Consider the following 72,089-nt stretch of genomic DNA (forward strand, 5'->3'; position numbering starts at 1 on the left):
TTGCTACTAAAATGGACTTTTATTGTTTTGTTCCTGCCAACTTCAGAATAGACTTTAAAACCATTTGTTTTTTTATTTATGAAATATGGTTTAATAACTAAAAATGCTTTATTGGTCCTTTATAGGAACTGCAAAATATGTAAAAAAGAGTGGGAGTGTGAAATGGGGAAAATTATTTAATTATCAATATCACCCTATACTGTAAGCAGCTTATGCTTCTCTTTGGCCTTGAAAATGAACCTATGACATTCTGTGAGAAGAGTTGGCAATCCAAATAGGAACAGAAACACTGTTAGAGAAATCTAGAACAGACACAGAGAGTCTGTCCTTATCTGTGGCAGAAGACAGAAATCATGGGTTAAAAGTACTGAGAGTGTGACGCTTTGAGCTAAACCCAACACCCCCATGACCGTTGGGAGGGATGGAGACTTTGATTTCTCACGTTGTTGCTGCTCAACTCTCGGCACATGAGCTTTGTGCAACCTTCTAAATATTTCTTCTCTGACATGGGAAGAAGGAAAGCTTACGAGAATTGAATTTTCTTTCCTTTTCACTTGGGGAGAGAACCTTAATAATGGGAGAAAAGTAGTAACTATGCAAGCCCAGCATGTTGGATACAGCATTCTCTCTAGAAAAATAACCAGCTGGTCTTATCAGATTCCTGCCTGGAAGAGTATAAATAGCCTTTTCAGTGGTGCTGCCACAACTACTTACACTTTATAAATCAAAATTTGTAGTTTTGCTTGAGGAAACAAGCTACTTAAACAGGCCCATTTTAGAAAAACCTTTTCTGAGGCTCTTACTTTTCACTCAATCATTTCAGGTATGAAGCCTAGTAATTTTGGCATCATAGGTATTTATTCAATTTCTTTTCATACTGTACTGTAAGAAACCAGAGTAATTGTGCTCATTTTTCTGTTTTTTTACTAGGTGATAAACTGTTCCCATTTCCGTGTCTTACAGAGATGCATTTAGATTGCCCTTAGGCATTGCTGGGTAGAGCTGTGCTAGCTGCCTACTCAAACCTTCTATAGTGGCTTTTTTTCCTGTCACATGAGATAAAAAAAATCTTATGAGCTGCTGCCAAGGGGTTGGTTATGCTTCCTAGGGCTTCCAATGAGAAAAAATGTGGGAGACCATAAGTTGTTAGAAAGTTAACTGAGTCAAATGCCTGGTTGCTTCATTATTCAGCTTAAATAGTAAACTCAAGCTGTGTGACCTTCTGTGTGACATGAACTATTGCTTGAGGTTGGGGACGTGAAGATGAACAACAGAAAGCCCTGTTCTTGAGGAGCTGCTAGTCTAGCGACATGACACCCAGATAAGATCAGTGGGTTACGTGCCAAGATGAAGGTGGAGGGAACCACGAGAACACAGAGGAAAGGCAGAGTCTCACCGAGCTAGGAGATGTACCCGACCTCTACTAAATAGCCAGGAAAATAGTTTTCACATTCTTTGATATCACTGCAAGTGAGTGAAAGCTGTAAAAATCAGGAGGAGAACGTGCTACCTGTTTCTGCAGTCCTTCAGTGTGGAAATTGTGTTTAAAGAAGGCATCCAGTGATGGGCTTGCAGTGGCACTGTTACTACAGAGTGAGAGGTAGACAAGCATCGGTCTCCTAGGAGAGGTCTCTGAAGGACATTGGAGCCAGATACTTGTAAATTAAGACCTTACAAATAATTACACCCATATTTTTTGAAGTTATCAAGGTGCTATTCTTAATTGGATTGTAACACAAATACTTTCCCTTGATTTTTGTTTCAAATATAACCAACGATCCTACTTCTGAATCACATCACAACTGATTAGATCAAATTATTTGTGAAAATGGACAACTTTTTCAGTAAAAAAATGCCCGTAAGGTTTTGCACAGTAATAAAATAAATTTGACCAGCCACATTTACAAGTGACTTTTCTTAAAACCTGAGATCTGTAGTAATGTGTCATTTTTCTAGAGGAGCAGTTTGAATTCCATCCTCAGTAAGAGTGCTGTGCAGGGCAGGTAACCTTGCTTGGGAGTGAGTCTAGCTGGCCACCCTAAACCTGAATACTACTTTGCTTGTCTTCACTTGTTCTTATAGTCAAAGTAGTTTTCTTTAAAGGGACTGAAAAAGCCATTTGAGTTTATTTTTGCAGCTAAAATTCACTCCACTATATAGAATAATTTATAATCTATAGTGCTGTTTATGAATTTGTAGATTAGAATTTGGTCCTCTCTGAATACCAAGAATTACTGTATTATTTAGGACAATTTGTTTTTTCAGCATTAGGTAACCAATCTCTTAATTTTTGTTTGTTTGTTTGTTTGTTTGAGGCAAGGTTTTCCTTCATTAACCAGGCTGGAGTGCAATGGTCGGATCATAACTCTCTACAGCCTCAAACTCCTGGGCTCAAGGGATCCTCTCGCTTCAGCCTCCCTAGTTGCTGGGGCTACAGGCATGCACCACCAAGCCTGGCTAATATTTAAAATTTTTTTTGAAGAAAAACAATTTCTTTCACTTTGTTACCCAGGCTGGTCTTGAAATCCTGGGCTCAAGAAATCCATCTATCTTGGCCTCCCAAAGTGCTGCGATTACAGGCATGAGCCACCATGCCTGGTCCAATTGCTTACATTTTTAATTCTCTCCGTTTAAAGTTCTTCTCCCAAATCGGAAATTCACTGAGAAGTGTCTGCATCAACAATGTATATATGGCTGGGCGTGGGGGCTCACGCCTGTAATCTCAGCACTTTGGGAGGCTGAGGCGGGTGGATCACGAGGTCAGGAGTTCAAGACCAGTCTTGCCAAGATGGTGAAACCTCGTCTCTACTAAAAATATAAAAATTAGCCAGGTGTGGTGGCGGGCACCTGTAATCCCAGCTACTCGGGAGGCTGAGGAAGAGAATTACTTGAACCTGCGAGGCAGAGGTTGCAGTGAGCCAAGATTGCACCACTGCACTCCAGCCGGAGTGACAGAGAAAGACTCCATATCAAAAAAACAAAAACAAAAAAACAACAATGTACATGTGAGGAATGGTGCTTGGAGCATGAGCAGTGTGTTGAAATCACTGGTGCCAGGGGTGGGTCACATTGCAAGTGCCCATGAGTTGAGTGCCAGCTGGAAGTTGGTCAAGTGAGGCTTTAAAGTGGATGAAGAGTTCCCGGAGAAATATTGTATGGAAACCTGGTCTGGATGATCTTGTAGGCTAGTCTAGAAATTCATGAGGATGGTAAATGTTTTCTGCAGTTTTGCGTAGACCTGGAATTGTTAAAACATGGCTGATTCTGCAATGACAACTTCCACTAGTTCTCTACCAGGGCAGTTCTATTGCTAATACAAGTATTTCCTTGTTTTTTAATGCTATGTTCCTGGTCTCAGGAAGATGTCTATTAGGTCTCAGATTATGGGCTCAGGTTTATTAGTATTATTACTATTTGGGAAATAAAAATTACAGCAGTAAGAGGAAGAATTGCTGATAGGGAAGCAGAAGGTTGTTCTAGAGGGTACTTTGTTATATGCACATTACAATATCCAAGCCTCCAAAATGAAGCATAAATTTGGAACTTGGTTTCTTGATGTTAGATGTTCTTCCTCTTTAAAATGTTTACAAGGTTGATTGAAACAGCTCAGTCGTACATGTGAATTTTGACATTCCCTCAGATGCTCAGTTACCCAGTGGTGTGGCATTATGGAAATGTAATATGCCAGCCAGCAGTCACTTGCATCTCCCAAAAGTTAATGCCTTTAGTAGGAGATGTTTTGCTATTAGAGAGGGCTTAAAGTTATGGGATCAGACTCCACACACCAATGTCTAATCTATCTTGCAGTTAAGTGTATAGCAACAAGATGGTACTGCCTGGCTATATATGCTAAATTCCTTGCATAGGTGGTGTTACAGTTCTACTCTAAATAAAGCAATCAATCAATATTTCTTCTCTGCTTACACTCCAATCTTCAGAACTGCTTGTTAAGCTAGCTAGATGGATTTACTTAGGGCAGTGAAAGACATTCAGCAAGTCCATCCAATTTCTTGATTTATTTGCTATTGATGCATAAAATAAGCTTGTCTGTGAAATAACCAGGTTGAAATTGCTGTTCTCATGCATTTTCATTGTTATTATTTGGCTAGACTGACTCCTGAGGGTCAAATTAAAACTCATTCATCCAGAGCTACATGAGTGACAATGGATAGCTTCTTCAGTTAAAATCAGTACCAGTATTGTGTTTGAATAACACCATTGAATAATCTTAGATAATATCTAGATCTACCAAATTTTCTAAAAGTAAAGAGGAAGAATATCCATATGAATTGTTCATCTTCGAAATGTGTTTGAATTTAACATCTAGATTTTATTGTCACTTAAAATGAAGAGACATACATCAACCTAAGAACTCAGTGACAGCATATGTGAACTTTTCTAACACAAGAAATAATCATGGTGATATTTACACTTTGTATTGCCTTATAGTTGACAAAAGACTTTTCACGGTGTTATGTCTTCTGATACAACATCTGAAGATATTTCTGAAATAAATTATTGTCACCTTGTTTGAAGACTGGATAATTTTAAAAAATTCTTAAAGATAGTCATTATTCAGAGACACTTAAAGTCTTGCTATCTTCCTTAATTTTAATAATGCAAAATCCTTTAGAAAAAATTATAGATATCTCTCTCTTTTTTTTTTTTTTTTAGATGGAGTTTCACTCTTGTTGACCAGGCTAGAGTGCAATGGCGCAATCTCGGTTCACTGCAACCTCCGCCTCCCGGGTTCAAGCGATTCTCCTGCCTCAGCCTCCTGAGGCTCCTGGGATTACAGGAGTGTGTCACTACACCCAGCTAATTTTGTATTTTTAGTAGAGATGGGGTTTCTCCACATTGGTCAGGCTGGTCTCGAACTCCTGATCTCAGGTGATCTGCCTGCCTCAGTCTCCCAAAGTGCTGGGATTTATAGGCGTGAGCCACCGTGCCTGGCTGATGTCTCTCTTTTTTTTACAAAAATTATTTTTGCGAAGTATTTAATGTAAAAAAATATTTCCAAAGGCAACAATCTTTAGTCAATGTACTACTCTTTTCAAAAAATATATTTTAAAATGTTTGACTTCTACTTAAAATGCATATTTTCTATTGTATAGAGCTTAGAAATAATTCTAGTCCATGGCCTTCATTGTATAGATGAGGAAATGAAGACATACAAGGTGACTTGCCCAAGGTCACTCAGTGTTAGCTGACATTGGCACCTTCCTCTATTACTCTCAGACAACTACTTGTTTTTTACAAAACAAAATCTCCATACTATAGTACCATAGTTTCAAAACAAGACTGTATGGTGAACAGCCAGTCTTATTAGGTAAAGTATTTCCATGCCAAATGTAAGTCACACAGGGCATTTTGTTCTTGGAGTAATTAAACAATATGACCCACAATAGTTGAAGGATTATTCCCAGTTGTCTCCTGCATCTATTTTGGTACAGGAATGTAAACATGGAACAAGAAGATGGCTGTCACTCAAAATAAATTGCTGCATTGGCCAGAAGTTTTGGCTTTTCTGGTTGAGGGCCAAGTGGTATATTGTGCTCTTGGCTTCCAGAAAATGGAGTGGATCCCAAGGCTGCTGGTTCATGGAACTGCAAGACCTAGTATGTTTTTTCATACTATTAGCCACGTATAGGCTGGAAGTCCTTCGACCAGGATGATTTAACAACTGAGTCAGTTGATTATATAGAGAACCCCACACTAGCTCAGTGTACAGATTTACACACCTTAACTAGCTGCAGAAATCAGATGAATTTCACTTAATAATGGGGTAGATAGGATCCAGTATGGCACCCACTATTATAGTTTCTTCACTATTTTGCCCCTTCTAAAAGTGGCATTTTTTTTCCCACTATTTTTGGCCACTTGAAAAAGAGACCAGGAAACAAGGATAATGAATGGGCCCCATATCAAGCAGTTTTTTTTTTTGGTGTTTTTCTTATCATGTCTCCCATTTAAATATTCTTTCTGTTTCTCTAAATATCACTCCTTTGCTAGGTCTGAATCATCCTTAACAAGTATATTTTTTGATACCGTTGTATTTTTCAGGGGAAAAGGAAAAAAAACCTTTTTATTTAAGGATTTTTGAACACTAATATCTTTTACCTAGAAAGAATTTCTCTTTTTACTTAAGTTTGAACCAGGAACTTGAAACACTATACATTTTCTGTTACCTTTGGCAATAAAATTAAATCTGAAGTGAAAGAACTGAGTAATCTACAGCATATTCATTTGTCAATGTAACATCCTGAGTAGCACACTTTAAACTTTTAAGCATATACATTTTTAAAAGATCTCCCTATAAATAGCTAATGGGGAAAATCTTAATGTATGAAAGCTCCGAGTCATCTGTCTCACCCACTGCTACTGTCTTGAGAGAGGGAACAGAATTTGTCATTAATGGTTCAGCTCATGGGGAAATCCCTTTCTGAATTTGAAAATGGCTGTAGATGTTTGCAAATAATGGTCCAGGTGCTTTTAAGTATCTTGTATCTAAGGAACATTATTTTTAAAATCATAATTTAGAAATAAAATTAAGTAATTAAAATAATAAAACATGTCAATGGGCATTATCATAGAAAGTTTTTGAAACTCTGTAATTTGGGTCTAGTCGGTCAAACCTGTCTTATGGATGACAGTGGCATAGGCCAAGATGTAGGTCAGGATGCTGTAACCTAGTGGTCAGCTAAGGAATGCTGCTGTATGAGATTGAAGTGAAATTAGTTTGTACTACCATGCATTGGCCTTGTAGAAGTCCAATGCCCTCATCCAGAGTTCTGTGACTCTCTGGGATGGCGAGGCCGGAGCTTATATTTTCATGATCCTTTGGCTCTGTTTGTGCATCTGATGAAGTATTCTTCATTCTTCACCTTGAGGCTGTCCCTACATCTCAATCCTGGTGTTGACACAAAGGGTTTGGTCAGCAATTGGTTTTTTTGATACTCTTTTCACCCTAGAGCAACATTAATGCAGGTTGATTGCATGAAGTTTCCTTAGTGAGAGGGCCCATCACTGTTCAACAATTGTAAACAACATGAAATTGTACATTAGAAAATCCTTGCCATTTATAAACCAAAGTTGGTTTTCCTTCAGTTTGTTTTGCATAAAATTTTTTAAAAAAACCTAATTAGTACATGTGTTAAAAATTTTCAACAGCATGGAAGGGTACTCTTGTATGCAAAAAATATTCTTACATGAGATCACCAATTAGCCTGCTCTGAGGTGACTACGGTTAATAATTTGTATTCTCCTATAATATTTTTAAATGTATATGTCTCAATCCTTCTTTGTAAACAAAATGATATCACACTATACTTAATATTTTGTACCACTTTGCATTTTATATGAAAAAATATTTTTGAGTAATCTGATATCAGTATTTAAAGACCTGTTTTATACTTTGAGTAGCTGCATAATAATATTTCATTGTATGAGACTTTCAGTAATTTATTATTTCTTTTTTCTTTTTGTTTTCAAACACCAACTATTAATAGAATCAGATGTACTATAATTTATTAACCAGCCAGCTCTTTACAGATATTCAAGATGTTTCCAGTTTGTTGCTATTTTTTTTTTTTTTTTTTTTTTGAGAGGGAGTCTCACTCTGCTGCCCAGGCTGGAGTGCAGTGGCACCATCTCTGCTCACTGCAAGCTCCGCCTCTCTGGTTCACGCCATTCTCTCCTGGGCTCAAGTGATCCTTCCACCACGGCCTCTGAAAGTTCTGGGATTACAGGGATGAACCACTGCACCCAGCCCTGGATAAATTTTTATAAGTGAATGTTTTTTGGATTCACAGGTATTTGGATGTTTAATTTAACACATATGGCTAAATTGGTCTCTTTTAGAATCAGCTTGTCTGGTTCCATCATCCCCAAGATCTCATTTGTAGTTTCATTTGGATCACATTGAATTTATTAAATGTTAGGGAAAATAATATTTTATGATTGTGTCTTACTGTGCAAAACCAGAGTGGCTTGCAATGTGTTTGTCTTATTTTATGCCTTTTAGTAGATTTTAAATCTTCTGTGTTTTTGACTCTGTTCATTTCTTATTAGATTTTTTAAAATTAAACTTGAAATTTTGACATAATTTTTAGATTCATTCAGTTGTAAGAAATAATCCTGTGAGATCCCAAACTTTACTCAGTTTTCCTCCAGTGTCATCATCTTGTGAAATTGTAATACTGTCTTGCAACCAGGATAATCAAATTGACAAAGTCAAGATTTAGAACACTGTCATCACCACAGGATGCCAGGACAAACTCTTTTGTAGCCACATGACTTCCTACCCTATCTTCTATTCCTACTCTCCAAGAATCACTAATCTGTTGTTCCATTTCTATAATTTTGTCATTTCAAGAATGTTACGTAAATAGACTCAAACATGATATAACCATTGAGGAATAGCTTTTTTCACTCAGCCTAATTTCCTAGAGATTCATCCAAGCTGCTGTATGTATCAATAGTTTGTTCCTTGGTATTATTGAGTAGCATTCAATGGTATGGGTGTACCAAAGTTTATTGAACTATTCCCTACTGAAAAACATCTGAGCTGCTAACAGTTTTTAAAATTTTATTAATAAAGTTTTATAAAGATTTATGTACATATTTTTTGTCAATATGTCTTCATTTCTCTGGGGTAAATGCCAAAGAGTCCAGTTACTGGGTTATAGATAGTTGAATATTCTGTTTTTTTGAGTCAAAGAAATTTTGCCTAGCATTCAGTGGTATGGGTGTACCAAAGTTTATTGAACTATTCCCTGCTGAAAAACATCTGAGCTGCTAACAGTTTTTAAATTTTATTAATAAAGTTTTATAAAGATTTATGTACATATTTTTTTGTAAATATGTCTTCATTTCTCTGGGGTAAATGCCAAAGAGTACAATTACTGGGTTATAGATAGTTGAATATTCTGTTTTTTTGAGTCAAAGAAATTTTGCCTAGCCTTATAGCGTAGATATGTATTTTCTCCTGTGTTTTATTCTAAAAGATTTGTAAATCTATGGTTTACATTTAAGTCTGTGGTTAATTTTAAAATAAATTTTATATGAAGTGTGAGTTCTAGGTTGAAGTTCTTTCTTTCTTTCTTTTCTTATAGATGGTCAATTGCTCCATCACTATTTGTTAAAAACATTAGCTGTCCTCCATGAATTGATTTTGCACCTTTGTCGAAAAGCATCTGAGCATGTCTGTTGGGCCTATTTCTGAATTAGTTTGCCTTTTATTTTCCCTAAATTACTTAAAGTTTTTTTAAAATCATAAATGAGTTTTTGACTTTTTAAAAAAAATACTTTTTCTGCGTGATTGATATGATCATACAAATTTTCTTCTTTAATCTGTTACTATGGTAGATTATGTTGATTATCAAATGTTGAACTGCCTCACATAACTGAAATAAATTCTAATTAGATATAACCTATAATTCTTATCCACTTTAGTGTCTGATTTGTTATTTTGTTGAGAATTTTTGCATGTAGGTTTTAAGAGATACTAGTCTGTAAATTTCTTTTTTTGTGTGTGTATTATCTTTGTTTTCGGTATCATAGTAACAATATTCATTGGGAAATGTTCCCTACTCTTTTATTTTCTGGAAGAGATTGTATAAACTTTGTATTCATTCTTTTAATATTTGTAAGAATTCTCCTGTGAACCAATCTGGGCCGGAGGATTTCTTTACTGGATGCTTTTCAGTTGCAAATTCCATTTCTCTAATGGTTTATAGCACTATAATATGGCTATCTCTTTTATTTGATTGAGTTGGTAGTTTGTGGTTTTTGAGGAATAGTCCCATGTCTTCTAAGCTGTTGAATTTATGAGTACGTGAACAAAAGTTTTCTGAAAAGGAATTTGGAGGGAAGAGATTTTATTCCAGTGAACAGTTTGCAAATGAGGGAGAAGCAGCCTTTAGTATAAAACAAAGGAGCATTCCAGAGAACAAAGGAAAGGCTCATGTATTTATAAAGTCCCAACCCAGGTTCCCAATCAGGTCGATTTACGCAAATGAAGGATTGAAACTTGATTAGTGCTGATTGGTCAATGCAGCTAAGTTCTGATTGGTTGGTTCAGGTGAGCTCTGAAAGTTCCAGTGATAAAAAGGTTGAATTTTGGAGGGAACTCAGAGTATTTGTGTGACCTCCAATCAGCAAATGGCTGCTTAAGTCTATTTTGAGTTTATATCCAGTTAGCCACTCGGGATCCATCTTGAAGTATTGGCTCTTTCAGATTTATACTTTTTCAGAAGTATATTGTTCTGCAGTATTTTCCTAATATCTTTTTAATAAGTATAGTGTCTGTATTGTTATCTCCTATTTCATTCTTAATATTGGAGATTTTTGTCTTCTCTTTTCTTATTTTTGTCAATTTTGCTAGAGATTTATTAATTTTTTTTAAGAACAAGCTTTTTGTTTTATTGTTTTCCTCTTTCCAATTTCACTGACTTTTTGCCTTATCTTTATGATTTCTTTCTTTCTGCTGGATTTGAGTTTATTTCACTTTTTTTCCCCTAGTTTCTAGAGGTGCAACTTACTGACTTGAGATCTTCCTCTTTTCTCACGTAAGTATTTAGTGCTATAAATTTTCCTCTCTTTACTGTGTTAGGTGCATACCACATATTTTGAAATATTGTATTTTCATTTTCATTTAGTTTTATGTGTTTTTAAAATTTTTATTTGATACTTCCTCTTTGACCCATAAATTATTTATAGTGTTAAATTCCAAGTGTTTTAATATTTTTTATTTAAAACAATTTATTAAAAATTTTTTTCTATTTATTTACTTATTTATTGAGACTGGGGCTCACTTTGTTGCCCAGGTTGGAGTGCCAGTGGCATGACCTTGGTTCACTGTAAGCTCCACCTCCTGGGCTCAAATGATCCTCCTACCTCAGCCTCCCGAGTAGCTGGGACCACAGGTGTGCACCACTACACCTGGCTAATTTTTTGTATTTTTTGTAGAGAGGGGATTTTGCCATGTTGCCCAGGCTGATCTTGAACATCTGAATTCAAGCAATCCACCTGCCCTGGCCTCTTAAAGTGCTGGGATTACAGGCGTGAGTCATAGTGCCTAACCGAAACAATTTTTTTTTTTTAAGAGACAGGGTCTTACTATGTTGCTCGTACTGGCCCTGAACTCCTAGGCTCAAATGATCCTCCTGCCTCAGCCTCCTGAGTAGCTGGGACTACAGGCATGTGCCCAATGTTTAGAGATTTTTCCATAATTTATTTTTGGTGTTGATTTTTAGCTTGATTCTATGATGATTAGAGAATATACTCAGTATAATTTTTATATGTTTGTGGAACTTTTGTAGCTCAAGGTGTGGTCTATCTTAGTGAACATTCCATTGGCACATAAAAAGATGTGTGTTTTTGGGTGGGGTGCTCTAAACAGGCCAATTAGATTGTGTTGTTTAGGTATTCTACAGCCTTGTTGATTTGCTCTCTAGTAGTTCTATTAACTGCTGAGAGGGAGGTGTTGATGGCCCCAACTATAATTGTGGATTTGTCTATTTCTCTTTTCAGTTCTATCAATTTTGTTTCATGAATTTAGATGTTTTGTTGTTTACTGTATTAATGTTTGGGATCATTATGTCTTCTTGATGCATTTGTCCTTTTATCATAATGTAATGTCTTTGACTATATAATTTTCCTTGCTCTTAAATCTACCTTGTCTGACATTAATATATCCACTCCTGTTTTTGTTTTAAATAACATTTCATGATTTATTTTTTTCCATCCATTTACTTTCAACCTACTTATGTCTTTAAATTTTAGGTATATTTATTGTGAACAGTATATAGTTGGGTCATTTTTAATTTTATCCACTTTGCCAATTTCTGCCTTTTAATTGTTGTATTTAAACCATTCATCCTTAAACTAATTTTTGACATGTTAGTGCTTAAGTCTGACATTTTATTTTTTTGATTTCTGTTTGTTTCCTCTGTTCTTATTCTTTCTTTTTTCTTCCCTTCCTCTGGGTTATTGAACATTTAAAAAAAAATTCTACCTTGATGCATTTTTGAGATAGGAATAGCACTGAGTGGTTTCAGGGGGATGGAAAAACCCCAAACAACAACTAAAACAAGAATCAGGCAAAGAAACCACACAATAGCAGAAAATCCAAAACAAGGGAAAGAAAATGGCCAAAACTCTGGTCAAGGTGACTTGTCCATGACTGTTCCAGGTAAACCGAAATGAGGGAGAAGGTGGGTGGTAACTGGGGGAGGGGTCCCTGAAATCCCCTCCTTTTCCAGAATACCTAGTGATTACTGCACCCCCTAATTAAAGAAATATCCATAAAATAGGAACGCTGGGTGGCCACAGGAAAAACGGAAAAATATCAAGGAACAATTTCACAACAGCAAGAAAGGAACTGTTAAAAATTAGCTATAAGGATAAGGGCGAGCCTGGGCTAAGACCCTAACAAACAGGAAAGAGGCTAGGCTGGCTGACACCAGCTGGGTCCAACAAGGCATTGGATTTTATCCATGCCCTACCACAGTCCTAATTATATGCTCATTACCATACTAAATCACACACCCACCATTGCCATGACAGATTCAAGCATGGCCATATTTAGCGTAAAAATGGGTGGGCCCTTAGTTCTCAGAAATTTCTGCCTTTTTCCTAGAAAATCTCCAGATTATTCTATCCCCTAATTAGAAGAGCCTATAACATTAGTAACCCAAACTCCATCGTGCATGATTCTGTCGTGAGTACGCCTGCAGCCCCGCCCTTGAGTGCATACTTTCACTTTGCAGTCGGAGCTCCTTGTCTTTTCATTTCATTCTGACTCCTCTCTGAATTCTTTGTTATAATGGTGTCAAGAACCAGCTAGGGCTGGGGTCTCACTGGCATCTGTAGACCCACCTAAGCCCTCCGGCAGCATCTCTGGGACTTTTGAGTGCATCACTCTGTATAGTTTTCTTAGTGGTTGCTCTGGGTATGAAAATTTACATCTATGATTTATCACAGACTACTAGCATCAACGTGTTGCACTTACAAGTTAAGTGTGGAAGCTTTACGCCCATTTACCCTCTACCTTTCCCATTTTTAAATATCATTGCCTTAAGTATTAGATGGGGTTATAATTTTTGTTTCAATCATAGCATGGATGTTAGGAAGCTCATGAGGACAGCCTATGGTATTCCATTCCTCACTGTGTTTTCTTCTTTCTTAATGCTCAGAAATACCTTAATTTGGCTGGGCACAGTGGCTCATGCCTATAATCCCAGCATTTTGGGAAGCTGAGGCGGTGGCGCATCACTTGAGGTCAGGAGTTCGAGACCAGCCTGGCCAACATGGTGAAACCCCGTCTCTACTAAAAATACAAAAATTAGCTGGGTGTGGTGGTGCATGCCTGTAATCCCAGCTACTCAGGAGGTTGAGGCAGGAGAATCGCTCTGGGAGGCGGAGGTTGCAGTGAGCCAAGATTGCACCACTGAACTCCAGCCTGGGTGACAAAGTGGGACTCCGTCTAAAAACAAACAAACAAACACAACCTTCATTTTTATTGCATTTCTGTCTGAAGAGCATCCTTCAGCCATCTTGAAGGTAGGCTGCTGGAGTACAGCTCCCAGCTGGCACTGCTTAAGGTGGCTGAAGGAAGGCCACCAGGACTGTCACCTCACATTGCCTCACATTGTCTCTAGGTGAGGGAATGACACCTCTGGCCTAGGGAGACAAAGAGAGCTTCCTCGGCTGGGTGCTGTGGTGGAGGCCTCCTTGACAGTGCCTGATGCCCCCACCAGACAGTGTCTCTAGGTGGAAGAGAGAAGAACCACAGGAAGGGAGAACTTACCTTGGCACCTATTAGCCCTGGGGCTTCGGCTCCGTCCTTGTGGTTCTGCCTGGCTCCTGGGATATTGTGTGCAGAACTTCCATTAGATTCCAATGTTGTTAGGTACCTGGGCCACCTTCTGTCGTGTTTTGGGAGTGGGAAATGCTAGGCCTGGGTTGCCTTCTGTTATGCACGGGTTGCAAGATACCCTGAGGTTGTGTTGTTCACAATATAACTCTTCAGTCCTCTTGAGGTCCCAAATCAGTTTGCCTTCCTCTTACCACTTCTCCTTTGATTTTCTCCTGCCTTCTATCCAGGGTTTATCATTGTACTTAGCAGGGAGAAGCAAGGAGACCTAGTCTACACTAGTCATCTTGTTTGAATAGAAATCCCTTTTGTTAGAATTTTAAAAATGTAGATTGTTCAATTCTTAAATATCCTTTAGCCACCACAAAACAAAGGATTTCTCACTGGCTAAATTGTCCCATATAATGCCTGTATTCTTGTCTTTCCAATTTCATCTCTAATTCTCCCCTATTCTCACTAAGGTTTTCCAGAGAGCCAGAAATTCACACTTGATTATGCACGGAACTCTGCTCTCTCCAGCCCCTAACCTATAACTCTGCCCTAAGCCCTTTGGTCTGTCTCAAACCCATCAATGGGCTCAGTTGAACAAAAGAGTCTTCTGCTTCTCTGGCCAGCACAAAAGATAGGCAGAGACCCAGGGTAAGAACATTTTCCTTTCACAGTATCCTTTGTCCTTTGAAGACATTGACTGTTTTAAATAGTATCTTCTATCACCCCTACGTGTTAACACTAATGTAGACAGGGCATTTTTTGCTCCACCTTTTGACCAAAGACTATGATCTCCTTGAAGGTTGGGATTACATCCCTAACACCAAGCAAAGTGCCAAGCACAGAGAGGGCCTGTAATAAATGTGTGTTAAGTGGTAGGAATAAAAGGCAGGCTGTTAAACTCTTTCTTCCACTGGGTGAATAGGTTCAGCATGACAATAATAGGTCTGGAGGGAAACTGAAAGGTCAATTAGTTCATCTTTTTGCTTCTGTCCAAGAACACACACCAGATAACTAGGTAGCCAGTCTGATTTTAAGTACTTGGAAAGAAAAGAAAATTACAGTTTCCTTTAGTAATCCATTCCAGTGTTTAACAACTCTCATTGTCAGCAAGATTTTCTTTATATCTAGCCTAAATGTCTCACGTTGCATTTTTAAACCTTAGCAGGTAGAAATGTGCAGCCAGGATTTGAATGGTCTTTATTTCTTTAATTACTTTTGAGCAAGTGAACAAGTATTTATGAGCTAAATACTTTCTTTCCATGCATCAGGTCCCAAACTATCCTTTATCTGAATATATGTGCATTTACCTGTCTTCATCATTTGGCTCTGAACTACCAGTGCCCTGATATTAGCTCCTTCCTGTGGAATATTGATTGTGTTAATGGTTTCAGTTTGCACCAGCATTCTTTGGTAGTGCCTTCCCACACTGACTCTGGGCTTAACCACATGACTTGCTTTGGTCGATGGGACAATTGCAAATTAGATGCAAGCAAAGGCTTGAAGAAACTCTTGAATATTTCTGCCTCTTTTCTTTACCTCACTGTGATAACTTGCCCAGGCCAATTTGCTGGAAGGATAAGACAGCAACCTGGAGAAAAACTGAGTCTTCCACTGTGAGGCCATCCAAGACCAGAGAGCTCCTGACCAACACACCAGCTGATCACAGACAGACACATAAGGAGAGCTTAACCGAGATTAGCGGAGCCTGACCCAGGTCATGAGAGATAACTGCCCAGTGGATCCATAGACTCATGATAAATAATGAGTGGATGTTGTTTTACGCCATTAATTTCTAGTGTGTTGGGTTTGCAACAAAAACTGATCCTCTCCCTAGGAGGAGCTTCACTGGTGGAGCTTGACCTCAGCAAGAGGTTCTCCCTGCTGCTTCTCTAACTCTTGTTGTCTTACCTTCTTGCCTGTGTATCTCCTTCTTGCTTTGCTCTGAGTAGTCAACCAGCATAAATTACCTTGGACTACTCCGCCAGTTTTTGACCCTCAGCTTCATGAGAAGCAGCCAACATTCTAGTTGGTTACCATTGCACACATTTGGTGCATGCTTAAATGTCCCTCTGTTTTGTAATCCCTGCTCCTGTATCCTTGCTTTATGACATACTGCTAGAGCATTTCGCATTCCAACAATACTGATATATTATTATGAGATTGTATTCTGAGTTATAACCAAATGTATTTCAGAGTAATAATGCCCCCTGGGAGTTACTAAGACAGTTTGAATGTGGCAGTAATGAGTCCAAAGTTGTAGGCTTAATCCCATTATCAGCAACTAGCTTTATACAAAAGAAATAATGGTTTCATTTAGACTATACTTTTAAATAGGTCAAACATTGCATGAATCCACACCCTATCACAAAGGATTCTAAGCAAAAGAGTGTTGGTGGCCCAGTACCAACGATAGCTAAAATTCTCACACACACACACACACACACACACACACACACACACACACACACACACACATCTTAGCGACTACAGGGCAGGAGGAAATCTTTATATGAAGATAATATAAACACATAGGTAACTTACCTATGAAGAAAAACCAAGAATTAGCTAGTGAATACTTTTGATCTGAAAGTTTCTGTTCACTCTTCTTCGTAATTCATATGTTGAAATCTTAACCCCCAAAGGTGTTGGTATTAAGAGATGGGGTCTTTGAGAGGTGATAAGGTCATGGCAGTGGAGTCTCATGAAGGGGATTAGTGCCCTTACAGAAAAGCCCATTGCCCCTTCCACCAGGGGAGGACACAGCAAGAAGGCACCATTTGTAAGCCAGAAAGAGGATCCTCACGAGACACTGATTCTACTTTGTCCTTGAAGTTCTAGTTCTCTAGAACTGTGAGAAATAAATTTCTGTTATTTATAAGCCACCTAATTTATGGTATTTTGTTATAGCAGCCAAAATGGACTAAGACAATGTAGAATTGGCAATCAGAGAGTCCATTTGGAATAAGTATACTTCATAAAATAATCAATAGAACCATTTTTTGAGAGTTATTTTGTGTAGCACAACTATGGAATAGACTAAACATTTAAAAATGATGACACATCCCTTTGGTAAATCCTAGTAGATTTAACTATTAAGTGGACCAGTTGCCAAATAGATCAAATGTTGAGTGAACTCAGGTCTCTGTTGAGAGTTCCAGCTAAAAAGAGAGATATGCTTGAGTTACAGACAAGGACTGGGCCTCAAAACAAGAGAGCTGGGAATTTTTATCTATTGTTGGTTGGTTATGTAATGCTAAGAGGATTGTAGGATCTTTATGTGTTTTTTGTCCTCTGAAGGGTAGAGTAGGGAAGCTAGTGGGTTATGACTCGGAGTGATAATTATAGTGTTGCATATTCACTGAGTCAAGGAATGGGCTCATTGGCTGGAGCAGAACTTCAGGCCTCTTTCCTGCCATGTCTTCTTCTATGTTTACTGTTCTGATTCTGACTGAGCAGAGCTATGTACAGAAAGATGAATATAATAAATTTGTTTAGGAAGGGTTTTCTGTAAACATTGTTCTCTGAAGATATTCTTTGAGGGCTAAAACTAAAGTAATAAAGAAATTGACAGTATTTTAAAATAAAATATGTTTTTAAGATGATTTCAGTACTAAATTATACCACCTCCAAGGTTACCTATGTTTTTGCTCAGCAGTCTTTGTATTCCTCCCTTGATAATTTCCCAACTGTTTCAGCACTACAGCACTATCCCACTTTTTCCTCTCAGAAATGGCACTGCCACCATCTACTGTGAGGAGGAGACCAAAGCCACCTGGCACGGATCCCCTCCGTGTCATGTTGACATAAACCTATTCTCTCTATTCTGCTCTCAAAACCCCTAATTTTATTGTTTCTGCTTAATCTTCCTTCATACAAAGCCAAACTTCTCTATTTCCTCGCCAACAAATCATCCTTTAAGTTTAACCCTTTGGCATTCGTCTATTCTTGCATTGCTATAAAGAAATATCTGAGACTGGGTAATTCATAAAGAAAAGAGGTTTAATTGGCTCATGGCTCTGCAGGCTGTAGAGGAAGCATGGCACATCTGCTCAGCTTCTGGGGAGGCCTCAGAAACTTAAAATCATGGTGGAAGGTGAAGGGGAAGCAGGCCCTTCTCATGGGTGGAGTGGGAGGAGGGGTTGGAGGGGAGGTGCCACACACTTTTAAACCAAAAGATCTCATGAGAACTCTGCCACTAGAACAGCACCAAGGGGATGGTGCTAAACCATTCATGAAGGAACCACCCCCATGATCGAACCACCTCCCACCATGCCCTACCTCTAACACTGGGGATTACAATTAGACATGATTGGGTTGGGGCACAGATCCAAACCATAGTACCTTTCTAATCTCATTTTCATTGGGTCTAATTAAGCTCATACTCACGGTAATGACCAGCCACTGTGAAATCTGACAACCTTTATTAGTGCTCATACTTCTTCAGCTTTATTGAATATTTAACGCTGTTGGACACCTCTCTTCCTTTCTTGAGCGGTTCTCTTGTTTTGGCTTCTGTGCCCATATATTCTAGTGGTTCCTCTGTTTTTTCCAACCACTCCTTTTCTAGATCTTGCATGGTTCTTCTCTCTCCACCTGCCCCTAAGTGTAAAATTTCCTAAAGTTAAATCCTTGGCCCTCTGTCTTGGTTTCTTTATACTTTCTTCCATAACTGCATTCCTTTGTCCTTCATTTTCCCCACCCATTTCATTCCAATACTTACAGGGCTCCAGCCCAACCTATTACAAAGTGTCTACCCTGCCCATAGAAATATTCTGCAATATTCAGGCAAGCCACACTGATTTCAACACTTGTTGAATAAAGAATAAGTCATTTTTTTTCAATTTAGTATTCTATTTGGTATGCCATGACCAAAATAAATGTGTCTAGAACTGTATGTTGGGTCATAGTATTTATGTGTTGTTATTTAAACACACTATTCATATTTTGTTATTGCAGAGCTTCAACCCCTGAAGCCACCAAATTCAAAGGTCTATGAGTCTTCTCCTTACTGTAGGTGGGTGAATTTGCTGTTTCTGGATATACTCATGTTTATTCCAACTTCTACTTCTATTCAGTCTGCGATGAGGAAAATAACTCTGACTTTGCCTTGTTTTCTGCTGCAGCACAACAGGGCGTGCCAAGAGAACTCTGTAGGGAAGGCTCAAAATTAAATGAATTTTATTCAAGTACTGAATTTTCAGCAAGCCAAAGAACTTCTTTTCAGTGGTTTTATTTGGTATTTTCACCAGAGCTTTCTCACATAATCGTCTCCTTTCTTTTGTTCCCTGTTGTCAAATGCATGGCCTCTGATGCTGAACATGCCCGGGGGAGAGACATGGATGATCACAATGGCCCAGCATGGGTCTTGGCACTCGATGTGTGAGGCAAGTTAGCACCAAGCTGCAGGGCTGCAAGTGGGGCAGAGCTTCTCCAGGCCTTCCTATGGGGCTTCATCACACTCTGTAGCTTTTCCTCGAGTTCAAATCCTGTCCACAGACAAACTTCTAACAAAGCTTTTGTTGTTCCAATGAGTCACAGCTTCTCCCTATTTATGTCAATCATTCGGGGCACTCGGTTTTAACTATACAGTGTTTCTGCATACTCATCGGTTTCTTTTTCCTGTAAACGTGAAAATAGTGTAAGAAAAGACTCATCCCCTCAGTGTCCACAAAAGCAGTGAGAAAAAAAGAGAAAAGACTCATCCTGTAGCTCTTGAACTCAAGTAGTGAAGACTCAAGGCAGCAACCCCAGACTAAGTATCAATGATTCACACATGTGAGAGGAAGGGAGCTTGAATTATAGCGCACTAATCAAATAATTATTCATTCCTACAGTGCAATCATGGTCATGACAATGAACTAACAATGATTCATGCACTTTCTAAAATCACTTTTGGCCTTAACCTAAATTGTGTAGATGGCTTCTTTCTCAACTTGTGAAACTAGGCCTTTTGCGTCCTCATGTTCTAAAATGCTATTACTCAAAGCGTGGTCTGTGGCCCAGCAGCATCAGCATCTCCTGGAACCTGTTAGAAGTGTAGAATCTTGGCCAGGTGCAGTGACTCACGCCTGTAATCCTAGCACTTTGGGAGGCTGAAGTGGGCAGATCATGAAGTCAGGAGTTCAAGACCAGCCTGGCCAAGATAGTGAAACCCCGTCTCCACTAAAAAATACAAAAAAATAGCTGGGCATGTTGGTGGGCACCTGTAATCCCAGCTACTTGGGAGGCTGAGGCAGGAGAATTGCTTGAACCCGGGAGGCGGAGGTTGCAGTGAGCCGAGATCGTGCCATTGCACTCCAGCCCAGGTAACAGTGTGAGAAGTATAGAATCCCAGTCCCAATTCAGGCCTGGTGGATGAACACTTGTGTTTTTAACAAGATTCTCAGGCGATATATGTGCATTTTAAATTTCAAAGGCATTGAATTCCTTTTTGTCTACTTCATTCATTGATCCTTTACTCTAGTAGCCTTTCTACTCTCCTTATATATTTTGTAGAGAATAAATTTATTTTTAACAATTCTGGATCACTCACCCACATACATTTGTAGAGTTTAAGACTTCTTGGTTGCAATGATTAGAGCTAATATTAGTCAGATCATTTTTCAACTATCTGAAGGCAAACCAATGAGAATCCATAATTCCTGACTTAATGGGTAAGCCAGTTCAGAGCTCTTTCTCTCTCTCTCTCTCTCATACACACACACAGCCTGCCAGTGGGTGTGTAAAAGTCTAGCTTTCTAGTCACAAGTAGAGAGTTGGTTAAACATTATAGGTTTGAAGCACACTTTAACTGATTCAGTAATTTTAGGGGCGCTGGCTGTCAGGAACATAATTGGTTCCTATAAAATTCTATTGCTAGATTACTTGGTTTAGGAAAATTGTTTCCCGATAGGCCATTACTCTTGCAAGGATATCTTATCCAAAGAGAGAAATGACTGATCAAACTTATAACAACTCAATAGAGTTAAGTGTAACCTTCAAAGTCTTGGGGTAAACTTATTTATAAAAAAGGAGCAAAACATTATAGATAATTGACTATTTAACTTACCCTTGTTTGCCTCCATCTGTGAAAGGAGCATCTTTGATGGGTTGAGAGTACTAATTGTATCCTAGACTTGCTCATCCCCAACACTGAGGCCCTGAGTCTGTACCCTGACTTGGGGGCTGAACTGGAGCAACTCTTTGCTCTGGGAGAGGAGTTAAAAGGAGTTCACAATGTTCAGGCCCAGCTGTCTTTTGGGAGAGATGTCTGCACTGATTATGGATCCAAACATCAGAGAGGAAGTGACAACTTTTCAGAATCCTTGATTCGAAGTCAAGAAAGCCTAGAAGAACATGCAAGACAACATTCAAGCAGAACCCAGGGATACTATGCAGAAAGTCTTTCAATTTGAATACTTTACTTATTTCTTTACTCATGTGTGTATTTATTGAATAAATAGGTATTAAGGGCTTGTTTTCTGTCAGGCACTGTTCTATGTACTGTGTTTATAGCAATGAAAAAAAAAAAAGAAAAACAAAACAGTAAAAAGTCCCTGCCTCTGCAGCTTTACAAATTCTAGTAGGAAACCCTGGAAAGTTTTGAGTAGAGGTGTGAGGTAACTTGGTTTATGTTTTAGGAAAACCTCTCTGTCTGTTCTGTTGAAAATGGATTGCATTTATTAAATAGAATGGACTGGTGGACCATCAAAGACACCAGAGTGAGGCCTTCTTTCTGTCCATTTGAGCTTGAGAGTATAGCGTCTCAGACCTAGTTGCTTAAGACTTTAGAACGGTTCACTCAAAACAACACTTTTGATTGACCATCTTATAATAAACCCAATGGTGGAGGAAACTCTTCTCCCGAAGCATTCCTGAAATCTTACCTGAGTAGAACCCTCTTCATGCAGGGTCTCTGCAGGCTGAATGCCTGGTACAGACCGCCATAGAAAAGCCTTCCTAAAAATTACAGTAGCTGCTAAATGTCTCTTGAAACTTCGTATCAGCATTTTATTAAAAATTCAGGTCTTGATCTCTCAATATATTAACTTGCATGAGAAATGGATTTGGGGATTAAGGGTAAAGAAGCTAACATTTGTTGATAGCATATAATGTGCCAGACTCTTTATGTACATACTTTCATTTAATCCTCATACCAACAATGTGTGGTGCAGTAGATATTGTTATCCCTAATTCACAAATGTGGAAAATGAGCTCTGAGTGGTTAAGTATTTTCCCCTATCCCATGACTTGACAGTGTTATGAACAGGACTGGGAGACCCAAGATACCTCCTTCTCACAACACAGCTGCTGCTGCTGTCACGTCAATGATGACTACTACTGTACACTGAAGGCACCACTATTTAACTACTCACCATTATTACACCATTTCAAATTAAATGAATGTACAGATTTATGACTTTTGCAACCCTTGCAATTCTGTTATTAGCCTATAATTGAGATCATTCAAGCATCCTCCATCTTGAATTGCTTGCTGTACAATATCCCTGCCAAAAGTCTGGCTGGCAAAGTTGATAGGGCAGCATAGAAACAACCATTGTCCATTAGGAAGGCTACCTTCAAAAGGACAGAAAATAATAAGTGTTCGCAAGGATGTAGAGAAATTGAAACTCTTATGTACTGTGGGTGAAAATGTAAAATGGTGCAACCATTATGGAAAGCAGTGTGAAACTTCCTCAAAAAAATCAAAAATAGAATTATCATATGATCCAGCAATCTTACTTCTAGGTATATATCCAAAGAAATTGAAAGAATGATTTCACAGAGATATTTGTGCAACATTTTCATTGTAGCACCATTTACAATAGCCAAGAGGTAGAAGCAGTCCAAATGTTCGTCAATGGATGAATGGGCAAATAAAATGTGGTATATACACAGAATGGACTATTATTCAGCGTTAAAAGGAGAAAATTTTAAAAGCACAAATACTGTATAATTCCACTCATATGAGGCATTTAAGATAGTCAAAAGCATAGAAAGAAAGTAAAATGGTGGTTGCCAAGGGTTGAGGGAAAAGGTGTTTAATGGGTAAAGTTTCAGTTTTGCAAGATGAAAAGTGCTACAGATATATTGCACAACAATGGGAATGTACTTAAGACCACAGAACTATACACTTAAAATGGTTAAGATGGTAAATGTAATCGCATGTGCTTTTTACCGCGATAAAAAATATTCAAGGAAGAAAGGTTATCTACTGATTAGTACCTAATCACCATTGCCACTTGAAAATCCAAGACAAGAATTAGCAATATATTTTTATCTTAGTTGACAGTAGGATCTTGGATAATTAATATTTGTTGGTGGTTTATTTTTAGGGACAAGAAACATCATTATAGATGCTTCTCCTGTATCATCTCTCTTTCAAACAACTGATATTTGATGGTGTATCTAAACTCATTCCTTTTGGTATGATATGGCTTTCTTTTGGCATTGGTGGTATTTTAATGGGCAAAATAAGTAATAAGGCACTTGTTATTTAAAAATTAGAAGTGAGAATTCTAGTCATCCATTTCTTCAAATTCTCTAAGCTCTACCCTTCTTCCAAGTTAGGTCACCCAAATGCTATATGCCTGGAGAATATTAGTGTTTCCCTTTCTGTAGAAGTGGTTGGACAAATTCCCAATACATTAACATGTTTTTGACCTTTATCCAGGGTCAATCTAAGAAATGGCTTTATGAAGAATACTTCTCTATCATTTGTAAAATTGCTATTAAACACAATGTTAATTTATGTTTCTTATAAAACACACTTGCATTCAATCCCTCTGATTTTTTTTATTTTTTATTTTTTAGTTTGGGCATGTTTGTCTATTTTTCTTATGTGACTGTATTCTTCATTTATTATAAAATGAGAATGATATCACCCATTCTGTTTTCTCTTTACCTAGCCTCTAGGAAATCCAGAGTCTATGTTTATATGAAATTTAATAATTATTTAGCCCAGATTTCTGGCATCATTACCAACATCATCACTATTAAGCATTACATCATTGCTTTGTATTTCTTTGTGAATGAACTTTAATCCTGTTACGGATTTAACTGTAATTTCTGAGCTTGTATTCCTTATCAAACAGCAGGGAAGTCTCCAAATTTGTCATTGGAAGGCTTTTCACTCCTGTGCTATTACCTATTGAAGCATTTCTCAAATGTTTAAAAACTGTCCCTAAAGGCAGAAAGAATGAATGAAAATCCTGAAGGGGTTTGGGAGTGTATCTCAAGTAGCTCAGTGCTGGCATAATATTTCTTTGCATTTTATGTTTTATCTCCTCCAAAAACACATCTGCATTTTTTAGAGATAAAAAGATAATTTTTAAATCACTTATCAGTCAACATACTTACCTTTTCCTTTTTAAATCTTTGAGCAAAATTAATACTCAAGGTAGATGTACTATTTTTATCTTGTGACTTTGAAACCCCTTTGATTCCTGACACTAAATGTAACACAAGAGAGACATTGAGAGCTGAAAGTAAACCTGCAAATAACCTTTCCCAATCCCTTCATTTCCTGTGTAATGAAACTTGGGTACAGAAAAGTTCAACCAAGATCTCCCAGAATAGATTTTGTTTCTGGTCTCCTGGGCCAAAGGACTTCCTGTTATATCACATGCCTCATTCTATGGCCTTGCAGCCTAATGAATCATACAAGAAGGCAGGATCAGATGATCTGCAGCTCCCTTTCCAACCCTACTATTTTGTTTTTGTGCTTCTGAAAGCCATGACTACACTGAGCTCAATAATATAAGTGGAGTTAAAAATAATTAAAGACGTCAATAGCTGCCGTGAAGATGCCCAATATTGTGTAAAGCAGTTTGCATCCTAAACACACGACCCACATGTGAATATTTTGAAGGATGCAGCAATGCTCCTAGAACACTCTGTACACAGAGGTGGGTGAAAGTTTGCATTTAAATTTCAACGTTCTGTTCACCTCTATTTTTATATCAGAATGTAAATGTCACAAAGACAGATATCATCAACAGGGGGATGTTGTTTGTACGTATCAGTTTCTGGATATAGATTCAGGTCCCTGAGTTATTATTCTTTAGTTAGTGCTGTCCAATAGAGCTTTCTGGGGTCCTGCAAATGTTTAATATCTGCTCTGTACAGTATGGTGGCCACGAGCCTCATGCGGCTATTGAACACATGAAATGTGGCTAGTGCAACCAAAGATCTGAATTTTATTATTTATTTATTTATTTTTATTTACTTATTATTATTATTTTTTTTTGAGATGGAGTCTTGTCTTGCTCTATTACCCAGGATGGAGTGCAGTGGCACGATCTCGGCTCACTGAAACCCCCGCTTCCTGGGTTCAAGTGATTCTCCTGCCTCGGCCTCCCAAGTAGCTGGGACCACAGGCGCCTGCCACCTCACCCAGCTAATTTTTGTATTTTTAATAGAGACAGGGTTTCATCATGTTGACCAGGCTGGTCTCCAACTCCTGACCTCAAGTGATCCACCCGCCTAGGCCTCCCGAAGTGCTGGGATTACAGGATGAGCCACTGCACCTGGACTGAAGATCTGAATCTTAAAAATTAAGTTTAATAAATGTAAATAGCACATATGGCTTCTGGTGACTGTATTGGACAGTGCAGCCTCTGGCTCTTATAAAAGAGGAGAGATATAGAAGTTGGAGGAATGAGGTGATCAACTTTCAAAACACAGATACGAAGAATAGGCAAGTCATTTTCTTTTACTTCAAGTCTTTCCAAAGATATCAAATTAATCATTGTTAATCATATTAAGAAATATCTCAGGAGAGGAAAAATATTTATCTTTTTCTTAAAAAAAAAGACAATTTAGTGACAGTCATAAAATTAACTGCTTTAAAGCCGGGGAAAAAAAGTGAACACTAATGCCATCTTGTGGATTCTGGATGCTGGGACATGCTCAGGTTTTGTGAATGTGCGTTCAGTGACAAGCCATGAAGTCCAGAGAGTAGTCACATTTGCCTTTCAGTTATATATTTTGAATGTGTTTGCATGAATTATAGCCAGAGGGCTTCAAAGAATATCCACACATTAAAAATCAATCTTGAAAAAATAAATAATCTTTTATTTTTGATTGACTTCAATGGCTGATAAAGGATGGGCAACTATCTGAATTCAGTAACAATGAGTTTTTGAAAAAAAAATCATAGTTGGCGCCTGTTTGGGTTCATTTCTATAACAATAATTTAAAACATTTTCCCAATGTCTTCCTTTACCTCTTTAAAGTATCATGGAAAATAAAAAGGAGATACAAAAAAGTGCTTAGAAATTTTCAAGATCCTTGAATCAAAACAGAACTATCTTTCTATATTTTAAATATCTGAAAATGTTTTTGATTGTCATGTATAGTTATATTTGCTTCATCACATACCGACACACACACACACACACACACACACACACACACACACTCCTGCAGTTATTCAGTTCCCTTTTCTCATCTCATATTCCTGTCATTAAATGAATTGTACGGCCCTCTAGGACAAGAACTCTGCCTTTGATACCATAGTGCTTGTCAAATATTAAGTGTAATTTACACTTATTAATTGATTTGTCTTCTGGATCTCCTTCTGCTAAGGCTCTCACAGATACTCTCCTGGCACAAACAAGGATATAGGAATTGTTTTTATCCTATAAAATGCTTATCTGATAAAGTTAAAAGGTAATAAAAATGATTTTACACATATGATGGCGATAAGGAGGAAAAATCCTGCACGTGTAATTATGATGAGGCATAAGGAAGAAGAGATGATGATATATACTTTTTTTCTTTCTATCTGGCCCAAAATGGTGCTGATGATTTGTATTGGAGACATCTTTTAAATATAGTATTAATAAATAGCCTTTAAATTATTTGTTTGGAAATTTAAATGTCATCATTGTGTTAGGGTGTTCAATAAGCCTAAATTTGAAGGGAGGACATTGTAATTAATGATGAATTCAGAATTCTGAATTTAGAATTCTGGAAATTTAATCTAAAAAGTAATAAATCATGTGTATTGATGTATCCATGAGGCAGAGATTGAAGAGAGGAGAGGAGAGGAGGGACATCAGAAGCTCAAGCGTCAAAAAATTATTTGTCTCCAAAAAAGAATTTATTGGTACTATAAAGTGGAACAGGAAGACACAATACTGTTCTATAGAAAGAAATTGCAGGATTTTGAACATATTGTGATGAACATAAAATGCAATGTGTGCTGTAAAAGATAAAAACATCAAGTCTGAGGCAGCAAGTCCAATAGAAATGGATTAGGAAGAGTAGCTAAAGCTGTAATAAGAGACACGGTTATTTAGGTTCACCGGTGGAATCAGGAGAAAAGAGCTTCCTAGATCATTGACATAAAAAGAGACTAGAAGGCTTAGCTTTTGGTGGGAATAGGAGAACATATAGACCCAGAAAAAGATATCTGAGAAATAAGAGACAAATCAAGTGTAATTCTCAAGATATACAGAAGACAGCAATATTAAAGATACTAAAGCTGACAGTAATAAAGTTTACCCTGTGAAAACCAGGATCATTTCAAATGAAAGGAGAGAGTTCTTTCCCTGCCTTATATCCTGTTTCAGGAATAAATTTATTTTCCAAACATAGGTCAATAAAATAATAGTAACAGATTTTAAAGGTTTGTACACCAAGAACTTAAAAGGAACATAGCTTATCTTGGGAGACATTCATGAAAGGAAACTCAATGTTAGTATATGTAAATTCATTTTTTTTTCCTGCTGGAATAAAAGTAAAAATGGTAAAGGCAGTGAGGAAAATTTATCTTTATCATATATGTTTAAAAGAAAAAAATTAATCATTTCATTTATGGCAATATGGCAGACTAGATGATTTGAAAACTTACCTGCAACTAACATCTAGACATGTAGGATAACATATAACAAAAGTTATTTGAAATATAGAGCTGAATTTGAAAGAAAACATGATATAGTGGCCAGAAAGTAAGAAGGAAATGAAAATCACTCTAGTAAGTGTGAGCTGAAACTGTGTAACCCTGGAGTATTTGACTGTCACAGAAACACTTGTATAGAGATAAGAAAAATTGGGAGTTAGCAGGGAAGAGAGGTGGAATTGATATAGATTATAGCGTCATAAAGCCAAGACCCTTAAAGGGCTATGTGCTTAGTGAAACGTAATCTTAGAAAAGTTCTACATATCAGCTCCGAAAGATGATGAAGATGATTGTGTGTCTCAGACTCAACCCTGGGAATTAATAAACTTAGGCATAGCTTCACAGTGATTTGGGGACTGAATTTAGATTGTCTGTATTGTCTGGAAACCTCAAGTTAAGAGATGAACATAAAATGACTCTAGGCTGCTGATAGTCCTGGGACTCCTCGCAGAGAAAAAAATCACAAGGAATACTTTAAAAATCCAGATGATAAGATAGATATTTCATTGATAAAGATCCTATCAATCATCCAAATAATGAACTCACAATACAGTATTTCAAAACTCAAGACAAAATAGTCCACCATGTGCAAAAGTCAGCATATAAAATAAAGAATATTTTACATTGAGACTTTGAGATAAAAGAATTGCAATATAAAATAAAATATCAAATAATTATGTTTAGTGTACATAAAGGTGTTAAAAATGTTAGAAAAGGAAATTAATAGATTTTCGTGAAATTAAAAATATACTATTTGAAATAAAAAATCTAATAGGTTACCCAGCTGAACATAAAATTAATAAACTATAAGATATATTTGAAGGAATTGTTCAATGTTAAGCACAAAGATAAAGAGATGGAAAATACAAAAGAGAAGAGACATGGAGAACAGAATGGGAAGTTTCAACACCGTAAACAGGAGATGCAGAAGGAGAAATTATTGAGAATGGCAGAGAGGTAATATTCAAAGTTTAAAGACTTTCCTGGTTGAAGATTTTCCAGAATTGATGAAAGACATCAATCTTCAGATTTAAAGCATACAGTGAATTTCTAGCAGGATAAAAGGAATTTCATATCTAGAAAGAGTTTATTTAAAAAAGCAGAACACCAAAAAAAAAAAAAACCCCTACAAATTCATACCGATTAGATTGTCTTCACACTTCAATTGGCAACAAAAGCAAGCAGAAACAAAAGAAACAGGATTTCAAAGAACTGAGAAATAGCTTTCAACTAGATTTCTATACCCAGCTAAATTATGGTTTAAGTGTGAGATCAAAAAAAATTTTCAGACAAAAAAGACTAGGACAATTTAGACTTGGAACAAGACTGAAAGAAATATCGGGCCGGGCGCGGTGTCTCACGCCTGTAATCCCAGCACTTTGGGAGGCCGAGACGGGTGGATCATGAGGTCAGGAGATTGAGACCATCCTGGCTAACATGATGAAACCCCGTCTCTACTAAAAATACAAAAAATTAGCTGGGCGTGGTGGCGGGCACCTGTAGTCCCAGCTACACGGGAGGCTGAGGCAGGAGAATGGCGTGAACCCCGGAGGCGGAGCTTGCAGTAAGCCAAGATCGCACCACTGCACTCCAGCCTGGGTGACAGAGCGAGACTCCGACACATAAAAAAAAAAAAAAAGAATCAAAGAATGGAAATATAGAAAGAAGAATTGCAAAAGGAAGGTATGGCAATGATAAGTCAGCAAAATGTAAACATGAGTGAAATCTTAAGAGGGTGATGATGATTATGTGATGATTACCGTACATGTTAAAATTTTAAGGTTAATCAATAAGAGAAAAGAAATAGAATGTATGTATGTGTGTTTGTGTGTATTTGCATAAAATAACCATTTTTCCTCCTAAAGAATTGAGAGCTACTCCTATAACAAAACAAACTGATATAATAGAAAAGTGACATGTTGCATTCTGTTTATACGACCATTACTACATTTTTTAAATTTTATTTTTATGTTTCAGATTGCATCTTAAAAATGGAAACATTTCCCTATGTATGCAAAATAACATTATTACATTTAGTAATCATTCCATTATATCTCTTCATACCTGTTATATAATGAAATTTTGCTTACCTGTTACAAAAATGTTCTTTGGAGCTGATTTTATTTTTCCTAAGTAGAATCCAGTCCTTACATGACACCTGGTTATTTTTTTCCTAAAGTTTCTTTTCATCCACAATGGCCCCTTTGTCCTTGACACTGATTTCTTGAGGAAACCAGGCCAATCTCCCCGCATCGATTTGCTTATTGCAACTTTATGGGGTCTGATGATCTTGTTCTTTTTTTCATGTATTTACTGCAAACTGGAAGCTAGAAAAACAACTGGTGAGTTCAAGATAAGTCTTTTTTTTTGCCTAGACTGTATTATCAATGATGTCATATATTTTATATTTATTAAACTAATAAGCATATTAATAACTTGTTGGTCCACCTTAGCAATGGTTTAAAGGTGACAAGCTCTTCATTTTACAGATATATTTTTCCTTGTGACTGTGTAGTGCTCTTTTGGTATCATAAATCTGTTTAGTTCCCCAGTAACCATTCACTTAATAATAATTGATAATCTTTGCCTGAATAAAAAGCTTCATTTTAGAAGTGATGGTTTCAAATCCAATAATTTCTTCTAAATATATTATTTGGCATTCTTCTAGAAAGTAGCACTTTTTGCTTCATCAGTTGAGACTATTTGGTTATCTTAAAGTTCTTGCTTGAAAAGCAGAGTAAATGCTTAGTTTTTTCTTTTTATTTAACACAATTTTAAAGTAAGGAGTTACTTTCAGAGTGACCTCAATTGATAACAAATGCATTTTTTGACTTTCTCTTTTTTGAGTGTCATTATAAAGACATGGATTTTCATAGATGCCAAGGGGTTCATACAACTACAATCATTATTCTTTTCAATGCTTAAATTGACACAATTCTGGCCATTCAAGAACCCTTCAAATGGAATCTTATGTCCTTTTCACAGACCCCATGTATCTTGGAAGTATTCTAGCACACAAAATACTCCAGTCTCACATTATACCTTATTTACTCATAACTCCACTCAGCCATTTCCCTGCAAGGACCCGTGTTCCTTTTAGTCTTGAATTATATTAAAGATCATAAGCTGATCCATAAGGAAGATCATGACTACTCTTGCTACCATTCTCCTCAGCCATTTGAGTAGACAATATGAAGAAGCAGTTACCAAGCTTATTTTATATTCACCTTCTTCCCCTTTTTCTCCCATTTTCCCTTTATTGTGCTACATCTACACTGTCATATAATATTTATGTTCTTATAGCCAACCATATCCCTTACTGTAAAAGCTATCACAATAAGTGTAAACAGACAAAACTCACCAGTTAGAGCACAGGGATTCTCTCAAAGGGTTGCCTATGTGCTGTTACAAGTAGCAGTTCAAAAACATAGTTAAAAGAATGAGAGTAAAGGAGGTTACACATATATACAAGAAGAACACTGGGAGGAATGTAGTATACCTATATTAATATCACATTAAAGCAAAAACATTAGGAATAATGATAATTATTACATAATAGAGGAATAATTCTTGTGCAAAACACGACCATTCTGCAATTGTACATAGCTAGCCACAAACTTTATGAAGTGAAGTTGTCAGAATTTCAAGAAGAAATTTGCATCTACAGTCATACAAGAATATTTTGACATGTGTCTGGGATATTTTAACATGTAAGGCAAAAACTTACTAAAACCATAGAGATTAAAATAAAAACTATAAGCAAGCTTCAGCTAATGGACATATATGGTATTTTGCAGACTATAGTTAAAGAATGGACTTCCAAACACACATGGAGCATGTTCAAAAATATCACCTACTATGCCATAAAATTGTACCATCAAATACCAAAGAATCAGTGTCATACAAATGACGTTTTCTGACCGATAAAGTTAGAAATTGAAATCAAAGTGGTCAAATACTAAACATCCCCTTCTAAATGACTCACAAAACAAAGCAATTACATATTAGAACTTGCGGACTGCAAATCAATCATTTCTTAGGAGGAAATGTTCAGCCTACGACTATGTTTATTAGAAAGATTAAATGTGAAGGATCAGGCAGCCAACTCAAGAAGTTAGAAAGAGGAAAAGTAGGTTATGTAAAGAAAGCAGAAAGAAGAAAATAATAAACAAGTTCAAAGCTTAATAAAATACAAGACAAAGTTTAATGGATAGCATTGATGGAGGTATAAACACTGTTCCCTTTAAAAAGACTAACAGCATAGAAGACCCCCAGGCAAGGATGATCAAGGGAAAATAAAGAACAGGCAAAAAAACAAAACAAAAAAAATTAGGAGTGACAAAGGGCATGTGACAATAGCTTCAGTAGGCGATAAACACTGTGTGGATCTTGCCTGTGGCTGTGTTCCGTGAGTAGCCCAATCCCTGGCAGAGTGGGTGCTGCAATAAGACTTGTTGAAAAACTGCACATGAAGCAAGCATCCTTAACTCCTCTGGCATATTAATCACTAGTATATGAAACAAATTAATTTATTAGATTTTTTCCACATGGAAAAAAATGATAATAGTAAGGGAGAGAATAATTTTCTAAGGAATAAGGTGGTGGTTTTAGGAAGATTTAACAATAAGGGACAATACAGGGCCAAAAAGTCAAAGTGTAGTATAATTGAGCCTCTGCATATCTTCTTCATGAAAAATGCTTTTTGGGGTATCCTACCCCGAAATGGGGTGTTAATGAGCTTTCAGAGATTCAATCACTCTTTTAAAGCAGTGGCTCCACAGTTTTCTTTAACAAACAAACTGAATTTACAACAAAGAATGATATTTTTAATAATATAGTGATACGTGAAAATAGAGACACACTCTTCTCCAGTAACAGGTGCTTTGAGGACTGTGTCACTGCAAAGGTTTTAAAAAGGGAAAACTGTATCACAGAATTGCATGCACCTTCAAACAAAAATATTATTGAAGGATATTCCCTAAAGATAATTTTTTTCTTTCCCTAATTGTTTGAAGTGTTGCCAGGTTTCTGGCAAAAAGAACATGAAAGGAAAATACTGAATAACATACACAGTATACATATTTATAACACTTCTATATATATATATACACACACACACACACACACACACACGCCTCCTTCTAGTGCTTATTGCTGGGAACAAATGTGATATTAAGTGAGTATTGATTGGATATAGTCTTCCTGTCCATTGTGAATTTTATATTAGCAAATCAAACCATCTTTGATTGTTCTCCTAGGAGGCTGATCCTTACCCAAGTTTGATTAAGACAAGTCTGATTACATGACTTTTTCCATGTGGTCCTTTAGATAAACCCTGATATAGAAAGTACCCTGCTTTATTTTTTTGGCTCAAGAGATAGGACAGAATAGGAAAACGTATGTCTGTCACAAGCTACTGGGGGAAAAAAGACTTCAGACATTAAAAGCATTTATTCTCTTGATGTTCTGACATTAGTTGTCAAGTGACTAGCTCCCGATGTTATAGGCATAAGAACTGAGAAAAGCAAATCAAAAGTTATTGTTGCACTAAACTCTCTAACAAGATGTATTTGAAGGTGGAATTCCGTGGTAGGAGGGCCACAAGTGAAGCCCAATAATTAAAATTTCACAGACTTTCTTTCAGTTAAATAAAATTTGCATCTTGCACAAATTAATTGGGATTTTTTAACAGATGGAGCCGGATCTGGGGTCAGCAGAAAGAGTTTTCAGTTGATTGATGAGACTTGATGAAAATTTCCTGTCTCCTTTATAAAATACAAGAATTTCACAGAGATGATTTGGGTACATCAGTGTAGCTCAGGCCTTAACAACAGGCACAGGCGCCAGAGTAAAATACATTAGGGCCCCTTCAATGTCTTTTCTGAATCACCTGACACTGCTCTCATTGGAAGGTGTTTTTCTCCTTCTCCCAATGTGTTGGCTAAGTGACAACACAATGGAGGTGAATTTCTCTCAGTGTTGCACTAAACATAGCTGATGCATTGTACAATTTAAGGACATTTATTTCAGCTTTGTGAAATAAGGATCTCAGAGTGGCATCTGTGAATAGACTTTCTTGATTTGTATTAAAACACATTACACCCAACCAACCACCACATTAGGGAGTGTAAAAATCCTGTCTTTGTCTGTCATCTGAATGAGTTAAATTTGTGTGAGGTTTTGCCAGAAATGTCTTAGGCACTCTAGATATTTCTTCTTAAGAGACACGGATTGTATCTTTTACAAGGCTTGAAAAAAACCCAACTTTAACATGCTTCTTAAAGATGGAAAAGATTGAAGGTAGAGGCAATTGCAGACACCTATGGAGATATTTTTCTGAACATTTCTCTGACATACCTACTCAGTTTGTTGTCCTTTGGTGACCTGCATTGTGGGCTGCTGCTCACAGCGGTGGTTGAATATACATTTGTCATTGAAGGGACTAAAAATCCCCAAAGTGTTGCTGGCCTGGGTGTAATAAAACAGACAGCTGAACTCGAACTGATTGAAATGCAGTCTAGCCTACAGCTACAGGCACAGTTAAAGACACAGGCATGGCAGTGCTTATAAATTGACTTAGCTTTTAACACTGGCTCCATGGCGTGCCTACCATCCTTGTATGTATGGGGCTTGCTGAACTTGAGATTATACTGAGAATGACATTCACCAGGAAGAGCGTAACAACCAAAAAGATTTCCACCCCATCATCAACATAAACTATGCATGTTTACACATTTTGAGTCTATGCAGATGTGTTTGTCTACTCATGCATACACACAAAGACATAATGGCTCTGGAAAGTGGAGGTCCAGGGGCAAGAATGAATAATAATAATAATAATAATAATTTTTTTATCAACTCAACACAGAATCTTCATCAAATCAAGTTCCATGTGAGTAAGGCATATGTAATTTAGGATAAGGGTTAGAATTCTATATTGGCATCTGAGATTTGAAATTAGGCTTTCTTTGCCTAGAACATATTGGACACCTTCAGTTTCTCGTCTCCAAACAATCTCTCCAATGTCATCTTCACTGACTTCCTTAAAGTGGGGCATTGTCGTGAAAAACAGACAAGGCAATTGCTGTTATTATAACAAGAGATTTCCAGAGTTTGACCACAGTGCAGTGGGGCTTATTTCCCAGTGTCGTTTTTAGATGTGGTCATGCAGTAATGTGACTAAATGACAGTTTGACTTTAGAAGGGATCTTCATCTCTTCTTCGATCTGCCCCCAATACCAGATGGACGATTCTCCATCATTCCAAGTCCTTTGCATGTGTAGTCACATAAAATGTGTACTAACAATGACATAAAGAATGCATATGGATATGCAGGCCCAGACAAGGCACTGTTTGTACCTACTCCGGATTGAAAAAAGAGGAAAGGTCATCTGAAATCCGATAGAACAGGAAAGTCAAATTAGCAAATAACAGACTGGAGTGCTTGGCTGGTTAGTTTGAAACACCTTTCATTGTGTTTGGATGAAACACATGTTTCATGGTACTTTATCAGCTAGTTAGCAAGTTGTCCTTGTCTTTTTGCATGAGAATCATGGAAAGACTGAGACCATGACTCAAGTCTGAAGAGAGACATGGAACAAACAGCATAGACAGAGGGAAGGGGAAGAGCTCAGCCTCCTAGGTTTCAGTGTGTGGGCCTCTGGGGGCAGACTTTGCATGAAGAGTGCTTATTTCAAGTCTAAAACGCATAGAATTAGAAACTGGATAAAGTCATACATAATTCCATGTTGAAACATGGTTTCTGAACATGTTTTCAAATAAGAATGTTATTTTTCCCTTGTGCCTCTGGCATGTTTATACACCTTGCTTCTTCCTTAAATCAGAAGAAGGGAGGGAGTGAAGATTTTTTTTTTCTACAACATTAAGCATTGTTTACTTCTATAGTTACCTTTCTAATTAGACATTAGCACAGTTTACATGCAAATAAAGCAACTATACAGGTTTATGTGTGAATCTGCTTGTATTTGTCCCTGTAAATGACTGCAGCTAATTTTGGTAAATAATTTATATTGCACTTGAAGGCATAAAATGAATTTACAAATGAGAAAAATTAAAACAATTGTTTCACACCCTCCGACATTTCTTCAAATCTTGAATTTGAAGGTTTTTATATTCCTGGTTGTCCTTAATTATCCTTGCATTGTAATAATTCTTTTATAAGGAACTATCAGAAAATCATTTTAATTTTAAAAATCATATTGATGACACTGGAAATATGTTTTTATATTCTGCATTATGAATGTTGCTTTGGAAAATATCCTATTATTGCATAAGCAACATAGTAATTGAATTTCACATTAGCAACTGTAATTTAGCCATTTGCTTCAATTTTGAAGACTTAAGTGACCAAATACTCTATTTTTCTCAATTACCCCATGTGAAATGCAACTTGTTTAGTGTGTGTATATGTGTATATGGTTTGGAGGTGTGTCCCCTCTAAATCTCATGTTGAAATGTGATTCTCAATGTTGGAGGTGGATCCTCGTGGGAGGTGACTGGATCATGGGGGTGGATCCCTTGTGAATAGTTTTAGCACTATCCCCTTGATAAGTGAGTTCTCTCTCAGTTATTTCACATGAGATGTGATTGTTGAAAAGAGTGCATGACCCCCCCCCATTCCGCTTGCTTCCCCTCTTGCCATGTGAAATACCTGTTCCCACTTTTCCACCATGATTGTAAGATTCCTAAGGCCCTTGCCAGAAGCCGAGCAGATGTTGGAGGCCATGTTTGTACAGCCTTCAGAATTGTGAGCCAATTAAACCTCTTTTCTTTATAAGTTACCCAGTCTCAGGCATTCCTTTATTGTAACTCAAGAGCTGTCCAATACACTTGGATTCTTAAGATAGAGATCCAAACACAATGATGATAACTAATTAATTAAGGATCCAACAAATATTTACAGATATTTACATACTGAGACCAAGCAAGTTCTTGAAGTTATGCATCTGGGTAAATACAAGCCCTACTTTAAAGGACCTCAAAATCTACAGGAAAGGCAACACATAAACACTCATAGTATATGATCAGATGAGCTATATAAGAGAGGTAATCATCAGAGGCTCTGGCAGAAGAGTGGAAAATAAACTAAACACACAGTTAAGCAGACAGGGTTAGAGCTAGTCTGGAGCCTGTCTGCTGGGCTTTGGGTCTCACCTCTCCTGTTTACTAGCCTTCTGACAGGGCTCATGCCTATAAATGAGGCACAGATAATAGCATGTAGCTTGTAGAGTTGTTGCGGTAATGAAAAAATGAGATAATATTTGAAAAGCACTTAGAGTAGAAACCATAAAGCCCTGGAATATAGTGCTTTTAAAGTGTCTATTAAATTAATTAATTCTGTGACAGAGTTGGGGGTTAGGTAAGGAAATCTTCACAGAGGTGACGTGTTAATTGAATCTTGAAGGATGGGTGAGAATTTGTCATTGTAGATAAGGGGGTTGATCAGATGGGCAGCTTTCAAGGGTGCCATTCTATATGGGATGCTAACACATCACTTAACAATTAAAAGATTGTATTTATTAGAACTCCTCCCAGGGAGAACACTGATTGTAGTCATAAGGAATGCTATGAAAAGCTGACTGGGAAGAAGAGTAAGACTCCCAAGGGCAATGCTCGTGTAACAACAGATGGCCACTAAATGGCTTCCTAGGAGACGGGTCTGCTTAACTACTAGATGGTTATTCGGATGAGCTCTTACCCCACAAAGCTTTCAGTCTTTTCTCTGGGTTAATATCAATTTGACACAGTGCCAATTGCTAGCTGGCCTTGAAGCAAGGTTATGTGGTTATCCCAGGCAGGGAAGAGCCTGTGTATAGGCCTGTGTATATGCGGTGAAAAAATTCAGTGTGGGGTATAGAAAGCATCTGCAAGAGTGTCAGGAGGTGATGATGGGAAGACAGATGGTGCCATGGGGTGAAGGGCCCTAGACACACATGAAAGAGTTTAGGCTCAATCCTTTAGCAATGGATAGCTATTGATGGACTATAAGCTGGGGATAATGTAAGTAGTGTTGTATTCAATACGATGGCTCTGTCTAGGAGGCGACTGGAGGCAGGGAAATTCTACAGGAGGCTTTTAAAACAGTCCAGGAGCTGAATCTGAAATAAGCCACTGGTTGTGGGGATGAAGAGGAATTGGACTCAAGGATCAGGAGAGGGCAGCAGATGTAGACTTTGGTGACCAAAAGATGCAGGAGGTTATTTTATTATTTCTATTGTCATCACTATTTATTCTTTGTAAAAAAAAAAAAAAAAAAAGTAAAAACTCATAGTAATACTACCAAGCCCTACCAAGGAAAATCTGAATATGCAAGTTGGAAACCAGGGGTAGCTTTTGCCACATCAGAGCAGTCTTGGCACTTGGGTATTCCAAGATATGCAGATTTCTTGAAAGAGTTCAAATCAATTACGAACTATTGTTACTCAGAAATGTAATTATTTACAACTTCTCAAACCCAAGCTTAATTATTAATAAATATTATGTGTGTGTGCTTTTCTAGGAAGAAATACTCAATGCAACCTCCTTCATCATAAAATATAAGCCAACATACAAACAAAGAAGAAAATTATACAAAACTCGATTCCTCTTTTTGGGGGGGCTTCAATTATGTGAATGTTTCATTGGGATTTTATTTATGTCTGTTACTCCTATGAATTCCTTCTCCTGTCCCCTTCTCTGAAAGGAATTTGCAGAAGTCTACATATCCTTTGAACTTTAAAACCCTTGGCTTTCCAGTAGCTTAATTAAGAATTCTTTAGCTTAAGTAGGTTATATATATCTTTGTTCTATCCTAATTGGGCTGTGAGCCAAGTCTCTGAGCATTTCTCGAATAACATTTCTGACATATTTTTCATTGCCACTTCATTGCAACTCCTCTCAGCCTTTCTGTCTACTCTACGAGATGAATGAGCTCTGCCTCCAACAGATTTCCTGTAGGAAAGATTGGAACTTCTTTCTCCCTTATAAGCCATATAGTCTCATATGAAACAAAAATTTTTATTGAACTCAAAGCAACTAAGGAAAATATGTATAACATTGTGTTTGGAGCATTGAAATAATATCCAGCCTAAAACCCTTTGTGTGAAGAGGGACTTCCTTGATACTAGCTTTTTAGATGCTCAGTGAACCAGCGTTGGCAGTTCCAGCTGGCTCAGGCTGCCAATGAAGAGGCCACATCAAAGACGCGGAACTCTTTTAACTTGCTGCTCCTCAAGAATGAATTTCACAGGGCAAACTTGTAAAGGCAGAAATAATGCCTCAAGCAGCCCCTGTGTTTCAGTAGATCCCAGGAAAAGAAATATCTTCTCTGGGATTGAAAACAATGAATTCACTTAAAATAAAAAGGGAAAGGGGGAAGGCAAACAGTGTTTATTGACTAGCACCTACTACGTGATAATATTTGATTCCCACAGAAAACCAGGGAGGTGGATGCCATTCTTTCCATTTCATAGTTGAGGACACAGATTCCCAAGGGATAATGTGTTCAAGATCACCAGCTGGTAAGCGGAGGAATTGGGATGAAAATCTTTTTACATGATGCAGAAGGCCACACTTCTACTGACCCATACTGTCTTGTCAGTTTTCTTTTCCTCTGACTTTTAAGAATTTAATATTTAGATACGATTTTCAAAATGTGGTAACCATAACAGGGAATATCCACATTCCTAATGCCCCTCTTTGCTAAAAGTTTATAAGTCAATTACTTGGAATTTGAAACAGGTTTTGCAAACAAAACAAAACAGTGATTTAAAAAGTGGTGAGATTTCAAGGCTAACTCTTTCCTAACCTCTAGTTTGGGTCTTAAAATTAAGATACAATTGGGAGAGGACAATGTGGATGGGGAGAAGGAAGAGGATTCATTTCCTAAGGTTGGGATTAGCTCTGTGTAAACTGTTGCAATTGCTGAAGTTTTTCAGTTGGCTTCTTTTTCTATTCCTTCTTTCACCATTGACCACTCTCCTGGTGTCGTGTCTCAAAAGGCCCTTGTATCAGTTTAAATCCAGTTGGGAGAGAGAAACCGCACACTAGATTAAAGAGTAGAAATTTAATGTAACGAATTATTAAGCTATGATAAGAGACTAACTGTAACGGTGTAAAGAGAACTCTAAAGGTCACCCTAGGGCTGAAGAAGAGTACCTCAGAAAGAACAAAGTTAGGAATACCCCTTCCCCAAAGCTGGAGTTGAGAACTCATTGCAAAAGCTGTGGTTGCAGCCGCTGGACGGTGGAGGAGCTCTCTGGATGGCCCAAGCCTGAGCTGGTTCAGTCATCACTGGGAAAACAGGAAGCAACCTTCTGCAGTACAGGCATGTCAAGGGTGTTCTAACTGTCTGCAGTGTGGATGAGGCAGGGCTGGTGGGCAGGTATACAGAAGAAGATGAAGTGCTGTTGAAAGCAGGAGGCTGGGAGTGTGTGGTGCTTGCACTGGATGGATTGAAAGGAAGTGATCACTGGACTCAGGCCAGGGCTGTGAGTTCACCAAGGGACTGTGAACTCTGAGGCAGAGCAGCACTAAGTGTCCTGCAAATACCTGCAACACCATAGAAGCAGCAAAAATCCAACCAACCAAACAACCAAGCAAAAAACCCAGGACACAGAGCCAGCGCGAGGAGCCCCTTTCTCCTGCAATGTCCCTCAAGTGCCTTCTACTGACAGAGCTTAACAACAGGCTCCATAAAAGAGAAATGTTTAGAGTCTAGTCCTTTATCCTAGCACAGGGACTGAGGGGTGAATGTGGGGCTAGGAGAAAATAAATGGGCAACTAGCCCACTTCTAATCAGGGAAGGACAGTCAGATTTGACCAATCACATTCCCAAACCGCCTATTTTTCTTCTTATAGATACAATAGTCTTCTCCCTCAGTGAAAACAATTTCACAGGAATGCCAGTAAAGAAAAAGCAAATTAATGTAAATAATTTTATTTTGGTAATTGTGAACGGCTGATCACACATCATCATCCTGAATGTGTCTTTTTTGTTGCTATATTGTCAGTTATTAGCATAGTGCCTAGCGTGTAGTAGATGTCAATAAGTATCTGTTGAATGAATGAATCCCAGGAACATTTACTCTTATACAAAAGAAATATTAACTATTAGTGATAATCTATAAGTGGTAGAATTTTGGATAATGAAAATAAGTGAAATGAGAAAGGAGCTAGGCAAATAGCATAGGTAAGAGGAATAATTTTGGACAAGTGAACAAAGAATTGGTTTTATTAATGGGCAGAGGGTGGGTGGGTGTTGATATTTGGAGCAATTCCCTATCTTGCCTCTGTGATCATAGCTTCTTCCCTTCTTCTCTTTTGAAATTACAGATTCACCAGGCCTTCCAAATTGCTTTGCTACATGTTTCTGAATATAGAGAGGAGATGGGAGGATCCTCTGGGCTTGGGTTTGCCAGCAGGAGCAGTAGGGATTATTTTCTTGATTAGGATTAATTTTAATTGGGGAATTGTCTTCATTAGCAGAAATGAGTAAGTGCCTTATTGAGGTTGTGTGAAAATCTGGTTCATGTCTATATTTTTCACTTTCTTCCTTTGTCACCTAAACATGATTTGAATTTCGTTATTGCCAGAGGAATCAGCAAGGCTCAGATTTATTATCTGTCTATGTGTCTGTCTTTTTACTAATTTATTTATGATTATCCACCTTTTTGAAAAAATGATTTAAAGCAAACATAATTAAATCACATAAAAGATTAATAAAAAAGGCCAAGAAGAAGGACTAGAAACACATAAAAGGGGAAAATGACACCAAAAGTTAAAATAATACAGCTACTGTGGAGAATGAATATTGTTGGGTGCCATATGTTGGGTGCTTCGAATATTGGTTTAGTTTGAACAATAATTAATTTGTGAGCTAAATATCTAGAATCAGACTCTCACTCTGCCACCTGCTCGCTGGGTGATGGCCATCACTCTTCTGGAATCCCAACCTTCTCCTCTAAAACAGAGGCAGCATTAACATGTTACTGTGATGATTACAAGCGCCTTTGTATGGGAAAATGTTTTGTGACGACATTAGCCACGTTTGAGATGTTACTATGAGGGAAGCGATCTGCACATGCTTTTCATGTTTAAAAGGTGGGTAAGAAGACTGGCATTTAATTATGAAAAGATAAACTCATATTTGCTGGCCACAATACTGGTAATCCAGTTGTTCCCAGGAGGACTGTAGGGGTATCTAGGCTTAGTGTCCAAATGTTCTCAAAAGGGAAATGCCTGGCTGGATGCCTGGCTGAGATCCACAGCTCACAACCACGAAGTATAAAAGAGTTAAAATGACCTAGATATTTTTAAGAGCAAATATTATTAATCAATTATCAAATCCAAAAAGAACCACCCAAAAATGTGAATTTTAAATAATACTCCTGAAAAGTTACCTACAAAAGACACCCCGAAGTACATAGCAAATTTATGCTCATGATAGAAGTTCCTTATTATTAACAATGACCTTTGAGAGTACCTGTCCCAAATAGAACTTTTTATTTATTTATTTATTTATTTTTTGAGACAGAGTCTCATTCTGTCTCCCAGGCTAGAGTGCAGTGGTGCAATCACAGCTCACTGCAGCCTCGATCTCCTGGGCTCAAGGGATCCTCCTGCCTCAGCATCCCTAGTAGCTGGGACCACAGGTGCATGCCACCATGCCCAGATAATTTTTTAAAAATGTTTTGGAGAGACGGGGGTCTCACTATGTGGCCCAGGCTGGTCCCAAACTCCTGGCCTAGAGCAATCCTCCTGCCTCAGCCTTCCAAAGTGTTGGAATTATAGGTGTGAGTCACTGCATCTGGCCCTAAACAGAACTTTTGATTTGAGATTGACTGTGTGATTAACCTACAGCTTCATAAAATGGATCTTGAGGTTAATATCCAGTTTAGGGATTCAGAGCATGTTTCTTAGGGCCTTGTATGGTGTCTGGGACAAAAGTAGGTGTTGGATAAATGCATTAACTCACTCTGCTTCATTTCCTGAGAACTTCGGGGAAAAGTGATCCTGAGAAGCCAATGACTCCTGTCTGAGATACCCACTATCTTTCCTGCTGTTCCACTTGACCACAGCAGAGATGGCATATTTAAGTGCTAATGTCCCTTGGGTTTCTGCCTGGGTTTGTGTGTCTTTTTGCTTGCCATGGTCTCCCAGTGTGATTGCATCCACTCCTTTCACCTCAGTCACAACCTCTATGCCTGAGACTCTGGGCCTCTCCATGAAATTCCAGCCCCATGGAGCCAACTGCCCACCAGGTTTCTAACTAAGACAGTTCCACTTGCATATATCATAGGGTGTCTCACATTGAACATTTCTCAGACTCATTATTTTGCCCCCAAACTTATCCTCCCATAAAATTGATCTCAGTAGTTAAATCCAGAAACCTAAGGCTTATTCTGGATGGCTCCCTGTTCCTCACTATTCCCCCATTTCCAGCCAATCACCAAGCTCTATTTAATTTATTCTGTCTCCTGGACATCTCTCAATTTAATCCTCTTCCTCCATTGTCACTGATGCTACCATAGTCCAAGCTGCCATCACGCTTTTCCTTGATTGTACCTAATCAGCCACCCAGTTACCAATCTAGGCCCCTCATTCCTGTCCACTGTTCACCCTGGAAGATTATTATACAACTCAGATTTGATCATGTCATTCCTCCAAGAGGTGTTCCCTCCTATCCAGCCTTCAGACTCAGTTTAGCAGCCAACCACTTTGAGAAATGTTGTCTGGTTCCGTGTGGATTAGATATAAATAGTGGAAATTATACATAGAGCATTTTTTTTAAAAACATGGAGTTGTGGATTGTATATAGAAAAAATTACAAAGATAAAGTCCTTTGTATGTTAGACCTATTGAATAAAAAACCTGTATTTACCTCAGAGTTAGTAAGAGTATTTGAACATCTTATAAAATAAACATCCTTGAAACCACAGGGTACGCACTAATATTTTTCTAGCATTGCGTTCTAATTCCATCTCAGTTTTTCTAAGTCCATTTGCTATCACTATTTCCACTCAGAACCATCAAATTACTTGCCACCATCACCCCAGCAGAATCTCTTGACCACTGGAAAATTGTTACTAGATTATCCTATCTTCCTCCTTGCTTGCTTTCAGAGTCTGTTTTTTTTTTTTTTAAGTTATTTTGCACTGTGTGATAAATCTCTATTTCAGGCCTGCTGCCTTGATTATATCCCCCTGTTTTTCCTAAGTCTGCCAGAGAATCCCACAGTCTTCAGAATCAAATACAATCTTCTAATAATAGACTTGAAAGTGTTCCATCAAACAGGCTCCTTCTTCCAGCCAGCTCTTCGAGTTGCACGTCAGTTATGGTGGCTCTCCTCTCCTTAAGAAGCCCTTGGCATACAAAAAACAATCTCTTAGTAGCAGTACGAGAATTTCTCTGTCCCAGAATCAGCTGTGGACTTACCTACTTAAGGAAACTTCATCCTATTTTTTTTTTCTTTTGCAACCCGCTGTAACATTCCCAAAATCTAACATCCTTCTTAATACATTTTAATATTATGATGCTTATTTGAATGCACTCTTCCTGCGGATCATATATTTTCCTGGTTTCTGAATTCTTTAAGGCAGGAACAGATTCTCGATTTCTATATACTGTATAATCCTGAATGCTTAGAAATGGGGCTGTTTGCCTGGTGGGTCTTCAATACCTATTAGCTGATTTTACTGATTAACACATGGGTTTGTGACCGTATTGAGAATTCCACGTGGGAAAAAAACGAGGAGTCTGGATTCCGCCCTATGCACTAATTGTTGTTTAGGTCTATAATGTAAAATATAATCAAATTTAAGATTTTGAATATACTCAAATCCTTGGAAACAATATTCCATAAAACCTAATAGAGAATTTAAACCAGTGTCTGAGAAATAGATATGAGCTGTGACTGAAAATGTACATTTGAAATGTTTAAGGAATGCCTTCTATATCTGATACAACTAGGGACTTTAAAGCCTGATATTGCTCTCATGATGGTCTTTAAAAATTGTAAAAATTCTTGGGTCATTTCTGATTATAATCTGTAAAACAATCATTCAGAATTGCTGACTTGTGATATTTTGTAGCAATTTAATGGCTTCCAACGCTCCAGTTTTTAGAGTTCCTGGTCACTGCCTGAAGATAAATTGTAGTAGGTAGAATTCTAAACACGTTCTCCCAATATTCTTGTCCCCTGGCTATTCTACCAAACCCCAATGTTGGCACTGCTGTGAAGGAAACTTCCAGATGTATTTAATGTTACTAATTAGCTGAGCTTAAGCTAAAGATTCTCCAGGTGGGCCCAATGTAATCACATGAGCCTTTGGAAGTAGAAGAGGATTACAGAAGAGAGAATGAGTCAGTGAGATATGGCAGAAGGTAAACCCAGAGAGATCCCAAACATGAGAAGGATTCTGCACATTTTTCTTCTGAGATGCAGGAATCGTGTGCAAGGGCTGGAGAGAGGCCTTCAGGAGCTCAGAGTGACTCCCAGCTGACAGCCCACAAGGAAATGGAGCTTCAGTTCTACAACCGCAAGGAAGTGGACTGTATCTATTGCCTGATTCAGCGTGGAAGCAGATTCTTCCCAGAGCCTCCCAGTGAAGGCATGGCCAGCTGACATCCCAGCTTTGGCCTTGTGAACCCTGAGGTAGAGAAACCAGTCATGACAACTTGGACTTCAAACTGCAGAACTGAAAGTTGCTAATTTTGAGGTAATTTGTTATAGAAGCAATAGGATATTAACACACATATCAAAGACAAACAAAGGTTGTTTGATCCCTTCCTTTCTTTTGCGGAAATTTTAACTCATTTGATACTGGAGGCAGCTCTTTCAAGCACCATCCTGCAATTCACAATGTTCTCTGGATGACCAGTACACGGTAGGTACTTTAATAAGCTTTAATAAGCTTTGTTAGAGAATGACATTTGGTTTGTAAGTCAAGTAAATTTTTAATGTCATTTAGAAAGAGTTTAACAAATTCAAATGTATTTATTGGAAATTTCACCATTAGAGAAAGATTTTTAATGCAATATTTGTGGCAAGGCTCCCGTGTACGTTAGGTCTAAGCATGTTAAACAGGACTGTATTTATATTTTAGTCCTGATTGTAAAGAGCAAACTCATATCCTTCCCAGCCAAAGTGTAAAAGCCAAAGTGATGAGCGGTCTTCCCTGTTAAGTTGGCCCGAAGCAGTGTCTCCTCACCTCCCAGTGGATGGGGCTAGATGTAACGCTGCATATTCAAAGCCTATCTCACCAGTAAGATGACCACAGATTAAAATATTTCTTTGGTATGATCTAACAAGAGCCAAATAGAGTTTTCCTCCTCTATGAAAAAACATTTCTTTCATTAACCTGCCTGAAAATTTCACCTTTAGAGAGAAGGTCTTAAATGGAGTTACTAAAATGCTACCTTGAAGAAGAAATAACAATCATAATGCCTCTGTAGAGCTTGTTATACTTTACGAAGCATTTTTACAGATGTTTCCTAATTCCCTCATCACAATACCTCTGTGAAATGGGTGGGGTGGGGTTATTTTTATTTATTTTGCCTCACAGCATCTATCCCCACTCATTAGCAGCACTTTTTTTAGAATCCTTAAGCAGGTGTGCAGTGCTCTCCTAGCCAAGGAGTAGAGAAGTGACCCCTCCAGGCCAGCTCAGCTGGTTCCTGGGGGTGAGCAGACAGGATGCAGTTGGCACACACATTCATTCATTCAGGCAGCATCCTGACAAACCACCGGTGCCAGACAGTGCAACACCCTTGGAGCTCTTACTGCAGCACCTTGGTGCTTCCTCCCTCCTTCTTGTTTTCAAGCCTGTGTCCTCAGCCTTCCTGTCAATTCTACGAGCTCTTAATATCCTTTTAATAAATCTTTTATGCTCAAGTTATCCAGAGGTGATCAAGTTTATAACTCCTTTCTATGATACATGCCTTCTCCACACCTTTGCAAATGACCAGGGAGGGAATTTCGTCTTGTGTTAAGAGCATGAAACTGCAAGTGAGGAGTTCTGCATTCTAGCCTTGGCTTACCACTTAATTAGTTGTAGATGAGGCTGTTTCTGGGGGAAAAACAAAAAAAAAACAACAACAACAAAAAAACCCCCAAATGTTACAAATCTGACTAAATATACCTTCTTAGTGTCTTACAGGCTGGGATAATCGGGCTGTTGGGAGTACTAAAAGCAAGGAAAAAAATCCCGCTAAATTAAACCCAACAAACATTTATTTAAGGCCAATTTAAAAAACATTTAGAAAGAGGAGATAGGAAAAAGAAAGAGATTGGGAGAAAACAGCATATGCTGTTTGATAAAAGAGCTTCAGCTCTGAGGATAGAAGTAGAGCTTCTCACCCTGGGCTTGGCAGTGTGGATACAGGAAGCTATGGGATGCATGTGGCCAGTTTTCTTAGTGGTACTTTATATTACAGTTTTGTGTGTCAGGGGGTGGGGGAATGTTGAGTAGTTTAGGTAATTTAAATAATTTTATATTAAAATATATAGTTATAGGTTTTATAATACAAAATTTAAATACCTTTTAAGATAAGATATGCTACTGAAGGATATTTTGTCATTGTGGCTAAATTTTAAAACCTTACTCTCAGTCTCTTGGGAATATTTGGTTACTGGACATCTTGGTAGAAGAGTTTAAAAATTACTATATATGGAGAATAAAGAGAAAAGCTAGTTATAGAATGTCTACAGGCACAGTTTAGGCAGCATCAACTATTGCTTACAGTTTAAGTGCTGGAAGGAGAATGGTTAAGATGAGAGGAAGAGAAAAAATGGCTGAATATAGTTGATTTTCAAAAAGGGATCAAAGCACATTCCATAAAATGTATACCCGTGATATCATCTTCAGTGCTGCCTAAATTTGTTTATTTCTTTTCATTTTTCCAGCTTCGGATTTTTTAGTGTTCATTTTTTAACATCACTAAATGCTTTGGTTTTAAATAAGAAATTCAGTTATTCGTATTAGTTAGAAATACATACTCTGTGAAATAATTCAATGAATTTGAAGTATTGAAAGTAATTAATTGTTTCTATTTCACATCTCAAATTTACCTCTTGGTAGATGGGAGAAATTGATTTGGCTGTGAGAATTTTCAGTTGCCTACATTTCTGAACTCTTATTCTAATTGTTAGTTGATTTTCTTGAATTTTAAAATTATTTTCAAATCATGATATGTCTTCTTCCTTTCTGATATTTATGCCTTTGCATTTTTTTGGAATATCTGAATAGTACCATTGACAGTGGGCACATCAGTCTTTTAAAAAATTTAATTTGAGTCTTAATATTATTTAATGTAGTACATTTATGGTAGAAAAGTTATTGATTAGGGAAGTTGTCCATATTTTTCTTTGATTTAGAAAATATTCTATAAGATGGGAAATTTCTGTTCCTTGAAAGTTTGTTAGAATTCTACCATAAAGATAGCCATGTCTAGTAGTTCTCCCAGGAAGTTATAGCTTTATGGTTTTAATTCCTTCAGTAGGAATGGTCTAACCAAGATTTTATTCTTGAGCCAACTTTGAGAAATTTACTAATTTAAATTACCTTTAAGTTTATTAATACATTTGTACTTACAGTTTTAAACATTACCCTTACATAGTTTCCCTTTTCATTCCTAATTTTTCTTTGTCCTTTTGAAAAAAGTTTTGTCCTGATTGTGCTTACCTGTTTTTCCAAAAAAGCACTTTTATTGGGGAAAATTTCAAACACATGCAAATACAGAGAGAATAGCTACTGAATCCAGTGTATCCATCATCTAACTTCAACAGTTATCAACATGAACTATCTTGTTTCATTTATACCTCTACAGACATATCATTGCAAATATAAACATTTAACGCATATCTTGTAGTTTGTATCTCTACACAATAGCTAACACTTTACAAATACATCCCAACAATAACATCACATCTAAATATGGATAATAATTTTTACTGTCAAATCTTTACAGTATTCAGATTTTCAGATGATCTAAAGTGTGTGCATGCACACACGCACATGCTCTCACATACACGTTTGAATGAGAAACCAAATAAACTCACCATTGCAATTGCTTGATGTGTATCTTAAATTTTCTTTAATCTATGGGTACTATCTCTCCTTCTCTCTCTTTTGCTGCAATTCACCTATTAAACAATTTGCATGGTTTGTCCTATGGAGTTTCTCACATTTGTGATTTTGCCCATTGTATTCCCATTTAACATTTTCCTCTGTCCCTTCTATACCCTGTAAATTGCAGTAAGATTTAAGGGTTTGACTAGACTCAGTTTTATTTTTTTAAACTTTGGCAAAACTACTGTGTAATGGGGAAGAACCTGGCTCTCCTCTTTGTATGATGTTACCAGCTGCTGATAAGGATTGGGGATCCTCTATGATTACCCTGAGGTTAGATCCTGCAGGGAAGGCAGGATAAATATTTGATTCTTTCACTTTATTTACCAGTTTTCAAAATAATGAGTTTGTGAAAGTGAACAATGAGTTTTAAAACATATCATAAGTTTACAAACATATTTGGGTGTTTCGATTGATTGCAATTATTATTGAGAGTCTGATTGTCTCACCATTAGCCTGTGGGAGCATATTCAGGTTGGATTCTAAATCCTTTTGACATGGGCCTTGTGGACTTTGGTAACTTTATTTTTCTAGTATAAGTATGGTGCATTTTCTATATTTGCTGTCCCTGGCCTGATATCAGCCATATTTGTCCAAGGAACACTGTTTTGGTTTTTGTTTGTTTGTCTGTCTGTTTTTCAGTGAAAAATAAATTTAAGGAAGACAGTTTGGCGTTAGGGATTTTTTTGCTACTGAGTTGGTCATTATTGCTAAGTCTTTTCAGTAGAAAGAGCTAGAAAATATGTTTTTAAATAAATTGGTCATAAGTTTGTAATGATACCTTCAAGTTAAATTTTAAATTTTATCTGGTTCCAAAATCAAAACTAAGAAAAAGGAGAATATATTAAAAGAACTAGCAAAGCCATTTTGTATTAAACCATCTTCTCTATACCTATTCTTTAGCCTTAGTTCTACAGATAAAGAGATATTGCCAAAGTCTGATGTCTTTTCAGATAAATGATGTGGCTTTTTTTGCCTGGATGCCCAAAGAGCTTTCTTTCCTTTCAAAAATGTCTAATGTTTGACTAGATCCTGTCTTAGTTTTGACCATTTTAGGCTAGGCTCCAAAGACATATGGTGGCTCTTTAATATATAGCTTGAAGTCATCTTTTATTTCAGAAAACTCTAGAATTACAATTTTTTCACTTGTCACATTGTCTTTGGGTACCCTCTTTATACATATGTTAGCTTTTCTTTGCATATAGTCCAAATCTCTTCATTTCTTTCAACTCCTATTTCTCTTTCATCATATCTTTTATATTTTATCTATTTGCTCATATCTCCATATCATTAAAAATTTTCTCCTTTCCATCTTCTGTTTCTTTTAATGCATTATCCTTTATGTTTACTAGCTCTTGTGCTCTTTCTAGTTTATCTTCATTTTTGGTACGATTTTTAAAAAATTTGTCTTTCGTAAATGTTGCCACCTCTTTGTAACACTTCATTTTCTAAAATCTCTTCATTGCTGAGTTTTTCCAACTTGGATGATATTGTTCTTTCATAGCTTCTGGCGGTGCTTTGTGTTAAAATAGGAGGTTACAGTTTTACCTGCTGGGCTTGTCTTTCTGACATGTTTTCGTTGCCGATAAAGACACCATCCTGCTCCCTTTTTGCTTAGAATAACTTTATGTGGCATTTGACTGAAATTCTTTCTTGTTCTTCATATTTTAAGTAACATTGGTAATCTTTTACTTATAGAAATGAAGGAGCAGTGGAGCAGTGAGCAAAGGAAGCTTTTTTTTTTCTTTTTTTAGCTTCATAGTTTTGGAAATCTTTTATCTTCTAAAAATGATGGGGAAAAAACCCTAGCCTCATCCTTTCTGAGATCCGCCTTCACAGCTTTCCTTCCCAACTTTCACATGGACCTTCCCTTCCCTGCTTCTATTGTCCTTCTCCTGCTCAATTTGGATTTTACTCCCAGCAATTTCTCTTCAGTGTAAGGCTTTGTCTCGGAATGGACCTCTGGTTAGCTAGTTTTGTGTGTTTTAAGGTCTAAATGGGCCCAACACTTCAGACCTTTTTCAATGTGTGCCCTTGTACACCCCTGTGAGTTGGGTCCAGGAGCTCTCTCCTTCCTGGCTTCGGCGGCTGCCTTAGGTGTCCATGCTGAGCTTGGCTGTGTGTCTATTGGTTTGGAGGCTTGTGAGAAAGAAGCCCAGTTATGTTCTCACTGCTCCCTCCCACCCAGACACCTTGCAGTCTCGTAACTGTCAGTGGTTTGTCCCTAGGCATTTTGGGGGTTCTCAGACAGCTGTCACCTAGCATCGTGCATCTTTGGCTCTGCTCTATTTTCGTGGTGGTTTTGGGAGATCAAAAGACAGGCCTAATCCTAACGCCATATTTTCCATCCAGTTTTGGGTTTTATTGATCAACTAATTTTTTTCCTACATTTTAAATTTCTGTCTTTGCCTTTAATGATCCTTTCTTTCTACTTTTTGGGGAATTTACCTGGATTTTTCAATTAAAAGCTTATAGTCATTTTGTTATAGTCACTTATAATCATTTGCTTCTTAATTCCTAATAAATTCCTTTAAAAACTGTTTTTTCCTCTGAGCGCTACTTTTGATATATATTCCTTAAATTTTGATACGTTGTGTTCTTGTTTTGTCGTATTCAGTTCTGTTTGTTTTTCATTTTCTTTCACTGTGATCGATACACGTTATATAATTAAAAATAATGTTATATAAATGCTTATATAACAGTAAACTTTTAGAATTTGTCCTTTCTTTTATAGCCTACTGTGTGATTAGTTTTTGTGAATGTTCTATGGGTGTTTGAAAAAAAACATATATTCTTTGTATGTTAGATAGAAAGTTCTTTATAAACTTTTTTATCTTGCTTGTTAATTGTATAATTCAAATTCTCTATTTCTTTTTTTCTCTTCTTGAATAAAATAATCCATCATTAATGTGGCTGAGGGAGGTAAGATAATTCATCATGAATGTGGCTGTAGTTTTGTCAATTTCTTCTTGATAGTTTTATCATTTTTGCTTTGAATATTTAAAGAAATATTGACAAGTTCATAGATGGTATGACTGTCACATTTTCTAAGCAAAATTTTCCCTTTTTCAATATGAAGTATCCCTTTTGTCTCTTTTCACTTTGTTACCCTTTTATTTACTCTTGCCACGTCTGCCTTCTTTCATATTCTTTCATTTATTCTTTCATATTCTTTCATTTATTCTTTCTCTCTTTTAAGGCATTTGTCTGATATTTCCTTTATTTTACTATTATTTTCACCATGTTGATTTAGGTGTACCTCATAAAAAGCACATAGCTAGATGTTAAACATTATAGAGCCTCTGTCTTTTAATAGATGAACTTAACCCATTCACAGTTACGCTTTCTTGTAAGTTTAGACCTGTACCAATCACCTGTCGTCTTACTTTCTATTTATTCTTTCCGTTCCTTCTAGGGTTCTATGTTGAATTGATTACATTTTCTTTGTTCCATTTTGTGTGTTTACTAGTTTAAAAGTTACATATTTCATTTCTTTTTCTAGTTGTTATCCTTAGTTCAATACACAAATTATATTTTCCTTCTCCTATGTCGATGTTGCTATGCTGATGTGACCTCCTCCCAGTATAATTATACTATATCTGCCTTCTGGAATAGTCTCTGTCTAGAATATAACACCAAGTACTTATCCCAGAACGTATGAGTATATATTTTATGAGTCCTTGAACACCTAAAAATCATTATTTACCTTTATACTTGATTAGTGGCTTGTCTAGTGTAGATTATTGGGTTCTAAATTGTTTTTCCTAAGAGATTTGAAAATTTTTTTAGGATTTTGTTTTCTCACATTGCTGATGAGAAGACCTTGTCACTCTAATTTTTGTTTGTATTTTTTGTTTTTCTTAAAGCACTTAAGATGTTCTATTCATTCATAACTATCTGAAATTTGACAAGAATGTGTCTAGGATGTGTGTGTGTGTGTATTTCAGTTACTTCTACTCAAGACTAGATGAGTCAATTTAATCTGAGAATTAATTTTTTCCCTCAGTAATTGGAGCATTTTCTCTATTATTTCTTAGAATATTTTTAAACTCCATTATTTCTATTCTTCCCAGTCAGAAATCCTACGAAATATGTATTTGGAATTCTAGACCAGCCTTTCATGTCTCTTGTATCTTATTTTATAATTTTAATCTCTTAGTCTTTTTATTGGCACTCTGAAATAATTTGTTGGCTCAGTCTTCCAAATCAATATTTTTCTCTTCAACTGATCACTTAACTATTGAGCCTCTAAATTTAATGTGTTTTACTTAATTTTAAAATAATAGTCTCACAAATATGAGACTCTTCAGTATATTTTTTCTAACCTCTTGTTCTGTTTGTCTATAAATTCTTTCTACATGTACATCTTTCATTTTCTTGAAATGGTTATCCTCTGTAATGGAATGAGTTTTTATACATCGGTTGGTGTTCCATGCTAATTACTCATCTTTTAGCTTGAGATACCCTATCACAGCACTGTTTCATCTGTTTTCACACCCTGCTGGCTAGGTAGGGGCAGACTACTTGACTGAGGCTTACTGGGACACCTTCAGAAAGAGTAGAGAAACAGATGCCCAGCTGGGTGTCTCCTGGGCATGGGTGGTCTCTGTATTTTCCAGGTGTCACTAGACACTGACACTACCTTGTCCCTGCAAACTTAGCTCCCCAATTCACTGTTCCTGGGTCACAGGCAAAGGCCTTTACTATTCACACCACAGCAAGCAGCATGAGCTTCCTGTTCATGTCAGTTCTCCTTTGTCCCCAAGTCCTGTAGGAGACATCTGACTGGCCCAGGTGAATGCTGAGCACACAGTGGGTTTGCATCATGGATGAGAAACTATGAGGGTAAGGAACCTAAATTTTTATAACAAGCAGCAAGCAAATCTGCATGAAATTTGCTATAGAGAGACATTATCTTTATTTTACTGGGTAGTTAGCAAATCTGCTCTCTGCTCCAGAGAGAGATACCATCTCTGTCTTCCATGGGGGTTTGCTATACCCCTATCCATGTAAAGATCATTGGGAATAAAAGCTCTGCTTACAGTCAGTGCCTCTGCTTGCAAGACACACACTAATGTGAGAGACCCATGAATTGTCTCCTGACACCATCTTATTAACCATATCATTAATAATGATTTTGAGTCTTTTAGATTGTCTGGGTATACAGTCTCAGCTGCAAATAATGATTTATTCTCTTCTCACTTTTCTATATTTATATGACTTTATTTCTCAGCCTTTTTGAATCAGCTAGCACCTCTAAAACAATGTTAAATAATAATGCAAGTAATGGGTACCCCTGTTCTGATTTCTTATGTCACAGCAGTGCACTGAACTTATGGGTATATTGTCACACTTCCCATTAAATATACATTGGCTATTAGTTTCTGAAAAATCTACTTTATTTTGTATAGACAAGTATTCTTGGATTTTTGTTTTACTTGTTTTTGTTAATTAATAAGGGGCTGTAACATTTTCTTCATGTGGTTATATTAATTTTTCTTTAAAGTTTTAAGTATAATAAGCAACACCAAATGCTGGTGTTGAATCATTTTGGAATAAATCCTTTTGCTATATAATTCTCTATTTAATTTGGTAATAGTTTATTTCAAATTTGCATCTGTATTCATAACTAAAATTTTCTCTTGAAGATTATACTATTGTGACAAATTTGAAAACTTACTGTATTTTCCTATACTTTGCAATACTTTAAATAACAAAAGAAGTCCTTGTTCCAAGTAAGTTTTACATACTCACCCATAGGACCATGTGGTAAAACTAACCCTTTCAAAATATTAACTTTTCAGTTTTTATTTTTATTTTCTAACAATTAAGGATTATATTAACATGTTTTAAAAGTGAAATAGTACTAGAAGACCAACAACCAAAAATAGCAATTCTTTTCCCTAACTCTTTAGGCATACTACCGAAAGGCAACTACATTCAAATTTTTTTTTTTTTTTGCTTTTTAACATTAAAATTCAAAATAATATGCTTAAATATCCATTTACATTCATCAATTTTGTTACTACCTATTGACTGCCTATAATGGCAGATGAGGATTTAGCTTCACACACTTTCTCATTGGCTACCTTACCAATATATTTTATATCTGTTTTCATTTAAATCAATATTCAGTATTTATATTATGACTAAATATTTTTTTGTTCTTGATCTAAGTTGTATACTATTATATTTTTCCCTTTTTCTTTCCAAGTTCTTGTGAGGAGGGAAGGGGAACAATAATTACCTCATTAAAGCAATTTTTTGCTTAGTTTTTTATTTATTTATTGCCAATTATTCTCCCATGCTCCATGATCAAGGTATTAGAAAAATTATTTCTTCAACTTCATTTTTCGGGCTACTTCTCCTCCTCTCCTTTTCCAATCAGGATGGTAGCAGAGCCTACACTTGCAACATAGCTATCGTTTTAACACTTCATTTTCCTACTATTTTGAGAAATCTTTTAACTTTCTTCTGTTATGTTGATCCCATTTATTGGATCCTGAATCTTTCTCTTTTTTTGGCTTACTTTTGTGAAGCACATCCTCCTGTATTTTCCTAAGTGAGGGCTCATGGGAAGTAAAACTTGAAGTTTTCCATGTTTTGTATTAATTGATAGTTTGGATGAGTGTAGAATTCTAGGTTGAAACATCACTTTCCCTGAGGACTTTGAATGCGTTGCTTCATTACCTAATAATTTTCATTGATGTTGTCAAGAAGCTTGATGCCATTCTTATTCTCCATTTATTGGTTCATTAAAAATAAATTTATTGAGGCATTTTTTCATAAAGTATGCTAATATTAAAGATAGAACTTGAGGGATTTTTACATAAGGACAGAGTCACCTGCTGAGATTAGGTTACATAGAATATCTCTAGTGCATAAGAAGATTTCCTGTGTTCCTTCAGAGTTGATCATTCTTAGCCCCTAAACCTAACTGCTACTCTGACTTCTCTCAGCATTACTTTTGCCTGCTTTTGAACATCATATAAATGGAGTCATAGAGTACAGACATTTTATTGATTATTGATATAATTCTTAGTAGATGACATTAGAGGTAGGAAAATGGCTAACAGCCTTAGATCCACAATGATCTATTCTTTTGTGTCATTCATGCTCACTGTCATAGTATTTTTAAAGTCACTTTATTGTCAATCTTTAAGCTATTTTTGTCCTTTTCATTAACAAGATTTATATAATATACTAGGTATGAGTAATATGCACTAGAGACTTGATTAGCATATAAATATAATTTGTTTGTCTGACCGGTGAATACTGAATCCTGTTATGGATATGAGAAAATCTTTCTTTTTTTGCCTTTTCCAGTACAATACAAATTGAAATAAATTTCAAGTTGCTTGATCCTTGGCCACTGTTTTCTCAAGAGACTCATTGTCTTAATTAATATAACAGAATTTTATATAAATGTAATTTATTTATACAAACAATTCTGTATATCTGTGACAGAAAAAGAAAATTTCAAAAATTATTTTTAAAAATCCAAAGGGAGCTGGAATTCACCCTTGTAATTTGTATTTTATTACAAATGTTTGATACATTTAATTGTGTGGTTGCAATTATGAAATAGATCATTTATTAGAGCTGAAGTATTGCCCAGAAAATGTGAAGAGGGAGGAGAGGGATGAGAATGTTTTCAGTTTAATAAAGTTGACATCTGTACACTAAATAGAAGTGCTGTTATTGTCAGAGATTTTTTTTTCCCCATGCAGGAAATTGATGCCAAGTTCTTTAGCTTTACTATACTCACACTGATGGTTCTAATTGAAGAATGAATCAGGGTTGCAGTGTTCCTATTGGAAATATAAACTGAATAGACCTTCGGAGTAAAAGCTGAGCCAAAACAGTAAACCACTGATGTAGAATGTTTTGGCCATGTGGCTTTACTTTGTTTGCATAGCTGAGCAAAGTTCAAATACCTCACAATTATTTGCTCTAGTTATTTTTTTCGTATTTGTAATATATATTATTATAATCTTGGCTATACTGGATTATTTTTAGTCTAGGATGATGCAGCTTACAGGCATTTCCCAACTTTATTGAAAGATAATTCATATGCAATAAACTGCACATATTTAAATTGCACAATTTGATGAGTTTGGACATATGTAGACACCCATAAATGAACATCCAACAGGATAACAAACATTTCCATCACCCAAAATGTTTTCCCATGCCCTTTTGCAATCCATCCCTTCCTGCACCCCTGTCTCTGGGAAATGACTGGTTAGCTTGCATTTTCTAGAATTTTATAAATGGAACAATATATGCATATTTTGTCTTTTTCCACTCAGCATAATTATTTTGAGATTCGTTCATTTGTTGTGTGTATCAATATTTCATTCCTTTTTTAGCTGGGTAGTATTACATTGTTTAGACATATCATATTTTTTTCTTTTACTTTTATGGACATTTTTTAAATCTAGTTTTTGGCTATTAAGGATAAAGCTGCTATGAACATTCATGTACAAGTCATTGTGTGTGGCCATATGTTTTCGTTTCTTTCAGTAAATATCCAGGAAAGGAATGGTTGGGCCATATGGTAGGTATATGTTTAGCTTTTTAAAAAATTGGCAAGCCATTTTGCAAAGTGGTTGTACCGTCTTACATTCCCACCAGCAGAATATGCGAGTTTCAGTCACTCCACATGCTTGTGCTTTGCATTGTCAGTCTTTTAGTTTTAGGCATGTAATGGGGGTATTCATAATGAGGTTCTTTTCATGTGTTTATTCTTATATTTTCTCTGGGTAAGTTTTTTTTTCAAATCTTTTGCTTATTTAAAAATTGAGCTATTTGACTTATTATTGAATACAAGCATTCTTTATATGCGGTGTTGTAAATAGAGTCCTTTGTTTGAAGAATGTTTGGTAAATATTTTCTCCAAAACTGCAAGTTTGCTTTTGTATCTTGATGGTGTCAGTCATTCAAAGATCAAGAGCTTTTAATTCTGATGAGGTTTTAATTTTTTCAAAACTTTGTAGAAATTGTGGATTTCGTGACCCAAGAAATATTTGCTTCACTCAAGGTCACAACAATCTTATCCTATGTTTCTCCTAGAAGTTTCATACTATTAGGTTTAAGATTTAAGTCTATGATCTATTTTAATTCATTTTTATGCATTGTGGGAGATAAAGTTTAATGTTCACTTTTTAAAATATATAGATTATCCAGTTGTTCCAACACCATTTAATAAAAAGACTCTTCTCATTGCCTTGAAACCTTTAACAATAATTAATTACATATATATACATTATATATTTAAATACATTATGCATTATATATATGTGTGTGTATTTATATACTATCTATTGCATTTGATTGTCTCTGTTTTTCTGTTGGCTAATTCCAATCTAACTTGGTTACTGTAGCTTTATAAAAAATTTTTACAAAATATATGTTTTGGAGCAGTTTTAGATTAGATTAGATTCATAACAAAACTGAATAGGAGGTACTGAGATTTTCTATGTACTCCCACCCCAAACATGCGTAACCTCCCTGTTATTGAATGAATGTTTGTGTTCCCATAAAATTCAGATGTTGAAACCTAATCCCCAATGTGGTAGTATTTGGAGATGGGGTCTTTGAGAGCTGATTAGGTCATCATGAATAGGATTAGTGTCCTTATAAAAAAGACTCCAGAGGCCCTTACTTCTTTCCCCATGTGAGGACACAGAGAAAAGACAACCATAGATGTGTTAGTTCATTTTCACGCTGCTGATAAAGACACGTGAGTCTGGGAAGAAAAATAGGTTTAATGGACTTACAGTTCCACACAGCTGGGGAGGCCTCACAATCATGGCAGAAGGCAAGCAGGAGCAAGTCACAACTTACATGGATGGCAGCAGGCAAAGAGAAGAGCTTGTGCAGGGAAACTCCAGTTTTTAAAACCATCAGATCTTGTGAGATTTATTCACTATCATGAGAACAGCATGGGAAAGACCCATCCCCACGATTCAATTACCTGAGGTTCCTCCCATGACACGTGGGAATTGTGGGAGTTACAATTCAAGATGAGACTTGGATGGGTTCACTGCCAAACCATGTCAAAAGATGAACCAGGAAGTGAGTCCTCACAAGACAACTAATCTGCTTGTGCCTTTATCTTGGACTTCCTAGCCCCCAGAACTGTAAGAAATAAATTTCTGTTGTGCATAAGCCGCCTAGTCTATAGTAGTCTGTTACAGCAGCCTGAACTAAGACACACCCTCATTATTAATATCCCCTACCAGAGTTGTACATTTGTTACAATTAATGAATCTACACTGACATGTCATTATCAACCAGAGGCCATAGGTTACCTTAGGATTCACTCTTGGTGTTGGACGTTCTACAGGTTTGGAAAAATATATAATGACATATATTCACATATCATACAGAGTAGTTTCACTGCCATAAAATCCTGTGTGCTCTACCTATTAATCTCTCCTTTCACCGCAACCCCTATGTTTTTTTTACTGTATTTATAGTTTGCCTTTTTTAGAATGCCATACAGTATGTAGACTTCAGATTGACTTTTGCTATGGTTTGAATGTTTGTCCCTTTCAAAACTCATGTTAAAATGTAATTGGCATTGTAATAGCATTAAGATGTAGGACCTTTATGAGGTGATTAGGCCATCAGGGTTCCACCTTTATGGATGGGATTGGTGCTGTTATAAAATGCCAAGCTCAGCCCTGTCTTGCTTTCTTGACCACTTGCCCTCCACCATGTAATGACACAGCAAGAAGGCCCTTATAAGACACTGGCACCTTGCTAATGGACTTTCCAGCCTCTAGAACTGTGAGTCAACAAATTTCTGTTCGTTGTAAATTACCCAGTCACAGGTATTCAGTTATAACAGCACAAAATGGGCTAATATAGTGTCTTTCATTTATTAATATGCACTTAAATTCCTTCATGTGTTTTCATAGCTTCATAGCTCATTTCTTGTTAGTGCAGAGCAATATTCCATTGTCTGGATCTTCCACAGTTTATTTATCCATTCACCTATTGAAGGATATCTTGATTGCTTCCAAGTTTTGGCAATTATGAACAAAGTGGCTATAAACATCTTGTGTGCAGGTTTTTATGTGGACACAAAATTTCAACCCCTTTATGTAAATATCAAGAAGTGTGATTGCTGGATCATATAGTAAGAGTACGTTTAGTTTTATATGAAATTGCCAAACTGACTTCCAAAGTGACTATATCATTTTGCATTCCCACAAGCAATGAATGAGAGTTCCTGTTGCTTTACATCCTCACCAGCATTTGGTGATGTCAGAGTTCTTAATTTTGGCTATTGTAATAGATGTGTAGTGGTATCTCATTGTTTACTTTGCATTTTCCTGATGACATCTGTTGTGAACCATCTTTTCATATGCTTATTTGCTAACTGCATATCTTCTTTGGTGAGGTGTCTGTTCAGATCTTTGGCCCATTTTTCAATTGGGTTCTTTGTGTTCTTATTGTTAAGTTTTAAGCATTCTTTGTGTATTTTGCATTTAAACACTTTTTCATCAGGTAAGTCTTGCAAATTTGTTCTTTTAAATAATTTCTTAGGCTATTCTATATTCTTTTACTTTTATATATATTTTTAAATAGCTAGATAATTTCTACCAAAAAAGCTTTGATTGAAATTGTGTTAAATTCATATATCAATTTAGTTACAACCAATATCTTAATGATATTGGCTTTTCTAATCCATGAATATGTTATAACTTTCTACTTACTTAGGTCTTTAAGTGCTTTATAGATTAATTGAGATTTTGAAAAATAGAAACAGTTTTATTTCTTTTTCTATGATCTTTATGACTTACACATCTTTTTTTTTTTTTCCTTTTTTTGCCTTACTGCAATGGCTGACACTTCAATTATAATGTTAAGTAGAAGTGGTGAAAGGGAGCATTCTTGCTTTGTTAATGATTTTCAAAAAAAGAGTTCAATACTTTTGCCATTTGATGTTAGCTATTTTTTTAAATTGGATTGAGGAAGTACCTTCCTATTCTTAGTTTGCTAAAAATGTAAATGTGAATATGTGCTGGATTCTGCCAACTGCTTTTTCTGCATCTACTGGAGTGATGTTACAAATTTTCTTCTTCATTATTTTAATATGTTAAATTACATTGTTTGAGTTTTAAAAAATGTTCAACCAATCTGCTTTTCTGGGATAAAACTTACTTGGTAATAATGTTTATTTATATACATTGTTGGATTCCATTTGCTAGTATTTCTCAAGAAGTTTTTATATGTATGTTCATGAAGGATATTTAATTTGGTTTATACTCAGAAAATGAGTTGTAAGTCCTTCTACCTTTTCATTTTTCCGAAGACATTTCTGTAAGATTGATTTTATTTTTTTTCCTGAATATTTAATAGGATTCATCTGTAAAATGATTCATGCTTGATTTTCTTTTGCTGTTGTTAAAATTTCAAATATACAATAACAAATTCAATTTCTTTGATTTATATAGGAATATCCAAAATTTCTGCTCTATTTTTTATTATTTTAAAGTGGTATTTTTAAAGGCATTTTTCATTTCATGTAAGTTTGCTAAATTTATTGACCTTTTCCCAAAATATTCTTATTTTCCTTTTAATATCTGTAAGATTTGTGTTGATTATCCCATTTTCATTTCTGATATTAGTGATTTGTGTTTTTTTTTCTTCTTTTATTGATCAGTCTAGGGGTTGTCAATTTTGTGGATCTGTTGATAAACTACTTTTTTCTTGGTTCATTTCCTCTATTGCCTTTTTCTATTGTGTTGATGTCTAGTCTTACATTTATTATTTTATTCTTTCTACTTCTTTTGACTTGTTCTTATTTTTCTAAACTTTTTGTTAGAACTTTAAGTCATTGAGTTTAGATCTTTTTTTATTCTAATGAAAACATTTAAAACAGTAAGTTTCTCTCTAAATATGATTTTGTTGCATCCCACATATTTTGATATACTATATTTTTGTTATTTAGTTCAACATACATTAAAATTTCATTTGTGATTTGTTTCTTCAACCCATGAGTTATTTAGAAGCATTTTAGCCTACTAAATATTTGGGGTTTTCCAAGGTATCTTTCTGTTATTAATTTCTAATTTAATTCCATGTGTCCAGGGAATATCCAGTATATTATGTCAATTGTTAAAAAGTTTTCAGAATTTTTTTATAGTCATTCTTGGTAAATGTGTCATGTGCACTTGAAAAGGTTGTATTTTCTATAGATTTTTGGATAAATTGTTCTATAAATGTCAATTAGATCAAGGTGATTGATATGATTATTTAAATCTTCTATGTATTTCCTGATTTTTCCTCTGTAAATATTCCATCTATTGCTGAAAGAGGGATGCTAAAATCTCCTACTGTGATTGTGGAATTGTCTCATTTTTGTTTATTTTTCCAACTTATCCTGCCATCATATTGATTATTCGTTGTTAGATACATACATATTCATGGTTATTATGTCATCCTGATGGATTGTCTTCATTTATCATTATAAAATGTCTATCTTTATAACAGGATATACTCTGTCTTAAAGTCTACTTTATCTACTATAAACACTGCTCCTCCAATCTTCATTTGCTTAAAATTTTCATTGTTCCATCCATTTTCCTTCCCAAAATCTGTTTATATATTTAAAACGCCTCTGTCCTAGGCAGCATTTTATGATCGTTTTGCTTTTTTATCCGTTCTGACATTCTTTAATTTTTTTCAATTTTTTTCTTTTCTTATTTATTTATTTATTTATGTTTGTAAATGATTAAGCTCTTTAGTGGTGATTTCTGAGTTTTTGGTGCACCCATCACCCAAGCAGTGTACACTGTACCCAATATATAGTCTTTTATCCCTTACCCCCCTGCCACCCTTTCCCCTGAGTTCCCAAAGTCCATCGTATTGTTTTTATGCCTTTGCATCTTCATAGCTTAGCTTCCACTTATGAGTGAGAACACATGATGTTTGGTTTTCCAATCCTGAGTTACTTCACTTAGAATAATGGTCTCCAATTCCATCTAGGTTGCTGCAAATGCCATTATTTCATTCCTTTTTATGGCAGAGTAGTATTCCATGGTGTGTATGTATATATATAAAACCACATTTTCTTTATCCACTCATCGATTGATGGGCATCTGGGCTGGTTCCATATTTTTGCAATTGCGATTTTGCTGCTATAAACATGTGCGTGAAATTATCTTTTTCATACAATGACTTATTTTCCTCTGGGTAGATACCCAGGAGTGGCATTGCTGGACAAAATGGTAGATCTACTTTTAGTTCTTTAAGGAATCTCCACACCGTTTTCCATATTGGTTGTACTAGTTTACATTCCCACCAACAGTGTAAAAGTATTGCTTTTTCACCACATCCACACCAACATCTTTTTTTAAAATTTTTGATTATTGACTTTCTTGTAGGAGTAAGGTGGTATCGTATTGTGGTTTTGATTTGCATTTCCCTGATAATTAGTGATGTTGAGCATTTTTTCATATGTTTGTTGGCCATTTGTATATCTTCTTTTTGGAATTGTCTATTCATGTCCTTAGTCCAATTTTTTGATGGAATTTTTTTTTTTTCTTGGTGATTTGTTTGAGTTCCTTGTACATTCTGGATATTAGTCCCTTGTTGGAAGTATAGACTACAAAGATTTTCTCCCACTCTGTGGGTTTTCTGTTTCCTCTGCTGATTATTTCTTTTGGTGTGCAGAAACGTTTTAGTTTGAGTCCCATCTATTCATCTTTGTTTTTATTGCATTTACTTTTGGTTTCTTCGTCATGAAGTCTTTGCCTAAGCCAGTATCTAGACGTGTTTTTCCAATGTTATCTTCTAGAGTTTTTATGGTTTTAGGTCTTAGATTTAAGTCTTTGATCCATTGTGAATTAATTTTTGTATAAGGTAAGAGATGAGGATCCAGTTTCATTCTTCTACATGTGGCTTCCCAATTATCTCAGCATCATTTGTTGAATAGGGTGTCCTTTCCCCACTTTATGTTTTTGTTTACTTTGTCAAAGATCAGTTGGCTGTAAGTACTTGGCCTTATTTCTGAGTTCTTGATTCTGTTCCATTGGTTTACATGCCTATATTTATACCAATACCATGCTGTTTTGGTGACTTTGGCCTTGTAGTATAGTTTGAGGTCTGGTAATGTGATACTTCCAGATTTGCTCTTTTTGCTTAGTCTTACTTTGGCTATGCAGGCTCTTTTTTGGTTCCATATGAATTTTAGAATTGTTTTTTCTAGTTCTGTGAAGAATGATGTTAGTATTTTGATGGAAATTGCATTGATTTTGTAGATTGCTTTTGGGAGTATGGTCATTTTTACAATATTGCTTCTAGCCATCCATGAGCAAGGAATGTGTTTCCATTTGTTTGTGTCATCTATGATTTATTTCTGCAGTGTTTTGTAGTTTTCTTTGTAGAAGTCTTTTACTTTCTTGGTTAGGTATATTCCTAAGTATTTTAGTTTTTTGCAGATACTGTATATGGTGTTGAGTTCTTGATTTGATTCTCAGCTTTGTTGCTGTTGGTGTATAGCAGAGCTACTGATTTTTGTACATTAATTTTGTATCCTGAAACTTTGCTGAACTCATTTACCAGTTCTAGGTGCTTTTTGGATGAATCTTTAGGGTTTTCTAGGTATACAATCATGTCATCAACAAACAGTGACAGTTTGACTTCCTCTTTACCAATTTGTATGCCCTTTATTTCTTTCTCTTGTCTGATTGTTCTGGCTAGGACTTCCAGTATTATGTTGAACAGAAGTGGTGAGAGTGGTCATCCTTGTCTTGTTCCAGTTCTCAGGTGAAATGCTTTTAATTTTTCCCTGTTCAGTATGATGTTGGCTGTGGGTTTGCCATAGATGGCTTGTATTACCTTAAGGTAAGTGCCTTCTATGCCTATTTTGCTGAAGGTTTTAATCATAAAGTCTTGCTGGATTTTGTCAAATGCTTTTTCCGCCTCTATTGAGATGATCATGTAATTTTTGTTTTTAATTCTGTTTATGTGGTGTAACACATTTATTGACTTGGATATGTTAAACCATCCCTGCATCCTTGGTATAAAACCCACTTGATCATGGTGGATTATCTTATCCATATGCTGTTGGGTTCAGTGAGCTAGTATTTTGTTGAGGACGTTTTCATCAGGGATATTGGTCTGTAGTTTCATTTTTTTTTGTTATGTCCTTTTCTAGAGTTGGTATTAGGGTAATACTGGCTTCATATAATGATTTAGGGAGGACTCCCTCTTTCTCTATCTTTTGGAATAGGATTGGTACCAATTCTTCTTTGAATGTCTGATAGAATTCAGCTGTGAATCTGTCAGGTCCTGGACTTTTTTTTGTTGGTAACCTTTTAATGACCATTTCAATCTCACTGCTTGTTATTGGTCTGTTCAGAGTTTCTATTTCTTCCTGTTTTAATCTAGGAAGGTTGTATATTTCCAGGAATTTATCTGTCTCCTTTAGTTTTTATAGTTTATGTGCACAAAGGTGATCATTTTAGCCTTGAATGATCTTTTGTATTTCTGTAGTATTGGTTGTAATCTCTGTCATTTCATTTCTAATTGAGCTTATTTGGATCTTCTCTCTCCTTTTCTTGGTTATTCTTGCTAATGGTCTATTAATTTTATTTATCTTTTAAAAAACCCAGGTTTTATTTCATTGGTATTTTGTATTTTTTTGTTTCAATTTCATTTAGTTCTGCTCTGATCTTGGTTATTTCTTTTCTTCTGCTGGGTTTGTGTTTGTTTTGTTCTTGTTTCTCTAGTTCCTTGAGGTGTGATCTTAGATTGATATATTTAAGAGTATGAGCTTTCTTCTTAACACAGCTTTTGCTGTATCTCAGAGGTTTGATAGGTTGTGTCACTATTTCATTCAGTTCGAAGAATTTTTAAATTTTCATCTTGATTCCATTGTTGACCCAATGATCATTCAAAAGAAAGTTATTTAATTTTCATGTATTTGCATGGTTTTGAGGGTTTGTTTTGGAGATAATTTCCAATTTTATTCTGCTTTGGTTTGAGAAGATTACTTGGTATAATTTCAATTTTCTTAAATTTGTTGAGACTTGTTTTGTAGCCTATCATAAGTTTTGTAGTCTACCATATAGCCTATCATATGGTCTATCTATTCATCATGTGCTGGTGAATAGAATGTACATTCTGCAGTTGTTGGGTAGAATGTTCTGTAAACATCTGCTAAGTCCATTTGTTGTAGGGTATAGTTTATGTCCATTGTTTCTTTGTTGACTTTCTGTCTTCATGTCCTGTTTAGTGCTGTCAGTGGAGTATTGAAGTCTCTGGCTATTAATATGTTGCTGTCTATCTCCTTTCTTAGGTCTAGTAGTAATTGCTTTATAAATTTGGGAGCTCCAGTGTTAGGTGCGTATATATATTTAAGACTGTGATGTGTTCCTGTTGGGCTAGTCCTTTTATCATTATATAATGTCATGTCCCTCTATGACTTTTAAAACTATCGCTTTAAGGTTTGTTTTGTCTGATATAAGAATAGCTACTTATGATCACTTTTGATGTCCATTTGCTTAGAATATCTTTTTCAACCCCTTTACCTTAAGTTTATGTGAGTCCTTGTGTGTCAGGTGAGTCTCTTGAAGACTGCAGATACTTGGTTGATGAATTCTTATCCATTCTGCCATGCTATATCTTTTAAGTGGAGCATTTAGACCATTTACATTCAGTATTAGTATTGAGATATGAGGCACTATTCTATTCCTTGTGCTATTTGCTGCCTGAATACCTTGTGGTTGTTGTTTTTCCTTGTGTTATTGTTTTATAGGTCCTGTGAGATTTATGCTTTAAAGTGATTCTATTTTGGTGTATTTTGAGGATATGTTTCAAGACTTAGACCTCCTCTTAGCAGTTCTTACAGTGCTGGCTTGGTAGTGGTGAATTTTCTCAGCATTTGTCTGTCTGAAAAAGACTGTAACTTTCCTTCATTTATGAGGCTTAGCTTCACTGGATACAAAACTCTTGGCTGATAATTGTTTTGTTTAAGGAAGTTAAAGATAGGACCCGAATCCCTTCTAGCTTGTAGGGTTTCTGCTGAGAAATTTGATAGGTTTTCCTCTATGGTTTACCTGATGCTTTTGTCTCACAGCTATTAAGATTCATTCTTTTTTCTTGACTTTAGATAATCTGATGGCTATGTACTGAGGTGACGATCATTTTGTGATGAATTTCCCAGATGTTCTTTGAGCTTCTTGCATTTGGATGTCTAGATCTCTAGCAAGGCTGGGGAAATTTTCCTTGATTATTCCATCAAACATACTTTCCAAACATTTGGATTTCTCTTTTTCCTTGGAACACCAATTATTCTTAGGTTTGGTTGTTTAACATAATTCAAAACTTCTTGGATGCTTTGTGCATTTTTTTTAAATTCCTTTTTCTTTCACAATTTCATTTTTATTTATGCTGTTTATATCATTAACATTTAGTATAATTACTTAAATGCTAAATATATAAGTAACTTAGCATTATGTGATCCTTTTCATTATTTGCTTTCTGCTTATTACCTCTTCTTTTTTTTAATGTTCTCCCTTACTATGTTATTAGAATATATTTTAGCACTATATTTTAATTTTTATGTTGCTATACTTATTGTTATTTTAGTTATGCATATTTGCATTTTAAATGGTTGCTGTAGGAACAACAATATCTTCCTTAAACTGCTTATAATATTGTATGTAAAATTAAAAAACTTGTGATCATATAGGTCTCCATAATACTTATTTTACCATATATACACTGTCATATGTATTACAATTATATACATTTAAAAACCTCACAAGACAATGTTGTAGTTTTTATTTTAATCAGTCATAGGTATTCTACAGAGCTAGAGAAAATATATTTAGCAATATATTTATCATTTTTAATACTTTTCATTCCTTCCTGAGGATTTAAATTTTTCTCTGAAAACATTTCTCTTCAGCCAGAAGAAATTTATTAACCATTTCTTACAGTAATTGTCTGCTGGTGACTTTTTTTTTGTTTGTTTTAAAATGCCTTCATTTCACCTTCATTCTAAGACTATTTTTCAGTTGGTATAGAATTCTGCATTGACAAAATTTTAATTTCAATATTTTAAAAATATTGTTCCACTGTCTCTAGCCTCCATGGTTTCTAATGAGAAATCTGTGATTATATGCATTGTGATTTCACTGTATGTATTGCACTTTTTTTCTTTTTATTCTGACTACTTTCAAGTTTTTCTCCATATCTTTAGTGTTTTACAGTTTGAACTGTGATGTATTTAGGAATGATTATCTCTGAAGGTATTCCTTTTGGGGTTTTCTGAACTTTTAAAATAAACAAATTTATGACTTTCACATAACTTGGAAAACTTTTTGGCAATTTTAAACTTAAACTTTTTTCTCTGTTTCTCCCTTTCTCCTTCTGGGATTCTAATTACACACTTATTAGACCCTTTGATACTTCACAAAGCTCTCTGAGGATCAATTGTTTTCTATTTGTTTTTCATATTGGATAATTTCTCTTCATCTGTCTTCAAATACATAGAATTTTGCATCCTTCATCTTTCCTCTGCTATTAAGTTCTTCCTATAAAATTTTTCTGTTTGTTGATATTCCTTATCTTTTCACTTGAGTACTTTTTTTAACCTCATGGAGCATAGTTATAATAGCTGCTATAAAATACTCATTTAATAATATTCTAATATGTGGTTTAACTCTTTATTGACCCATATTTGCTTGTCATCTGTTCATTGTCTTTCTCTTGAGAATAGGTCATATTTTTCCAATATATTGAGTAATTTTGCATTGTTTACTGCACATGGTGAATGTTATGTTCTGTGGACTCTGAGATTGTTATGGAAAATGTTGATGCTTTTGTTTTATTGGGCTATCAATGTAGTTAGACTCAAACTTAAGGAGTGTCTTGCTTTCTTTGGATGATTGTTTAATTTTCATCTCAGTTCTCTTATTCTTTAATGCGTAGTCTTGAGCTGGTTTCATGTATGTGTTGAGAGGCCAGCCAGAGTCTTGTTGGGGGTGGGGGTAATACACAGAATGAGGGGTCTACATCCTTGGCTGTATTCTTTCTAGTATAATCCCACTCACTCTCCAGGAGTTGCTTAACATCCTTTTCCTGATCGCTCTAGCCCAAAAAGACATTGGGTTTCTACTGGAATTTTAACTACTTGTATCATATTGCTTTATGGCACTGCTTTATTTCACAAAAGAAAAGAAAAAATGGGAGGCCCACTCTCATGCTGGTTACCTGCTTTTCTTTAATTTCAGAATCCTCAGACAATTGTCTGCTCTATTTTGTACAGCATTTACAGTTGTTTTCAGCAGAAAGATTGTTTTGTAGGGAGAATATTCTACCATATTAGAAGTTGAATTTCCAAATTAAGGTGCTTTTCAAAAGAACATTTTAGCTAGTGATAATAAAAAATTTGAAAATTGGGATATGAATCAGAATTCTGAATTTAAATATGGATTATAGTCTTCTAGATAAGATTTTACTGTTTATCTTGTTTTGTGGCCTTGGGTAAGTCAGTAAATATTTATAAGCTGCAAATGTTTTATCCTTAAAATAGGAATAGTGATCACATCTCTGCCAAGTTCACAAGGTGTGAAGATAGCATAAAATACTGTTCAAATTATCAATTTTTGTTCATTTGTTCAAACTCTCATTATATATTTTAAATACAACCTATGAAGTTTTAATAAGTACCTACTTAACTCACTCCGCCATTAGTGTTTTCCCTATTTCTGAAAAGAAAATCTTAAATTTGCAGCCATCCACATCTGTTATTTACTTTCTGAACTTCTGTTCCTACAACCTCATCTTTGAACCACATATGCCTTGTATATGTCTTTTGTATGCATCTGTCCATGGTTTGTTGATTTTAAATAGAATTCCCTCACTATATCTTTGGCTATGTAGATGTTGTCTTTTTCTTGAGATCTAGCTCAAATACTATATTAGTTCATTAATAGCTCCAGCAATTCATTATCTCTCTATCTCTCTCTCCTGGATAATTGTATTTTCCCCTCTTTCTTCTAGATTAATCTCAATTATGTGTTATAATATCACTCATTAAAAAATAAAAAAACTTGTTGATTCCATATTTTTTTCTAGTTGCCGTCCCATATCTCTTCTCTCCATTATTAGAAACTTAAAACAGCCTATGTAGTATTTTCAATTCCTCTCCTTTTATTTTTCTAGAACTCTCTCTAATCAGGTCTTCACTTCCACCAAATCACGGAACTTGTTCTTGTCAAGGTCACCAATGACTTCCATGTTATTAAGTCTAATGGTTAATTTTCAGTATCAAATTACTCAACCTCTTAGCAGCATTTGACAGAGGCAATCAATTCCTCCTCCTTGAAAAAATTTTTAATTTGTCTCCAGGAGAGTTAACTTCCTTGGTTTATCTCCCTATCTCCCCAGTAATTTCTCCTTAATTTTCTCTCATTTTGATCTCCCTGTCCGTGGAATGTTGTGCCCACTTTTTGTGCCTATTCTGTAATTATACTGATTCTATTAACTATCTCATCCAATCTTGTGGCATTAAGTACCAAATCCTGGCCTGTCCTGTCCTCTGAATTCTGGACTCATATATCCAGTCAACTACTAAACTTGAATTTTAGAAGGTATCTCAAACATAACACACAAGAAAAAAAACCCTCATCTTTCTGCCAGATGTGCTCCTTCACAGTCTTACTCACTTTAATGATCATAATTTAATGCTTCCAATTCCATTAGCCCCAAACTCAGTGTCCTCTTTTGACTTACTTTTATTCTCTCACGTCTCATATATAACCCATCAGGAAATCCTGTTTGCTTTATTTTCATACTATATAAAAAGAAATATGACTTTCTGAACACCCCCAATGTTGATACTCTGGTCCATTCCATCATTATCTCTTACCTGTTTATTTGCAATAACTTCCTAATTGATCTTGCTTCCATTTTTGTTCGTGTTATATTCTAAAAATAGCAGCAAGAATGTTCCTTTTTTTAATCATGTCATTCTTTGCTCAAATACCTCCAATGCCTTCCTATCTTACTTGAAGTAAAAGCCAAAGTCCTTGCATTGTCCTATAGGGACTTACACTGTTTGGCTGCCTTTCTTCTCTCATATTCTCCTATAATCTCTCTTGTTTCTCCTTACCCTTCAGCCATACCATTTTTACTCTTCCTTGAATGTGCCAGGTTACCTCCAGTTTGACATTTTCCAAGCATAATACAGGGATTCAGGGGGATAGCTGTGATGTAATGTAATGCTTTGATTTTTATGGGAATAATATAATTACTGATGCAAATAAAATCGGTATAAATACATTCACTTTATTTATTACTACTATCATGATCACCATCAATGGAAACAACAGAATTTGAGCCAAGTTCTTAAAGTTCTACTTAAAATTAGGTACGTTTACTTGTTTGTGCATGGATAAATTCATCAGATTCTAATACATAACTCAGAGTGAAATTATAAAGCATGTATACTGATAATGTATGCAATTAAAACAAATTAGGAAAGGAATTGGTAAGTAGAGCTAACTTCCGGGCTGGTGGTGGTTGGCAGGATGGACCATTAAAGCAAACCTCTTCTGCTGCATAATTTGGTGAGTTTTGTCAGGGGTGATTTTTTTTCACTCTACATTGGTCATATCTTTATATTTTCCATATATAAATTTCAGAAATAAAGCAAAATATGGACAATTTTAAGAACATTTAGAGTAACCAATGACAACTAAGAAGAAAACTAAAGCTATTGCTTATAAGTTGAAAGCAGTGGGCATATTTAACCTAGATAGAGAACAGTTTATGAAAGAAACTAAACAATAGGGGCTGACCTAGAGTTTGGACAACAGATGCTGTCAAGCTACTCTGAAAATGGCCACTGAAGAGTTTACTGGAAGAATTTTCTCATGTTCTGTGTTCTCATTCCTCACATGGTTTGGCTGTGTCCCCACCCAAATCTTATCCTGAATCGTAGTTGCCATAATCCCTATGTGTTTTGGGAAGGACCCAGTGGGAGGTAATTGACTCATGGGGGCAGTTACCCCCATGCTGCTGTTCTTATGATAGTGAGTGAGTTTTCATGAGATCTGATGGTTTTATAAGGGGCTTTTCCTCCTTTTGCTCAGCACTTCTCCTTCCTGCCACCATGTGAAGAAGGATGTGTTTGCTTCCCCTTCTGCCATGATTGTAAGTTTCCTGAGGCCTCTCC

The 72,089-nt window shown here is 36.1% G+C and overlaps 1 long non-coding RNA gene across 2 annotated transcripts; it reads left to right on the forward strand.

Moving 5' to 3' along the window:
* The first annotated feature begins 9,612 nt into the window (after positions 1–9,612).
* Positions 9,613–21,760, forward strand: LOC130541623 (uncharacterized). 2 transcript variants are annotated; one of them, XR_008955709.2, is made up of 3 exons: positions 9,613–10,221; positions 10,522–10,568; positions 20,941–21,760. It is a non-coding gene; the product is annotated as an uncharacterized LOC130541623 (long non-coding RNA). The 2 variants fall into 2 exon arrangements; XR_008955710.2 differs by lacking the exon at positions 20,941–21,760 and adding an exon at positions 18,824–19,398.
* Positions 21,761–72,089: the final 50,329 nt, after the last annotated feature.

The sequence above is a fragment of the Pan paniscus genome, chromosome 5 (assembly GCF_029289425.2).
Source record: "Pan paniscus chromosome 5, NHGRI_mPanPan1-v2.0_pri, whole genome shotgun sequence".
NCBI lineage: Eukaryota > Metazoa > Chordata > Mammalia > Primates > Hominidae > Pan > Pan paniscus.